Genomic DNA, 71,087 nt, shown 5'->3' with positions numbered 1-71,087 from the left:
CCTACCCGTCTGTTTATATAGTGCTGCAGGTAAGAAGGCGAATCGTCAGGATTTTTACACCAGGCAAACAACTGCTTACACCCGCTGCATGGTGGACCACAGAGGCCAAACAGTAACTCTGTAGGGTGGGACCGCTATGCGTTCGGAAACTGAATCGTTTCTCGACAACGAGCTCAGGGAAGGTGTTTTTCGGACCTTCGGCTTCCCGAAGCCTAAGAGACTTTTTTCACGGATCAAGCTCGTTACGAAAAACGATCTAGCACCGCGAAGGGGCTACTGTTGGGACCATGCTTCGTCGCCGAAGGTCCTGCAGGAAGAAACAGCTTCGGCTGAAGCTGTCTGCACGTGGTGGCCGAAGGTTGCTGTTCATGAAGCTTCGGAGTTACGAACCGACTTAAAAGTAGAATGACCTTTTAGTCCATATTTGGGTCGTTGTTGTAAACTTTTATGAGGGGCATGATTGTAATTCTTCACAGGCTGTGTCTTGTGCCTATAAATAGTGAAGAGTACTCCTTTACTGTTCACGCTTTCTTGTAATTGCAATTGCGTAATTCGGGAATCAATCTTTGCCAAGGCAGAGGTATATATGTATCTAATATTTGAGTACAATAAGTTGATATAACATAAAAATGATGTAATTCATTTATAAGTCATTTGTCTTTGATGCTTCGTATTTCATATTATTTTATATAATCTATTAGAGTTCAATTACGAAGATTTAACCTTTGTAATTGTATCGTCTTTAACCTTCGTCCGAGGTTCATTAATCCTTAAAGGAATAATGCTTTATCAGACGAAGGGCATTAACATTTAACATTTTATGTTGTCTTGTTCTTAATTCATAGCATTTGAGAACGAGTCCCCAACAAGCATTTAAGTTTCAATCTTCTCTTTTCGCTGTCTCTTTCGTTCTCTTTGTTCTTCCCACTGGAGGGCCCAATCAAAAAGTATTACCATCATACAGAGGAGGAAACCAAAGGTTATGAACCATGTAGCACAGTCTTCAACTCATGAGTCACCAAGCATTGTGGTCTCAGGGGCGAGAGAGTGCAAAAAGGAGTTGCTTGCGATTAGGCAGAGAACGTTTTATCGGGAGTGTTTTGCTTTGAACATGATGGAATTGAGGGAGTTAGTGGAGGGTTTTATAGGCGAGAAGTATACGAGGCAGTGCTCGATCGAGTATGAATTTTATAGGCAAGATGGATTCCAGAAGACGTACTATGTTGATCTTGGGCCTAGTGAGACCTGCCGTGTTCCACGGTGCCCAGCACATACCGCCACTGAAAATTAACATCATCGCCCATGCAACGGGTGACACAAATGGCCGCTGTTTTCGGTGAACTAGTACTGGTTTGGAACTCTTTGGTCTGAACTTTGTACTGGGGTGAACCGGGGATGTACAGCGTATGCGGTGTAACACATAGTTAATAAGGGCTAGTTTGAAAACCCATTTTCTAATGGATTTTTATTTTTCTAAAAAATAATTAGTTCATTCTGCTTTAAAAATAAGAATCTCTTGTAAAATAGAGTTTCCAAACTAGCACTAAAAGAAATATATCGGTCGTGGTTGCTTTTGACATGGGGATGAACTAGAATCTTGAGTGGTGTTAATGTGAAGACTATTCGCTTTACCGTGCTCTTTCCTTCTTGACGGTTGTAGTATGTACTGTAGTATGGGTAGTGTATTTTATGACGGGCCATGATGATGTATTAGCCCATGTTTGGTTCCATTAATTCTAGGAGTAAAGTTTAGTTTAGGGATTAAGTTTTAGTCTTGGTTGTAGTAATTAAACATATTTTAAATACATTAAATGCAATACATAAATACTGAAATAACTCTTTTCTTATTTCACGTTAGTTTTCTAGGCAAGGACAATTAAAGTAAATGTCGTCCTTTAGTTCTTTTTAGCACCATGTGAGAGACTAGAGACTAAAATTAAATAGTCTCCACTTTAATCATTTTACTTGGCAAAATAGAGACTAAGATGGTGTTTGAATGCACTAAAGCTAATAGTTAGTGACTAAAATTAGTTGGAGACATCCAAACAGACTAGTTCGACTATTAGTTATTTTTAATAAACTAGATGAGTGCCCGTGCGTTGCAACGGAATAGTATAATAACACGATAACTTATGTACATATGTATGTTGTATTGTTATAGGTATGTGCCCGTGCGTTGCGACCAAAGTAAAAGATTTGTATCAAATATTGATACGGAACGACAAACATCACTATAATATGCAAAATTTGTGTGGAAACATTATAAGGGAAATTATCTGTTGCGTTTACATATCACACACGTTTTTGTCGATATCTAGGTGAGTGTCCGTGTGTTGCAACGGAAACATATAATACCATAATAATTTATGTACAAATATGTGTTATACTATTCTAAGAAAAATACCACAATATTTATGTACTGCAGCAACAGAGTAGACAATTTGTTGTATGGTTATCTAGACGGTTTGTGCCTTACAGACTATTTATTTATGAAACCGTTGTGGCATCTGCTACAAATTATTCGTCTCAGGAACAAAGTGCTATCACACATGGTTATCAAATTCTTGAATTTAGATTTGAATATTGTCAGTTGTGTCGGACAAGATATGAATAGATATCGACATCATATATATCGAATTTGAGCATTTAGATATGAACAGAAAATAGATACAAACAAAAAATATATGTACTATTTGTTCCCCAACCTTTTAGTGTCGAAGCTATTTGGGAGAGGCTACATGGCTAAATCAGTTTACAATAGAAAAACATATATAATTTGAGCATTATGTAGGTAAAGCTATCGGGGACCATAATTAGGGGTTCCCCCAAGACTCCTAAACTCGGCTGGTAATCACCATCAGCACAAGCTGCAAAAGGCTGATGGGCGCAATTCAGGTCAAGGCTCAGTCCACTCAAGGGACACGATCTCGCCTCGCCCGAGCCCAGCCTCGGGCAGGAACAGTAGACCCAGGCGGATTCATGCCTCGCCCGAGGGCCTCCTCAAGCAACGGGCGCACCTTCGACTCGCCCGAGGCCCAGCTCTGGCAGGCTTCGCAGTGAAGCAACCTTGGCCAGATCGCCTCGCCAACCGACCGTATCGCAGGAGCATTCAATGCAAGGATCGCCTGACACCTTATCCTGACGCGCGGTAGGGCCGAAGTGACCGCAGTCACTTTGCCCCTCCACTGACTGACCTGACAGGAAAACAGCGTCGCCTGTCCTGCTTCGACTGCTGTGCCACCCGACATGGTGAGGCTGACAGCAGCCGAGTCCAGCCTCAGGCGCCATAGGAAGCTCTGCCTCGCCCGACCCCGGGGCTCGGCCCCCGCCTCGACCTCGGAAGACGGTCTCCGCCTCGCCCGACCCCAGGGCTCGGACTCAACCTCGACCTGGAAGACAGTCTCCGCCTCGCCCGACCCCAGGGCTCGGACTCAACCTCGACCTCAGAAGACGGTCTCCGCCTCGCCCGACCCTAGGGCTCGGACTCAACCTCGACCTCGGAAGACGGTCTCCGCCTCGCCCGACCCCAGGGCTCGGCCTCAGCCTCGACCTCGGAGGAGTCACCGCCTCGCCCGACCTTGGGCCGGACCGACCATGTTACAGGGGGGTACATCATTACCCTACCCCTAGCTAGCTCAGGCTACGGGAAACAAGACCGGTGTCCCATCTGGCTCGCCTCGGTAAACAAGTAATGATGGCACCCCGCGTGCTCCCATGACGACGACGGCTCTCAGCCCCCTACGGAAGCAAGGAGACGTCAGCAAGGTCCCGACAGCCCCGACATCTGTGCTTCTACAGGGCTCAAGCGCTCCTCCGACGGCCATGACATCACATGCACAAGGCACTAACACCTCTCCGACAGCCACGTCGGCATGTACATAGGGCTATGGCTCCTCTCTGCCGGACACGTTAGCACATTGCTACACCCCCCATTGTACACCTGGACCCTCTCCTTACATCTATAAAAGGAAGGTCCAGGGCCCTCGTACGAGGAGGTGGCCGCACGGGAGGATGGGCTGACGGACAGTCCCTCTCTCTCTCTCTCCCTCGCGGACGCTTGTAACCCCCTACTGCAAGCGCATCCACCCTGGGCGCAGGACAACATGAAGTCGCGGTTTTCCCCCTCCTTGTGTTCCGTCTCGCGCCGACCCATCTGGGCTGGGGCACGCAACGACAATTTACTCGTCGGTCCAGGGTCCACCCGGGGTCGAAACGCCGACAGTTGGCGCACCAGGTAGGGGCCTGCTGCGTGTTGACGAACAGCTTCTCGTCAAGCTCCAGATGGGTAGTCTCCAGCAACCTCTCCAGCCCGGGATGCTGCTCCGTTTCGGGAGTCTCGAGTTCATGTCCCTCGACGGCAGCTACGACATGGTACTCCTTCCTCCGCCGCGCAACAACGACAACGACGGTCGTCAGCCCGCCCGACGGCGGCGGAATCGACGACGTCTTCCCCCATGGCGGAAGAGCAGCATCTGGGCCTGTCCCGTCACCTTCCCGCCGCAGGAGGAGGAGGCGGGGCAACCATGGCCAAGCAGGAGGCGGCACCTCATTGGCTGTCGAGCGAGTCGACGACGCCGGCGCCCCAGCGGGGGACACGTCGGGCGTTGACCTCGCATCTGAGACGAAGACGAGCGTCGTTTCCCCGCAACACGCCAACCCCAAGCAGACGGATGATGCCAGCACGCTCGCGAAGGACTTGCTGGGCGTTAGCCTCGTACCCGAGATAACGGTGCAGTCTGTCCCCGACGCGACTTTGTCACCATCCGTCGATCAAGAGGTACCGTCCGTTTTCCACCCTATGCCTTTTAGATTCAGCTTCGACCCACCAAGCGACCCCGCTTCGGTGGACGCTTTCATGAAGGCATATCCTAACCTTCCGGGGTACCATATGTGGTCAACGTGGGACCGACTGACGGTCGTCTCGACCTACGGGCCCCCGGGTTCCGAGGAAGATGATGAGCCCGACTCTGGTTGGGATTTCTCCGGGCTCGATAACCCCAGTGCCATGCGAGACTTCATGACCGCATGTGACTACTGCCTCTCCGATTACTCCGATGGTGGCCACAGCCTCGACGACAAGGACTGTGGCCCAAGTCGCGAATGTTTCCACGTCGATCTAGGGGGTCTCGACGAAGGAAACCACCTTGGTATGCCGGAGGATGGCGATCCCCCTAGGCCTGCGCCTCGCGTTGACATCCTTCGGGAGCTAGCTGTGGTCCCAGTCCCTGCGAGGGGTCAGGACACACAGCTCGAGCAAATCCGCGAGATGCAGGCCAAGCTCGACGAGGAGGCATGACAACTTGTGCAGCTCCAGCAGAACATCGGGCAGGAGTGGGCAGGCTGAGCACTAGCCGGAGAAGCGCATCATCTGGCCCAGGACGTCTAGCACCGCATCGCTGACGATGCCAGGGCAAGGCTGCTCCCGGCTTCCAGTGGGGTCGGCCAGAACCTGGCTGCAGCAGCAATACTACTCCGAGCAATGCCGGAGCCATCCACCACCGAGGGGCGGCGTATCCAGGGAGAACTCAAGAATCTCCTGGAGGATGCCACGGTCCGACGGGCCGAAAGCTCTGCCTCCCGAAGGCAGGGGTACCCCCCGGAGCATCGCACCGCGACTTCCCGATTCATGCAGGAAGCCTCGGTCCACACCGGGCGCACGCGGGACGCAACGCCTGCAGCCCCGGGTCTCCTCGGCAACGAGCACCACCACCGCGACCGTCGAGCCCACCTCGACGAGAAGGTGCACCGAGGCTACCACCCCAGGCGTGGGGGACGCTACGACAACGGGGAGGATCGGAGTCCCTCGCCCGAACCACCCGGTCCGCAAGCTTTCAGCCGGGCCATACGACGGGCGCCGTTCCCGACCCGGTTCCGAGCCCCGACTACCATCACCAAGTACTCGGGGGAAACAAGGCCGAAACTGTGGCTCGCGGACTACCGGCTGGCCTGCAAGCTGGGTGGAACGGACGATGACAACCTCATCATCCGCAACCTCCCCCTGTTCCTGTCTGACGCCGCCCGGGCCTGGCTGGAGCATCTGCCTCCTGCGCAGATCTCCAACTGGGACGACCTGGTCAAAGCCTTTGCCAGAAATTTCCAGGGCACATACGTGCGCCCTGGGAACTCCAGGGATCTCCGAAGCTGCCGCCAGCAGCCGGGAGAATCCCTGCAGGACTACATCCGGCGATTTTCGAAGCAGCGCACCGAGCTGCCCAACATCACCGACTCAGATGTCATCGGCGCGTTCCTCGCCGGCACCACTTGCCGCGACCTGGTGAGCAAGCTGGGTCGCAAGACTCCCACCAGGGCGAGCGAGCTAATGAACATCGCCACCAAGTTCGCCTCTGGTCAGGAGGCGGTCGAGGCCATCTTCCGAAAGGACAAGCAGCCTCAGGGACGCTAGCAGGAAGACGTCCCCGAGGCGTCCGCTCAGCGCGGCACGAAGAAGAAGGGCAAGAAGAAGTCGCAAGCGAAACGCGACGCCGCCGACGCAGATCTTGTCGCCGCCGCCGAGCACAGGAACCCTCGGAAGCCTCCCGGAGGGGCCAACCTGTTCGACAAGATGCTCAAGGAGTCGTGCCCCTATCATCAGGGTCCCATCAAGCACACCCTTGAGGAGTGCGTCATGCTTCGGCGCTACTTCCATAAGGCCGGGCGCTCGGCGGAAGGTGGCAAAGGCCATGACAACGACAAGAAGGAGGGCCACAAAGCAAAGGAGTTCCCCAAGGTCCACGACCGCTTCATGATCTACGGTGGGCAAGTGGCGAATGCCTCGGCTCAGCACCGCAAGCAGGAGCGCCGGGAGGTCTGCTCGGTGAAGGTGGCGGCACCAGTCTACCTAGACTGGTCCGACAAGCCCATCACCTTCGACCAAGGCGACCACCCCGACCGCGTGTCGAGCCCGGGGAAGTACCCGCTCGTTGTCGATCCCGTCATCGGCAACGTCAGGCTTACCAAGGTCCTCATGGACGGAGGCAGTAGCCTCAACATCATCTACGCCGAGACCCTCGGGCTCTTGCGGGTCGATCTGTCCACGATCCGGGCCGGTGCAGCGCCCTTTCACGGGATCATCCCCGGGAAGCGCGTCCAACCCCTTGGGAAACTCGATCTGCCCGTCTGCTTCGGGACTCCCTCCAACTTCCTAAAGGAAACCCTCACGTTCGAGGTGGTCGGGTTCCGAGGAACCTACCACGCAGTGCTGGGGAGACCATGCTACACCAAGTTCATGGCCGTCCCCAACTACACCTACCTCAAGCTCAAGATGTCGGGCCCCAACGGGGTCATCACCGTCGGATCCACGTACCGACATGCGTACGAATGCGATGTGGAGTGCGTGGAGTACGCTGAGGCCCTCGCCGAATCCGAGGCCCTCATCGCCGACCTAGAGATCCTCTCCAAGGAGGTGCCAGATGCGAAGCGCCACGCCGGCAACTTCGAGCCAGCAGAGGCAGTTAAGTCCGTCCCTCTCGACCCCAGCAACGACGCCTCCAAGCAAGTCCGGATCGGCTCCGAGCTCGACCCCAAATAGGAAGCAGTGCTCGCCGACTTCCTCCGCGTGAACGCCGAGGTTTCTGCGTGGAGTCCCTCGGACATGCCTGGCATACCGAGGGATGTCACCGAGCACTCGCTGGGTATCCGAGCTGGAGCCCGACCCGTGAAGCAGCCTCTGCGCCGATTCGACGAAGAAAAGCGCAGAGCCATAGGCGAGGAGATCCACAAGCTGATGGTTGCAGGGTTAATCAAAGAGGTATTCCATCTCGAATGGCTAGCCAACCATGTGCCTGTGAAAAAGAAAGGTGGGAAATGGAGGATGTGTGTAGACTACACTGGTCTAAACAAAGCATGTCCGAGGGTTCCCTACCCTCTGCCTTGCATCGATCAAATCGTGGATTCCACTGCTGGGTGCGAAACCCTGTCATTCCTTGATGCCTACTCAGGGTATCACCAAATCAGAATGAAAGAGTACGACCAGCTCGCGACCTCTTTCATCACACCCTTTGGAATGTACTGCTATATTACTATGCCATTCGGTTTAAAGAATGCAGGCGCGACATACCAAAGGTGCATGAACCACGTGTTCGGAGAGCACATTGGCCGAACGGTCGAGGCTTACGTCGATGACATCGTAGTCAAGACGAGGAAAGCCTTCGACCTCCTCTCTGACATTGAAACGACATTCAAGTGTCTCAAGGCGAAAGGCGTAAAACTCAATCCCGAGAAGTGTGTCTTCGGAGTCCCCCGAGGCATGCTCCTGGGGTTCATCGTCTCCGAGCGGGGCATCGAGGCCAACCCGGAGAAAATCGCGGCCATCACCAACATGGGGCCTATCAAGGACTTGAAAGGAGTACAGAGGGTCATTGGATGCCTTGCAGCTCTGAGCCGCTTCATCTCGCGCCTCGGCGAAAGAGGCCTACCCCTGTACCGCCTCTTAAGGAAGACCGAGCGCTTCACTTGGACCCCCGAGGCCGAGGAAGCCCTCGAGGACTTAAAGGCGCTCCTTACAAGCGCGCCCATCTTGGTGCCCCCCGCTGCCGGAGAAGCCCTCTTGATCTACGTAGCCGCAACCACTCAAGTGGTCAGCGCCGCGATCGTGGTCGAGAGACGAGAAGAAGGGTATGCATTGCTCGTCCAGAGGCCAGTCTACTTCATCAGTGAAGTACTGTCCGAGACCAAAATTCGCTACCCACAAATTCAGAAGCTACTATACGCGGTAATTCTGACAAGGCGAAAGTTGCGACACTACTTCGAGTCTCATCCGGTGACTGTGGTGTCATCCTTCCCCCTGGGGGAGATCATCCAGTGCCGAGAGGCCTCGGGTAGGATTGCAAAATGGGCGGTGGAGATCATGGGCGAGACAATCTCGTTCGCTCCTCGGAAGGCCATCAAGTCCCAAGTCTTGGCGGACTTTGTGGCTGAATGGGTCGACACCCAGCTTCTAGCAGCTCCGATACAACCGGAACTCTGGACCATGTATTTCGACGGGTCGTTGATGAAAACAAGAGAGGGTGCGGGCCTGCTATTCATCTCACCCCTCGGAAAGCACCTCCGCTACGTGATGCGCCTCCATTTCCCAGCGTCAAACAACGTGGTTGAGTACGAGGCTCTGGTTAAGGGATTGCACATCGCCATCGAGCTAGGGGTTCGGCGCCTCGACGCTCGTGGCGACTCGCAGCTTGTCATCGACCAAGTCATGAAGAACTCCCACTGCCGCGACCCGAAGATGGAGGCCTACTGCGATGAGGTTCGGCACCTGGAAGACAAGTTTTACGGGCTCGAGCTCAACCACGTCGCTCGACAGTACAACGAGACTGCGGACGAGCTGGCTAAGATAGCCTCGGGACGGACAACGGTTCCCCCGGACATCTTCTCCCAAGACCTACATCAACCCTCCATCAAGACCGACGACACGCCCGAGCCTAAGGAGGCCTCGGCCCAGCCCGAGGCACCCTCGGCCGCCGATGGTGAGGCACTGCGCGTCGAGGAAGAGCGGAATGGGGTCACGCCTAATCGAAACTGGCAGACCCCGTACCTGCAATATCTCCACCGAGGAGAGCTACCCCTCGACAGAGCCGAAGCTCGGCGATTGGCGCGGCGCGCCAAGTCGTTCGTCTTGCTGGGTGACGAGAGGGAGCTCTACCACCGCAGCCCCTCAGGCATCCTCCAGCGATGCATATCCATCGCCGAAGGTCAGGAGCTATTGCAAGAAATACACTCGGGGGCTTGCGGTCATCACGCAGCACCTCGAGCCTTCGTTGGAAACACCTTCCAACAAGGTTTCTACTGGCCAACCGCGGTGGCCGACGCCACTAGGATTGTGTGCACCTGCCAAGGGTGTCAATTCTACGCAAGGCAGACACACCAGCCTGCTCAGGCCCTGCAAACAATACCCATCACCTGGATGTTTGCTGTGTGGGGTCTGGACCTCGTCGGTCCCTTGCAGAAGGCACCCGGGGGCTTCACACACCTGCTGGTCGCTATCGACAAATTCTCCAAGTGGATTGAGGTCCGACCCTAAACAGCATCAGGTCCGAACAGGCGGTGGCGTTCTTCACCAACATCATCCATCGCTTTGGGGTCCCGAACTCCATCATCACCGATAATGGCACCCAGTTCACTGGCAGGAAGTTCCTGGACTTCTGCGAGGACCACCACATCCGGGTGGACTGGGCCGCCGTAGCTCACCCCATGACGAATGGGCAGGTAGAGCGTGCCAACGACATGATTCTGCAGGGACTTAAGCCGAGGATCTACAACGACCTCAACAAGTTCGGCAGGCAATGGATGAAGGAACTCCCCTCGGTGGTCTGGAGTCTGAGGACGATGCCAAGCCGAGCCACGGGCTTCACGCCGTTCTTTCTAGTCTATGGGACCGAGGCTATCTTGCCCTCAGACTTAGAATACGGTTCCCCGAGGACAAGGGCATACGACGACCAAAGCAACCAGACCAGCCGAAAAGACTCATTGGACCAACTGGAAGAGGCTCAGGACATGGTCTTACTACACTCGGCACGGTATCAGCAGTCTCTGCGATGCTACCATGCCCGAGGGGTTCGATCCCGAGACCTCCAGGTGGGGGACTTGGTGCTTCGGCTATGACAAGACGCCCGAGGGTGCCACAAGCTCACACCTCCCTGGGAAGGGCCGTTCATCATCGCCAAGATTTTGAAGCCTGGAACATACAAGCTGGCCAACAGTCATGGCGAGGTCTACAACAACGCTTGGAACATCCGACAACTACGTCGCTTTTACCCTTAAGATGTTTTCAAGTCGTTCATATGCCTCGTTCTCTTTACATACACAAATAGAGTCTAACCATCAAGGAAGGGTCAGCCTTGCCTCGGCAAAGCCCGACCCTCCCTCGGGGGCTAGAAGGGGGAACCCCCTCTGCGTCAAAATTTTCCTCGTAAAAAGTCTTCTACCAAAACGACTTTCGTGTTTCCCGACTATATCGATAACAGAATCCTGTGGATGAGCAAGAGTACACGTAAGCGGCGAGGCCGACCGAGCCGAGGGACTCCTACGCCTCCGAGATACGGATACCTCACTCATCACCTTCCGTGATAAGTAACTCTCGCTTGGATGAGCGATTCTGCTACCGACAAACAAGTCCTGATACTCGAAACAAGGGGAAAAGAAACACAGCTTTATAACACGACAATGACATGTTTGAGCCTCGGCGACCGCAAAAAACATACACGTACTATAGACAAACTATTCCTGCAGGTTCAGACATCAACAGGGGGAGCAGCAGCACCCTCGGCGTCGTCTCCACCTTCGGTGGAATCTGGCCCGGCCTCAGACGGCGATACGGGCGGAGGATCTCCACCTCGAAGGAAGATGTCAGCACCGCGCCTGTGCCATCGCCGCCAGGGTCTCCTCCAGGAACCCGACCCGAGCAGACGGCTTGACCGGCCGCTCCGTAGCCTCAGCCAGGTGTCCCCCGAGGACATCAGCCCGGCTCATGGCCTCGGCAGCCCGACTCCGGGGTTGGTCCCGCCAGTGGACGACCTGGCCAGGTTCCAGCCGCCGCTGCTACGCCTCCTCGGCCTGGGAAGTCCCCTGCTCCTAGGCCGACGAAGCTTCTTCTCGAGCCGACTCCACCTCTGTCCACGCTGACACCGCTGCCTCCGGCTCCGGTTCATCGCAGAGCGGCCGATGGTTTCTTTAACTGAGCAAGAGAAGCCTTGGGTGGCAAGGCCGACCGAGCCGAGGGACTCCTACGCCTCCGGGATACGGATACCTCACTCGTCACCTTCCGCACAGGGCAACTCACACCTGGTTAAGAGGTTCAGCTAGCCGACAGACGAGTCCTGTTGCTCGAAATGAGGAAGAAACACGGTATCGCACCCAAAATACCAAGATGTTCAGGCCTCGACAGCTACAATGAGCAGACACCGGCACTCAAGGTGCCATTACAAACGGAACTCCGGTTCCACTCCCGCGGGTATGAACAACCTCCACATCGTGGGGCCTGCGGGACGACAAACTCCAGTTGGCTCGCCGCCGCCCGCTACGTCAGCAGCGACAACGACCTCGGCTCCGGGCGGCTAAACAGCAGCAGCGATGACCTCAGGGCAGACGCTGCTGCGACAAGGCCCTCGCCCGCGTCCCCACTCGAGGGGCGAGGACAAGCTATCAAAGCCAAAGAGCTGGAGGTCGGTCCGCGGGTGGCGTTGACGGTCTCGTCGGCGGGGAAGCCTTCTCCGGCTGCCACCACCTCAGCATCGACGACATCAGCCACCTGCCCACCGGCAGATCCCCACTCAAGTCCTCTCGGACAGGCGAGCACCGACCTCCGTGCGGAGGCGTCGTACCGGAGCGAGGGCAGGACAGCCCAAGAACAGGAACGCCGCCCTAGCAGCGTGCGACGTCTTGGGCGGTCCCCCGGTGCGCGCGACGCAACAGCCGCCCATTCGGCGGGCAGATAGCCACACTCCGCCCAGCGGTGGGAGGTGGCACCAGAAGCTGCGCCAGAGCCAGCTGAGCCAGCGAACCAGGCATGCTGGAGCTGACGACGCCTGCGGCTGATCGGCCCCGCGTTGTCGAAGTCCGCCCCCTCCGCTAGGCCGGTGAGCGCCTTCTCCCCTGAATGCTGAAGGAAGAGGTGGCCCGCCGGCCCGTACGGGAGGTAGAGCTCCGGCTCAGCTCGCCCCCGCCCCAGCAAGGATGATGAAGATCCTTGAAGCTGAGGGCGGGGCAGAGGCCGCAGCCCGGCTTGCTTCTCCCCACCATCGAACTGGTGGTCACCGTCCTGGGTGACCATTGGTGAGGGGATGCAGCTGGGCTGCCTGATGAAAATCCTTGAAGCCGAGCAATGGCTGAAAGGTGCCAACCTCCACGAAGTTGCACTCCTCCAACAACAGCAAGACGAAAGCAACGCGGGCGCTCCCCATCCGGGGGCTCGGAAGGTGGAAGGGCGCAGTGCATGAGGGGAGTGCGAAGGCGTGGCTGCCACCCAAGGGGGTCGATCCCTTTCTAAAGGCGACTCTCCCCACTCGTGTCCTCAGGCGTCGTGGACTAAGTCTTCACCAACGTGCTCCAAGGTCCTCCCCCTACGATACGGGGGCTGGGTCCCACGCGTCATGCGAGCTGGCCCAGGACAGAAGAAGCCAAACCGCCGCGCGCGGAGCATGTAACCGCCCCGCGGTTACAAGCACTCCTCCATCTTCGCCTAAACCAGCGGGTGAAAGGGCGGACCGCCATGCAGGCGGCATGCAACTGCACCACGGGGATGCACCATTTCAACTTCGACGCATCCAGCATGGAGGCCCAGGCCCACACGTCATGTAACCAGCGCGCCGGTTACTACGTGCGAAAAACTGCACCGCCACTTACGCCAATGCCGCGCCTTCTCGGCTGCGGACCGGTGCCGTGACTCGAGGCAACCCTGCGCATGGCCCAACAGTGCCAACCAAGCACATCGGTCACAGGTCAGTCAGCCGCGGGAGAAGGCGCGACAGTCGATATGGCCAAAAGTGGACCAACAGTAATGGCGGCGGCAGGCGGGCGGAAGCAGCAGTCAAATCGTCTGCAGACTCACGTCCCCTCCTGGAGCAGCAGGGGAGCCCTCTCCCATGGCGTGAAGACGACGCGCCCGTGTTCCGTCCCTCGAACGGCTCGCGCAACGGCTGCCCCGCGAACCATCCGCCCCGTCGCATTAACTCCGCGGCAGGGCAGGCGACACCTTTGGCAGGCGAAGCGGACGACGCTTCACCTCCGTCATTCTAACCGCGTCAAAAAAGGTGTGCCACATCGTTTAATTTCGTATCCTTTTCCTCTTCCCCTTTCTCTCTCTTGCTACAGGGACCGGGAAAGGGGATACTCCGAAAGGGATCCTTCTCCGCGAAGGAAGCAGGCCCCGAGCCCTCCTACTGATCAGGGGTTCGAAGGCTGGCCCCTCGAAAGGGTTCGACAGCCGCCTCAGAGCACTCGGGCTCCAGGCTCATTACTGATCAGAGGTTCGAAGGCTGGCCCCTCGGAAGGGTTTTGACAGCCGCCTCAGAGCACTCGGGCTCCGCGCCCACTACTGATCAGGGGTTCGAAGGCTGGCCCCCCGAAGGGTTCGACAGCCGCCCCAGAACACGCAGAGCGAGGGATGACTCTGGGTACGTCTGATACATGGCCGAGGCTCGGGCTACGCTCTCGAGGTACCCTAGGACATTTCTGAGACCAGCAGGAGCGATTCTATAACGGAATCCCATCAGAGGGAGGCATCGAGCCCTTGGACCCTATCAAACGGGACCGGGTCCGGCAAATCACCTGCAAGTACTTTTGGAGCGTGCCTCTGGGCCACCAGCCAACCCTTATCGAACGGGGCACGGGCGTCCACTCGGATCACCCATTAGCAACTCACTGGAGACACCATGTTCGACGCCCTCCGAGGGCAACATGGCGCTTTTCCCCCTCCTCCTTGCGGAAAGGCGACGAAGGGGTGTATGATAAAAGCCGAGTCAGTCCTTAGCCGTCCTCTCGCTCTGTGCAGAGGCTCGGGGGCTGCTCTCGCAAACCCGGCTCCGACCAAACCGTTGACAACGTCAACATACCAGCCCGAGAACTCGGAACCTGACCATGCACCCGGGCTACGATCAGATTGCATGAGGGAACAACCAGACCGACCGAGGCATCACGAAAGGCACTAAGACCTCGGAGGAGTCAAACCACTCCTCCGAGGCCTCGGGGGCTACACCCGGTGGGTGCGCTCGCGCGCACCCACCGGAACAAAATGTAACCGAGAAAGGCCGGTCCCCTTGCAAAAAAGTGCGACAAAGCCTCCAAGCGAGTACCAACACTCCCTTTGAGGCTCGGGGGCTACTGTCGGGGACCATAATTAGGGGTTCCCCCAAGACTCCTAAACTCGGCTGGTAATCACCATCAGCACAAGCTGCAAAAGCCTGATGGGCGCAATTCAGGTCAAGGCTCCGTCCACTCAAGGGACACGATCTCGCCTCGCCCGAGCCCAGCGTCGGGCAGGAACAGTAGACCCAGGCGGATTCACGCCTCGCCTGAGGGCCTCCTCAAGCAACGGGCGCACCTTTGACTCGCTCGAGGCCCAGCTCAGGCAGGCTTCGCAGTGAAGCAACCTTGGCCAAATCGCCTCACCAACCGACCGTATCGCAGGAGCATTCAATGCAAGGATCGCCTGACACCTTATCCTGACGCGCGGCAGGGACAAAGTGACCGCAGTCACTTCGCCCCTCCACTGACTGACCTGACAGGAAAACAGTGCCGCCTGCCCTGCTCCGACTGCTGTGCCACCCGCCGAGGTGAGGCTGACAGCAGCCGAGTCCAGCCTCAGGCGCCATAGGAAGCTCCGCCTCGCCCGATCCCGGGGCTCGGCCCCCGCCTCGACCTCGGAAGACGGTCTCCGCCTCGCCCGACCCTAGGGCTCAGACTCAACCTTGACCTCGGAAGACGGTCTCCGCCTCGCCCGACCCCAGGGCTCGGACTCAACCTCGACCTTGGAAGACGGTCTCCGCCTCGCCCGACCCCAGGGCTCGGCCTCAGCCTCGACCTCGGAGGAGTCACCGCCTCACCCGACCTTGGGCTCGGACCGACCACGTTACAGGGGGGTACATCATTACCCTACCCCTAGCTAGCTCAAGCTACGGGGAACAAGACCGACGTCCCATCTGGCTCGCCCCGGTAAACAAGTAATGATGGCACCCCGCGTGCTCCCATGACGACGGCGGCTCTCAGCCCCCTACGGAAGCAAGGAGACGTCAGCAAGGTCCCGACAGCCCCGACAGCTGTGCTTCTACAGGGCTCAAGCGCTCCTCCAACGGCCACGACATCACATGCACAGGGCACTAACACCTCTCCGACATCCACTTCGGCATGTACATAGGGCTTTGGCTCCTCTCTGCCGGACACGTTAGCACATTGCTACACCCCCCATTGTACACCTGGACCCTCTCCTTACATCTATAAAAGGAAGGTCTAGGGCCCTCGTACGAGGAGGTGGCCGCGCGGGAGGACGGGCTGACGGGCAGTCCCTCTCTCTCTCTCTCTCTCTCTCTCTCTCCCTTGCGGACGCTTGTAACCCCCTACTGCAAGCGCATCCACCCTGGGCGCAGGACAACACGAAGCCGCGGTTTTCCCCCTCCTTGTGTTCCGTCTCGCGCCGACCCATCTGGGCTGGGGCACGCAGCGACAATTTACTCGTCGGTCCAGGGACCCCCATGGTCGAAACGCCGACAAAAGCAAAGCAACTATATTTAAGCTGCATATATCAAAATCAGATTCCTTATACGAAGTAAATTAAACATGGTGTCTTCGGTAGCACAAAACATTCATACTACGATCACGAATATGGGATTTGTCCTAAGTCAAACTTCTAACAAAAAATGACATGTAATATCTATATCAAATGAAAAAAGCTATAAGTTGTAAAAATAATTTTACATAATGAGTCTACTTGTGTTGTCAACATACATAAAATTTTAGTTGTTGGTTATCAAAGTTGAATTTTTTTAACTTAGACCTAGATGGGCTTAGTGCCTATTTGGTACAGCTTATAAGCTGCCTATGGCCAAAATAGGTTGAAACCAACAGCTAATCGAAATGCTTTTTTGCAGATTATTCTGGACTGAATTATTCCCACCCACTCTCATTTGTACTAAAAACAGAAGCTAGATCAGAGCAGCTTATTTTGACAGTGCTTTTACTCTAATTGTGTAGCTTATCTAAGAAGCACTTCCCAGATAAACCTATATTTACAATTAAATCTTAAGAGTGAGAGCACCTAGAGGGGGTGAATAGGTGATCCTGCAAAATCAAACACTAAATAGCCACAAAACTTAGTTTTGAAAGAGTTAGTGCGACTAAGTAGCTTTGAGGCGAGTTCTTGTGAACAAAACAATCAAAGAGAAAGTAACACAAGAGACATACGATTTTTATCCCGTGGTTCGGCCAAGTAACACTTGCCTACTTCCACGTTGTGGCATCCCAATGGACGAGGGTTGCACTCAACCCCTTTCAAGTGATCCAATGATCAACTTGAATACCACGACTTTCTTCCTTATAGTTCTCTTCCTGTTTGCGAGGAATCTCCACAAGTTGGAGCCTCTTGCCCTTACAATATTGATCACAAATAATGCACAAGAGTAAGGTTGGAGAGCGACACACACAAATCCGCAGCACACACACGCACACAAGCCAAGACTTGAGCTCGAAACGTAGCACAAAGAGTTCACAACTAAAACGGAGCTCAAATCACTAACACAATTGATCAAATGCGCGGAGACGGAGTCTGGGAGTCTTATAATGCTTAGTGAATGCTTAGATGACTCCTCCATGCGCCTCTTTTATAGCCCAAGGCAGCTAGGAGCCGTTGGAGGCCAACTTGGAAGGCCAAACTTGCCTTCTGTCGGGTGGTGCACCGGACAGTCCGGTGCACCACCGAACAGTCACTGTAGTTGTCCGGTGCGCGATCGCCTTTCAAATCAGGCGCATCCGACCGTTGGTCCATGGGGTCAGTTGGCACAGCGGACACTGTCCGGTGCACATCGGACAGTCCGGTGTGTCCAACCGACCGTTGGCGTGACCATGTGTCACACGAAGATTGTGTGGCCGACCGTTGGCGCAGGCGACTGTTGGCTCACCGGACAGTCCGGTGAATTATAGCCACGTCGCCCCTTTGCTTTTCCCGAGGGCGACGAGTTCGCCGCGGGTGACTCACCGGACAGTCCGGTGCACCACCGGACGGTCCGGTGATTTTTAGCCGTACGCTGTCGTCGAGTCCCGAGAGCGGCGAGTTCACGCGGACCAGCCTGGCGCACCAGACACTATCCGGTCACCACCGGACAGTCCGGTGTGCCAAGCCGAGCTGGAGTTTGCTGCACATAGCCAACTCTTTTTCCAATTCTTTTCTCACTGTTTCTAGCACTTAGACAAAACACATTAGTACTCAAAACAATGTACTAAGTCTAGAAACATACCTTTTTCTTTGATTTGCACTTCTCACTTTACTTGGCACATAAGAACTTAATTAACCGTGTTGGGCACTTAATCACAAAAACATTATTGAAATTGCCCAAGGGCACATTTCCTTTTCAATCTCTCCCTTTTTGGTGATTTATGCCAACACATCCAAAAGCAACCAAAAGAAGTGCAACATCAATGCAATTGACCAAATTGTTTTTGACTATTAATTTGGCATATTTGGATTGCTCTTTGCCACCACTTTGTTTGTTTTTGCAAATCAAATTCAATTTCCTATCTCTAAGTCAAACACACTTGTTTGGACACATAGAGAGATATTCCAAGAGTAAAATTGATCAAGTGCCAAAAACTCCCCCTTTTCCCATAATCAAAATTCTCCCCCACAAGAGACCAAATTTTGCAATAAGAGTATTTTGGACAAATCAAATTCTAACTCTACTATTTTCAAAATTTTCAAGTGGTTGTCTGATCCAGTTGCTTTGGCCTTAATTTCTCCCCCTTTGGCATTAAGCACCAAAACAAGATCATTTTTGGCCCTTTAACCCCATTGCCTCACCAAAATGTCAATTAAGAGCAAAAAGGCAATGAGAGCATAAGTATGAACTTGGAATTAATTACACTAATACCGGAGTGCAGTGGAAGACATTGCATCGACCAAGTTCACTTTTCCCTTTCAATGCATCTTTGAGACTATATCAAGTATACTCAAACAAACAGGTTAGTCCCAAAGGGTCAAGTTGTAGCATATCTCCCCCTAAATATGTGCACGATTGGCATATGGACGTGTGAGATCCGGGGAGGTCTTGTACAACTTGAGCACCACAAATATACAACAAATAATGTAAATGCTTCAAAGTAACATGATCAAAGGCATAGAACACATGTATGCTATATATCAATCCAAGTTATGCGAATCTAAGACATTTAGCTCACTACGCAACCTGCAAAAAGTTTTCTCATCCAACGGCTTGGTAAATATGATATCCTGGCCCCTGGGATGGGATGTCCTGGCCCAAGACTTAATAAAATTAATAGTGTAATCATACCAACAAGGTGCATCTTCTTTTTCGGAAGCCTATCTCGAAAGAACCTCCAAGTTAAGCGTGCTTGGCTTGGAGCAATTTGGGATGGGTGACCGACCGGGAAGTTTTCTCGGGTGCGCATGAGTGAGGACAAAGTGCGCACAAAAGACTCGTGTTGGTCTGTGGGGACAATATATATGATCCTAGAGAGCTACCAGGAGTAAGTACCGTCGGTCCAGGGATTGGACGGGGTGTTACAAGTGGTATCAGAGCCGACCCTCGCGGTTTCACGGGCGTGTGTGGGCTAGGGGGTTCGGGTATATGGCGCATGGCGCATGTGGGCCCGGAGTGGTCACATGGCATGGCATATGACGGCACTAGACATACAGACGTGGCCAAGAGGGGAGGTTCCTGGATTGGGGTTGACCGACGAGGACGTCAGTCTTCTAAGGGGGGTGGATTATGATATCCTGGCCCCTGGGATGGGATGTCCTGGCCCAAGGCTTAATAAAATTAATAGTGTAATCATACCAACAAGGTGCATCTTCTTTTTCGGAAGCCTATCTCGAAAGAACCTCCAAGTTAAGCGTGCTTGGTGTTGGGGCGAAGGCAAAGACGCCACCCTTCGCTCGAGGCCTTCGCCGATATCCGCTGGTCAGGCAGAGACAGAACAGGCAGGGACACCCTTCGCTCGATTCGGCACCAGACGAAGACCGGCGACGAGGTCACCCCGCCGCGCGGCGGCGCTCAGCCCCGAGGCCCACGTGTGATCTGGCCCATTGTAACGGGCCCTGCGTGGCCGCCTTTATGTTACGGGCCTAATCTGTAAAAGCATGCTTGTAATTACAGCTTGTAACCCTGCTTTATGGGAATATTCTGGGGATAAACTAGGCGTCTGAGGGCACATGCGTCCTTAACACAAGGCGCTGGGCACTCAGATACCTATAAATACCCCCGCACAGTGCCTGTGAGAGGCTAGATTAACAGAGCTATTGCCCCCGAGCACGTAACCCTGTTGTCACCACTGTTCACTCTTGTTGGTTTCCTTGCTGCTGAGAGCGAGTACCAACATTTGGCGCCCACCGTTCGTGCTACGACCAAACCACCCGCGATGGCACCCAAGAGAGCTAACCCGAAGGCTGATGAGGCTGCGAAGGCAGCACTGCTTGCCGCAAAGAAGGGCAAGGCCCTCGCCCTCACCCAATCCACCCACCAAGAGCCCACCGAAGACAACATTCCCCGCACCTGTGAGGACGACACCTTCCGCGCCTGCGAGCCCGAAGGACAATCGCAGCCGCCCCCAGCCTTCGCCCCACTGGAGGGCGCGGATCTCCCCGAGGACGGCGAGGTCCTCGGCGTCTCAACAGAAGAACAGCTACAGCTGCGCGCCCTGCGCCTCAAGAACCGCAATCTCCAGAGGCAGAAAGAGATACTGGAGGCCAAGCGCCAGCGTGTGTCCGCACTAGCCAAGGTGCGGCAAATGATACGTGACGAGGAGCAGAAGGCCCAAGACCTCGAGCGCGAAATCGCGCTGATGCAGCGCGAAGGCCACCTCGGTCTTCAGCAAGAGCCACCCCTCCAGCAGCGCGCCCAACCGGAAGACACGCGCGAAGGCCACTTCGGCCTGCAGCATGGCCCACCCCTGCAACACCGGGCACAGCCGGAGAACCCGCGCTACCCATAGCATGACTACGCCTTCCAGCACGGCGCGCCTTTCCAAGGGGTCAACTACCTCGACGAGCGAAGTCCCCTGGCGCCACACCTGCAAGTGACGCCTTGGCCAGCTAACTTCCGGGCAGGGGCGTATCCCAAGTACAACGGCAGCACCGACCCGGCGCAATACATAATGAGTTACCAAGTCGCCGTTGCATCCGCCGGAGGGGACGACGCCACAATGGCGAAGTCTTTCATCATCGCCCTGGAGGGCCCAGCACTCACCTGGTTCACCAGATTGCCTCCGCTGTCCATTGATTCATGGAGAAGTCTCAGGGACAAGTTCCTTCTCAACTTCCAAGGGTACCGTCCGGACACCGACGCTTTGGCCGAGCTCTCGCTTTGCAAACAGCTGGAAAAGGAGACCCTGCGGGAGTATTACCGTAAATTCTTAACACTCAAGTCACAGCTGCCCTCCGTCGATGATCAGATCGCTATCCATTACGCCATCAATGGCCTTCGGGCCGGCGTCCTCCACAGCCACTGTATCAGAGATCCACCCAAGAACCTCCAGGAGCTATATCAGCTCTTTGAAAAATATGCCAAATCCGAAGAGCTCCACCAGCGCAAGGTTGAGTCACAGCGGAAGCCCAAAGATGCCCCGCAGTCCAGCCGCACGTGGACGAGGACCCCGCAACCAAACTCCGGTCGAGATGGCCGCAGTCAACTGCAAGTGCACAACATCGCCAACCAGCAGCCTGCTGCTGACCCCCCTCGTCGCCAGGAATATCCCCCACAGGGCCGCGGAAACGGAACTCGTGGCAGGGGCCGAGGGCGCGCGCAGCCGCCGCGCCGGTTCTACTGCCTTTTCCACGGCGAAGACTGCGCCCACCAAACCAAAGACTGCCCCGAGACGAAGGCCACCAGAGACAGAATGGCGCGGGCACAGCCAGCCGACAATCCCAGAATTGTCGCACATAATTACCAGCCACCCCCTCCACCATATATCCACGCTCCCGCCCTGCATCCACCGCACCACGTTTACCAACACCATCAGGAAGTACAAATCGTACCTCCTCCACCCCCACCACCACACCAGCAACACCAAAACATCCCCCATGCCCCAAAGCAGGAAGACTTCGCCGATCAGCCATATCGCGGAGTCATTCACATGATAACAGGGGGGTCCAGCACTGACTTCGACACCAAGCGACAGAAGCGGGACCACTACCGCAGCGTCAACCATGTCGCGGTCACCGGCCCAGTCGTGCAGACGAAGTGGTCCCACATACCGCTAACCTTCGATGCACGAGACGTCGACCTGCGCAGTGCCCCCCACGTCGACGCTATGGTCATCAATTGCAGCGTGGCAGGCTGGGACCTACACAAAGTCCTAGTCGACAACGGCAGTCAGGCGGACATCATCTTCCTTCACGCCTTCGACCGCATGGGTATAAGCCACAGCCTGCTCAAGCCTTCGGATAATCCGTTGTATGGCTTCGGCGGCAAAGGCACCTTTCCCGTTGGCAAAATAGAGCTTCCCCTCTCCTTCGGTGTAGCACCCAATGCCCGAAGTGAGCAAATAACCTTCGACATTGTCGACATGGTGTATCCATACAACGCCATCATGGGCCGGGGCTCCATCAATAAGTTCGAAGCTGCCATCCACGGACTGTACCTGTGTATGAAGATACCAGGTCCGCTGGGCGTTATCACGATCCACGGCAACCAGCAAACGGCGCGCAACATAGAGCGGGACTTCGTGCCTGATCAAAGGAACGTACACTGTCTCACGACCCAGCGCGAGGTCCCCGCGCCCGCCAGCCCAACCGATAAGCAGCACGAGAAGGCACAGTTGCAGAGCCAGGACGGAACCAAGACTGTTCCCCTTGATCAGGCCACGCCCAAGCAGACAGTCACTATCAGCGAAGACCTCACGTCACATGAAGAAGAGAGGCTTCTCTGCTGCCTGGCCAAGAATAAAGATGTCTTCGCCTGGTCCGCCCTAGACCTGGTCGGAGTCAGCCGATCCATAATCGAGCACAGCTTGGGAATCGACCCTTCGGTGCGACCAAAAAAGCAAAAGCTCCGCAAAATGTCCGACGAAAAGACGGAGGCCGCCAAGGCGGAAGTGCACCGCCTCCTAGAGGCTAAATTCATCGAGCCAGTGGCTTACCCCACGTGGCTCTCCAATGTCGTAATGGTGCAGAAAAAAAGCGGGAAATGGCGAATGTGCATAGACTTCACCAGCCTCAATAAGGCCTGCCCGAAGGACAATTTCCCATTGCCGCGGATTGACAAAATAGTCGATAGCGCGGCCGGATGCGAGGTCATGTCACTCCTCGACTGCTTCTCCGGCTATCACCAGATATACATGAAAGAGGAAGACAAGGCTAGCACCAGCTTTATAACACCCTTCGGCACTTATTGCTTCATCAGGATGCCGGAGGGACTCAAGAATGCGGGGTCCACCTTCTCCAGACTCACCAAAACAGTACTCGAAGGGCAGGTCGGTAGAAACATATTTACATATGTGGACGACATCGTCGTCGCCAGCAAGAATAAGGAGGACCACCTCGCCGACCTCGCCGAGACATTCGCGAACATGCGAGACGCACGACTCCGCCTGAACCCGGAAAAGTGCGTCTTCGGTGTTCGCCAGGGCAAGATATTGGGTTACCTGGTGTCACACCGCGGCATCGAGGCCAACCCAACCAAGATCCAGGCCATCGTCGACATGTCGCCTCCGCAGTCCGTCAGGGACGTCCAGCGTCTGACAGGCAGACTGGCCGCTCTCAACAGATTCATCTCCAGGTCCGCCGAGCGAAGTCTCCCCTTCCTCAAAACACTTCGCGGTGCGAAAGACTTCGCTTGGGGGCCGGAGCAAGCAGCGGCCTTCGCCTCACTAAAACAGTACTTATCGGAGCTGGCCATCCTCACAAGCCCTGACCCCTCGCTCCCCCTATTGCTCTATGTCGCGGCTTCGCCGCACGCGGTCAGCGCGGCATTAGTGCAGGAGCAGACTGTTGAAGGCACAGTCAGACAGTGCCCTATTTACTATGTCTCCGAAGTCCTGACACCATCCAAATGCAACATGACAGAGCTGGAGAAGATCGCCTACGCAGTTGTTATGTCCTCGCGCAAACTGCGCCATTATTTTGAAGCATTCAAGGTCTGAGTCACCTCGGACAGGGGGCTCGGCGAACTATTCAGAAACCCGGAGGCATCGGTCAGGATCGCTAAGTGGGCAGCTGAACTCTCCGGCTACCACATCAGCTTCGAGCCCAGGACAGCCATCAAGTCACAAGTCCTGGCAGACTTCGTCGTCGACTGGACTGGGCCAATAACACAGCCGGCCCCGTCCACAGAGAAGATTTGGACCATCCATTGCGACGGTGCATGGTGCCATGCGGGGGCAGGCGTCGCTGCAATTATCACCTCACCAACCGGAGTCAAACACAGATATGCAGCACGCCTCAGCTTCGCTCTGGAGTCCGACAGATGCACAAACAACATCGCAGAGTATGAAGCGGTTATCCTCGGCCTCCGCAAGCTAAGGGCCCTCGGAGTCACCACATGTGTCATCAAGACAGACTCCAAGATAGTTGCTGGCCAGATCGAGAAAGATTATGCAGCAAAGGACCCCGCGCTCATGCAATACCTCGCGGCTATCCGAAGTCTCGAGAGACAGTTCAAGGGATTCACCCTGCAGCATGTGGATAGGGCCAAGAACGAGGAGGCCGACGCATTGGCCAAGGCTGCCGCCAGGGGCGAGCCCTTGCCCTCCGACGTATTCTTTCACACCATCGGCACGCCCGCCGTCCGGAGCCCCGAAGGGCTCCAAATAACTAATGACAGCGAGGGCCACCGTATAGTCAACCTAATCATGACCGAAGACTGGCGGGCACCAATAACCCTCAGGGGTACTATCATCCAACTGACGTCAGTGAGGCAAAGCGCCTCAGACATCGAAGCAGGGACTTCGCACTGATTGAGGGCCAATTATACAAGAAAGGGGTCAGTCAGCCAATGCTGAAATGCGTCACCGAAGCCGAAGGCATGAAGATCCTACGCGAAGTCCACAGTGGCACGTGCGGCTCGCACGCAGGGCCAAGGGCCCTGGCTGCCAAGGTGATCCGACAAGGGTTTTACTGGCCCGCAATGATCTGCGCAGCAAATCGGGTCACGAGGTCCTGCGAAGCCTGCCAGAAGTTCTCTCCTCGGTCAGGCAACCCCTCGCAATATACAAAGCTGATTGCCCATACATGGCCTCTCCAGCGCTGGGGCCTGGACATCGTCGGGCCCCTGCCCACCGCTCAAGGGAACCTTAAGTTCGCCTTCGTAGCCGTCGAATACTTCACCAAATGGATTGAAGCGAGGGCTGTTTCCACAATCACATCAAAGACTGCCCAAAAATTCTTCTGGCAGAACATCGTTTGCCGCTTCGGAGTACCGTTCGAGCTAACAGTTGACAACGGCAAGCAGTTCGACGGCCAAGATTTCAAGGATTTTTGTTTCTCTATCGGCACCAAGCTTGCCTTCGCTTCAGTCTATCATCCGCAGTCCAACGGGGTCGTGGAGCGCGCCAATGGGAAAATATTCACAGCTGTCAAAAAGATGCTCCTCGATGAAAGAAAAGGCAGATGGACCGATTTATTACCGGAGGCAGTCTGGGCGCTAAACACAACTGAGTGCAGGGCGACCGGGTTCACTCCTTTCCGCCTTCTATACGGATCGGAGGCAATGACCCCGCAAGAAATAAAGCATGGGTCCCCGCGTACGGTTCCGTCAGCCGTCCCCGACGTGGATGAGCCAACTTCAAAAGATCTCATTGACGGAGACCGGGTCTTCGCCCTACAGGCCCTGAACAAATATCAAGCCCAAACCAAAGCATGGCGCGACCGCGCAGTCACCCCGAGGGAGTTCAGCGAGGGGGACCTCGTACTGATCCGGACAGCTCGGACGGAGTCCAAGGGCAAGTTGGAGCCCAAGTGGGAGGGCCCCTTCATAGTCAAGTCAAAAGCTTCCCCCAACGCTTACAGGCTCACAACGCCAAACGGCGAAGACCTGGAGCACTCCTGGAACATCGACAACCTTCGCAAATTTTTTGTTTGACCCATTTAGGGCTGATTTCGCCCTTGTAATTCGCCACAAACAATCTTGCACCGGCCCGCACTCTTTTCCTCCCGGGGGGTGAGGTTTTTAATGAGGCGGAGCCATGTAATATATGTGAAAAAAAATCCCCCGCAAAAACATGTGTCGAAAAAAGACCGCGACAACGGTCTTCGGCATTCGACCAATTCGAAGTCACCGCGAGGCTAAGCGCTAGCCACCCTCGCGTGCGACAAATCCGCGCAGAAGTCGCCTAAGGGTGCAGCCGGACTTAGCACAACAAGTGCGAAAAAAATCCGATGTCTATCGCAAAGACTATCCGCGCAGAAGTCGCCTAAGGGTGCAGCCGGACTTAGCACAACAAGTGCGAAAAAATTCCAATGTCTATCGCGAAGGCTATCCGCGCAGAAGTCGCCTAAGGGTGCAGCCGGACTTAGCACAACAAGTGCGAAAAAAATTCCAATGTCTATCGCGAAGGCTATCCGCGCAGAAGTCGCCTAAGGGTGCAGCCGGACTTAGCACAACAAGTGCGAAAAAATTCCAATGTCTATCGCGAAGGCTATCCGCGCAGAAGTCGCCTAAGGGTGCAGCCGGACTTAGCACAACAAGTGCGAAAAAATTCCAATGTCTATCGCGAAGGCTATCCGCGCAGAAGTCGCCTAAGGGTGCAGCCGGACCTAGCACAACAAGTGCGAAAAAATTCCGATGTCTATCGCGAAGACTATCCGCGCAGAAGTCGCCTAAGGGTGCAGCCGGACTAAACACATCAAGTGCGAAAAAATTCCGATGTCTCTCGCGAAGACTCCGCGCAGAAGTTGCCTAAGGGCGCAGTCAAACTAGTACAACAAAAGCAGGAGCGACAGCATCAAACCATCCGCGCTAAGACCGACTATAATCACACCAGCACAGCACAGCCAACCATGCCACACAAAGTACGCAGCGCCCTCGCAGGCACAAGCACGCGAGGGCACACAACTTCATCTTACAACCTTTTACACATATACAAGCGAGGGCACCACACTCTACATCGGCTCCACCTTAGGAATAATCCCCATCTCCCTATAATTAAATAACATTATCCTAAGCTCCTCACCCGCAAAAAGACTTCGCAGTTCCCCCTCCCCTATGCTCGTGGCGGCCGGCAAAGACAACAGCTCCTGCCGACCACCCCTACTCACGCGAAGCCGAGCCTCTTCCCCCGCACTAACCCTCCGCTTTGCAACCGCCCTTCGCCGTCGGCGCCCGGTACTAGGACCTGGCACGTCTGGCGCGCCCGCGGCGTGTGGCGAAGCCTCCACCGCAACCACGTCCAAGGCCGCAAAATAATCCAAGTCCTCCTCCGACGACTTCTCAGTCCACTCAACCGAGCTCCCAGAGTCAGTAAAATCAAAAAACTCAGATACAAAACCACCATATTCATTCCCACCTTCCGCGGTCGAAGCCGCCAAAAACTCAGTCGTAGCGGTTGCGTGCGCAGGCCCAAAATCTTGAACCTGCGCAGCAACCAAAGTTCAGCACAACATCCAAAAATTCCCTAACCCTAAACACCTACTACGCCACCTGCGAAGGCCCTGACGCTGCGGAGGCCTCCGCCGTTGGCTCCGCCGTTGCCTCCGCCGTCGTTTCCACCGCCGCAGCCGCGGGATCTTCAGCGCTCGGCACGGCAGCTGCGGGGGCATCAGGGGCGCCTTCGGCCACCTTCGGGGGCAGGTCTTCGCCGGCCACGGCGGATGTGGGGGCAGCCGTCTCGATCGCTGCGGTCTCCGGGGTTGGCTCCGGGTCCGGCAGCGCGCTGTTCAGAGCCCCGAAGTCGTCCACCCGCTCGCCGCGCTCCGCCTAGGACAAGACACACAGATTCAGCAAACACACGCACAGCCTGCATACAGCAAACGCCAAACAAATAACGTTACCTGAGCCCTCGCAGTCTCGGCCCGCTCCCTGACCACCTCACGACCATACAGACCCCACATCCGGTCATATAGGGCCCCGGCGGATTCCTTCACTACGGGGTCTTCGACCTTATAGATATCTCGCTCAAATTCCTCATCCACCTGGTCGAAGGCCTCGAAGTGCCGGCACCCTTCGCGGGAGAGCGCGTTCATCGCCCCCTCGCAGGTGACCAGGGAGGCGTACGACATCAACCCCCCCACGACGGCTGGAAGTTCCAGCAGCTCCTCCTGCACCCACTGCAGGCAGCGAAGCCCGGGCTTTTGGTCCGGTACCTCGAAGTCACCGGTCCGCGCACCCAGCTCACGATATGTATCCATAAGCTGCGTGCGCGTCCGTTCGGCCTCCGCATGCTCTGCTGCCTCGGCCTCCTTAGCGCGGCTCTCCAGGGCGGTGAGCCGCTCTTGCAGATGTTCGGCGAGCTCCTTGGCAAGATTGCCCTCCGCCCGCGCCAGCTTGGCCTCCGCCTGCGCAGCCTGCCCCTTGGCGATGGCCTCGTTGGCTTCCCTCCTCTCCGCCGCCAGCTGGCGCCGGAGGTCAGCCTTCTCCTTCTCCAGGGCGGCCACCCTGTCCGTCAGCTTACGGCACTTGCTGTCGGAGGCCGACTTCTCGCGAACAGCGTCAGCATGTTGAGTCCGAAGTCTCTCGACTTCGGCAGACACAGCTGCCGTAAGGGCCCCCGACGCAGTACGGCTGGCGAAGTCAGCCACCTGCAAAGCCGCGACCAGTACGTAAGGCCGTTGCCCCAAAAGAAAGAGGTGGGCGAGAGGCTATAACTCAGCGGACCTGACTCAGTGCCTCCGTCGCCTGACTCAGCGCCTCCGTCACTCCCTTCAGCCGGCGGGTCGCTGCGCTGGCCTCGTCCCTAACCGCCGCGAGGGCCGACACCTCGCTTCCGGCGCCAAGGGCCTCGCTCCTCGCCCTCGGCACCATGGCCGCCGCCGCAGCCATAGCAAGCTGCCCCTCGTCCAACCCTGCAACGCATCTTCGAGTTAAAAAAAAAAGTAATAATAGTAGTAGGCCAACGACTTACCACCAAGATAGTCGTCTACAGAAATTTCGGTGCCGAAGTCGGCAACGCGCTTGCCCGACAACGGCAACGCTCGCGCCGCCTTCGAGGCCTCCGCCACTCCGCTGGGCGGGGGCACCACCTTCGCTGACTTGGAGCCTCCGGCGCCCGCCGTTGCCTCCGGCGCCTTGCTAGGTGCAGAGGCGCCCGCCTTCGCCGCCAGCAGCGGCTTGCCTCCGCCGGAGGCCACAGCCTTCGCAGTTCCCCGCTGCCTTTTCGACCGAGCTTCGTGAATCCTGACAGTCGCCTGGCATTTTTGCGCCGCCCCTTGGCGATCCTTGTCCATCACTGTCCACACAACAGCACCGATATTTCGCCCGTAAGGAAAAACTCTCCACCGATCAACCATACGAGATGTAAAACAGTCCTCCTCAGCCGCGCAGGGGATAGGAACATTTTTCGGCCAGCAGCCCCCGGTAACCCTCAGCATCCGAGCCGAAGACTCCCGGAGCTCGGGCGAAGACATCCTTTCCCCCGGGGCCGCACACGTCCTCATTAACTCTCTAGCAAAACTATCAGACACCCCAAGTCCCCCCATCGCAGTACCTAATTTTCTCTTTTTTGAGGAGGGGGCGGCCGCCAGCGCAGGGTCGCCTCCAGTCTCCACCGCTGGTTTCTTCCCACGGCGGTCCGCTTCGTCTTGACCGGGATAGCCGTCGTACGGCAATTGATTTAATTCGAAGACCCTGTTCAAGCGGTCATTCGACCCGCGGATATCAAAGCTGCGCTGGCCTTCCGTCCTCGGCACGTAACGTCCCACGAGCCGCACCGCCAGGTCCTCCGCATCACGCACAAGGGCGGCCGGGTCGCGGTTTCGCAAATTCAGTGCGAAGGCAGGACTTCGCACCACTCTTCCTCCGTGAAAAGGCATCTGGCGAGGGCACACTTCGCCCAACGCCCAGCCGTGCGCCAAGGGCCAGACCCCGTATGCCACGAACTCTTCAACTAAATCACGCCCACTGCTCTGACCGGCGGCGCACCGAAGGGCCCCTTCGTCTGCATCCTCTTCTGCCACTTCGAAGGGCGGATACGCAGAGTAATAATGAGAGCACATCTCAGACACGGGGAGTCCCACATGGCCTTCGACAGTACCCTCAGCAACGTAAAACCAAAATTCATTCCAATTGCCCCACTTGTTGCGGGCGCACGGAACCAACTCCACTACTGGCATTGTGGTCTTGCCGGTCTTCGGCGTGAACGTGCATGACCCGAACTGGGTGACTTCGTCCCCAATCATTCTCTTCTGCCAATGCAAACAATAATGCTTCGCAAATACTTCAACCGACGGCTGTCCGCCGTACGAAGTCGTCGCCCAGACATACTTCGCCAGCGCCACCACGGCATTCGGTGTCAACTGATGTATTTGAACATTGAATCTACGCAGGACTTCGCCAACAAACCGGTGCGCAGGCAAGCGGAGACCGGCGGCGAAGAACGCCTCGAAAACGACCAATTCGCCCTCCGGCTCGGGGACTTCCTCCGTCCCCGGAGCACGAGCAACTCCGCCGCCAAAATAGCCCAACCGCTGCATATCTTCAACGCGGGCTGACGTCATCCGTGACACACCAAAATCAACAGAGTCGCCGGCGCGCAACTCCTCCACCATCAAGCTACTCAACGTCTCCTCAGACGAGGCGGCGGACGGCGGCGTGGTAGCAGCGGAGGAAGAGGAAGACGGCATTGCTATGTACCGTCGGCGGCGGCGGGCGGTCTGCTTCACTCGAGCCAGAACTCAGGCGAGCAAGAGGACAGCGGAAAAAGAGGACCAGCAAGACGGCGGGCGGCTAGGGTTTTCGCGGAGCGCGGAAGGCAAAGTTCAAACAGCGCCAACCCCCGCCCCCTTTTATAGGCAGGGCGCGGCTCTTCGGGAAGCCCGTAATCCCACAGGGCGCGACGCTTCGGGAAGCCCGCAATCCAACAGTACGCTGTCCATCAACGGTCACATCAAAAACCCCCGCGGAACCACTTCGAGCGAGGGCAGCGTCTCCGCCATCTAGCGACGTCTTCGGCACCAGGTGACTTTGTCGAACTGGTCCCTCGGAGGGCAAATGTTGGGGCGAAGGCAAAGACGCCACCCTTCGCTCGAGGCCTTCGCCGATATCCGCTGGTCAGGCAGAGACAGAACAGGCAGGGACACCCTTCGCTCGATTCGGCACCAGACGAAGACCGGCGACGAGGTCACCCCGCCGCGCGGCGGCGCTCAGCCCCGAGGCCCACGTGTGATCTGGCCCATTGTAACGGGCCTTGCGTGGCCATCTTTATGTTACGGGCCTAATCTGTAAAAGCATGCTTGTAATTACAGCTTGTAACCCTGCTTTATGGGAATATTCTGGGGATAAACTAGGCGTCTGAGGGCACATGCGTCCTTAACACAAGGCGCTGGGCACTCAGATACCTATAAATACCCCCGCACAGTGCCCGTGAGAGGCTAGATTAACAGAGCTATTGCCCCCGAGCACGTAACCCTGTTGTCACCACTGTTCACTCTTGTTGGTTTCCTTGCTGCTGAGAGCGAGTACCAACACTTGGCTTGGAGCAATTTGGGATGGGTGACCGACCGGGAAGTTTTCTCGGGTGCGCATGAGTGAGGACAAAGTGCGCACAAAAGACTCGTGTTGGTCTGTGGGGACAATATATGATCCTAGAGAGCTACCAGGAGTAAGTACCGCCGGTCCAGGGATTGGACGGGGTGTTACAGTAAAGATATCGGCTAGCTGGTTCTCGGTGCTAATATGGTACACCTCGATATCTCCCTTTTGCTGGCGGTCTCTCAGGAAGTGATGCCGGATGTCTATGTGCTTAGTGCGGCTGTGTTCAACAGGATTATCCGCCATGCGGATAGCACTCTCATTGTCACATAGGATTGGGACTTTGCTCAGATTGTAGCCAAAGTCCCAGAGGGTTTGCCTCATCCAAAGTAGTTGCGCGCAACACTGTCCTGCGTCAACATACTCGGCCTCAGCGGTGGATAGGGCAACAAATGTTTGTTTCTTAGAACTCCAGGACACCAGGGACCTTCCTAGAAATTGGCACGTCCCCGATGTGCTCTTCCTATCTACCTTGCACCCGACATAATCGGAGTCTGAGTATCCAATTAAGTCAAAGGTAGACCCCTTTGGATACAAGATCCCGAAGCAAGGCGTAGAAACTAAATATCTAAGAATTCGCTTAACGGCCACAAGGTGACATTCCTTGGGGTCGGATTGATATCTAGCACACATGCATACACTTAGCATAATGTCCGGTCTACTAGCACATAAATAAAGCAACGACCCTATCATAGACCAATATGCCTTTTGATCAACGGACTTACCTCCTTTGTTGATGTCAACATGCCCGTCGGTTCCCATTGGTGTCTTCGCGGGCTTGGCGTCCTTCATCCCAAACCTCTTGAGAAGATCTTGAGTGTACTTCGTTTGGGAGAGGAAGGTGCCATCCTTGAGTTGCTTCACTTGGAACCCAAGGAAGTAGGTCAACTCGCCCATCATCGACATCTCGAACTTTTGTGTCATCACCCTGCTAAACTCCCCACACGACTTTTGATTAGTAGAACCAAATATTATGTCATCGACATAAATTTGGCACACAAAAAGATCATCATCACAAGTCTTAGTAAAAAGAGTGGGATCGACTTTCCCAACCTTGAAAGCATTAGCAATTAAGAAATCTCTAAGGCATTCATACCATGCTCTTGGGGCTTGCTTAAGTCCATAGAGCGCCTTAGAGAGCTTGAACACATGGTCGGGGTACCTATCATCCTCAAAGCCAGGGGGTTGTTCCACGTATACCTCCTCCTTGATTAGCCCATTGAGGAAATCGCTCTTTACGTCCATTTGAAACAACCTGAAAGAGTGGTGAGCGGCATAGGCTAATAAAATTCGAATAGACTCTAGCCTAGCCAGAGGAGCAAAAGTCTCCTCAAAATCCAAACCTGCGACTTGGGCATAACCTTTTGCCACAAGTCGATCCTTGTTTCTTGTCACCACCCCATGCTCGTCTTGCTTGTTGCAGAATACCCACTTGGTTCCCACAACATTTTGCTTTGGACGTGGCACCAGGCTCCAAACTTCATTCCTCTTGAAGTTGTTGAGCTCTTCCTGCATGGCCAACACCTAGTCCAGATCCTGGAAGGCCTCTTCTACCCTGAAAGGCTCAATAGAAGAGACAAACGAGTAATGCTCACAAAAATTAGCTAAACATGAGCGAGTTGTTACTCCCTTGCTTATGTCACCCAGAATCTGATCGACGGGGTGATTTCTTTGGATCGTCGCTCGAACTTGAGTTGGAGGGACCCGTGGTGCTTCTTCCTCCATCACTTGTTCTTCCTGTGCTCCCCCTTGATCATGTCCCTCTTCTTGAGGTACCTGTTCACCATCTTGAGTTGGAGGATGCACCATTGTGGAGGAAGATGGCTGATCTTGCCCTTGTTGTTCCTGTGGTCACACATCACCTATCGCCATCGTGCGTATTGCGGCCGTCGGAACATCATCTTCATCTATGTCATCAAGATCAACTTGCTCTCTTGGAGAGCCATTAGTCTCATCAAATACAACGTCGCTAGAGACTTCAACCAAACCCGATGATTTGTTGAAGACTCTATACGCCTTTGTATTTGAGTCATACCCTAGTAAAAACCCTTCTACTGCCTTGGGAGCAAATTTAGAATGTCTACCTTTCTTCACCAGAATGTAACATTTGCTCCCAAATACACGAAAGTAAGAAACGTTGGGTTTGTTACCGGTACGGAGTTCATACGAGGTCTTCTTGAGAAGGCGATGTAGGTAGAGCCGTTTTATGGCGTGGCAAGTTGGTTCACAACTTCCGACCAAAACCGCTCGGGCGTCTTGAATTCTCCAAGCATCGTTCTCACCATGTCGATAAGCGTCATGTTCTTCCTCTCTACCACACCGTTTTGCTGTGGTGTGTAGGGAGCGGAGAACTCGTGCTTGACGCCTTCTTCCTCAAGATACTCCTCCACTTACAGATTCTTGAACTCGGACCTGTTATCACTTCTTATCTTTTTAACCTTGAGCTCAAATTCGTTTTGAGCCCTCCTTAGAAAGCGCTTTAGGGTCCCTTGGGTTTCTGATTTATCCTACAAAAAGAACACCCAAGTGAAGCGGGAAAAATCATCAACAATTACAAGACCATACTTACTTCCCACTATGCTAAGGTAGGCAACGGATCCGAGTTCAAGAATTTGCATTAGTACTCAAAACAATGTACTAAGTCTAGAAACATACCTTTTTCTTTGATCTGCACTTCTCACTTTACTTGGCACATAAGAACTTAATTAACCGTGTTGGGCACTTAATCACCAAAACATTATTGAAATTGCCCAATGGCACATTTCCCTTTCAAAGAGGAACTAGATTATAGAGTTTTCAATCAGTCCTTTTACTCTATGTGTGCAGCTTATATAAGAAGCGCTTCCTAGATAAACCTATATTTACAATTGGAGTTTAATAAGAAGTACATTATAGAGTTTTCAATCATAGTGTTTGTCGGTATTATCACATCATAGACAAGTATGGAAACTCTATGACCAGACCAGGCTGGCTTAGTGAAGGGCAACATAAACTATTTTACCTCGAATTAAAGGACTACTGTAAAGCAGTTGTTGTTGACATACTTATCTGAGTCAACCATTCAATCACATATTCATGGTAACTTTTAGCAATAAAGTTGATCTTCACATGCAGGCTAATCTTCACATCTTCATGGTAACTTTTAGCAATAAAGCTATCAACCTGAAATGCTTCTGAGTGGGGCCTGGAATCACGAAATAGTTACCAGAATCAAATGCAGCATACATCACCTGCAGGGAAATATTTAATTATAATTTTTGGTCAGAGGATCTTCATCCATATGACAATGACTCAATGATTGTTGAAATGACAATCAGATCAGAAGTAAATACCATATATAGTTTGGGAAAACTATAACATTTGTCCTGCTGAATACATCTTTCCAAGCTTTTATGAGCTGAATCATTCCACTCACATTATATTCTTTAGCACGATGTGCAAGAGAATATTCATGCACAGTCCAAATGATAGGTATATATTTGAAAGGCTCATGCAGAAGACTGTAGGAAGCCACAGACACATGGTCCAAATCAAACATCTGGCTTTGAGAAAGTATTCTATCAATTTCAAATAGAACAAACTACGGTCATACAATTCTAGGTATCTGATAATACCTTGAGAATACTGGTCTTGCCTCAATAGAATTGACAAGTATGCCATCATAGCTGCAGAAATAATGCAAACAAACCTGATGAGGAAATAATTAGAAAGTGAGGCTGAGGCCACATATCTTATCAATAGAAGCAGGACAGGACATATAATACTGTAACCTAGAAGAAACCAACAGGAGAGATAATTTCTGAAACTTACTCTAACCAATCTACTGAAATAGGTAGGTTTGTGTCCTCAGGTAGTATGCTCACTGGTACTCCAATGGTTCCCCAGATGTTACCACATGGGCCATCCTCAAGTGAGAAAACCTAGATTGACAATTTGATAAGGGAATTAAAGGCAGCAATTCAGCGAAAGTATTTTGATGTACATCATAATGTTGAATCTTATTTTGATTAGTCTAAAGTAAAATATTGCTAATTCACAACTTATGCAGGTAACATTTTATATTACACACAAAAGGGTAAAAGTACCAGTTCCTTGCACATTTTAGCACATAAGACTATACACCAAAGAGGCAAAGTTGATCAATCTGGATACCAAAATGCTTCCAAGTTCTGATAGAAACTTATTAGAGGAGGCAACTCTCAGGACAAAACATAGTAGATGAAGTAAATTCATAAAAAAGGATTGCATCTCCAATTTAGCCCATCAATTTTTTCCATACCACAGAAACTGCACTGACACAAACCTAGCAAAATACAATCCGCATTACATTACTTCAACACTACACCAAACTGCAGAGCATTTAACTGTTATGCGTCAATTGAAGTAACCTCATAGGTGCATTCATTGGGGGGGGGGCAAGCTTCGGCATCATACTATCATCGCAAATGAGGCATGAGACTCGTCTATCCCCACAGACGCGACGAAGAGGACGTACACGACGGTCAAGATTTGCCCGCATGGCTAATTGAACAGGAGCTAAGGGAGCAGGGCCAGCGGTGGTGAAGGGGACGTCACGCGTGCGTGCACGCTCGGACGACGAAGAGGAGGTGGATCAAGAGGTGACAGGAGTGCCTCACGGGGCCATACTGGGAGGTGAAGGAGCTCGACGTGTCCCGCACCACCTCGCACAGGAGCTCCAGCGACAGGCACCTGACAACAATTCATGCACTATTAAGTCAACCTATTCTATCAATCAGCTATTCACCAAATACAACAATTCATGAACTATTAAGTCAACCTATTCTAAGGGTAAACAATAATTAAACCTTAAATTGAATGAATACACCTCAGTCGCATCCTTCTTAGCGACAGGCACCTTCTTCTTCGCACCGATGTCCACTCCATAGTGAGTGAGGTACCACTGCTTGAATGGAGCAGCATCAACTTGTACAATGGCGCTCTTCACAAGAGTCTGAGTCCTCACAAGCTCATTGTTTGATGCATTATAGACCACATCCAAGATGCGAGTCTTGCGGGTAAGAGCCTCACTTCCCCACGAGTAGTTACCTGTATCCAATCAGAGAGCCCTCCACTTCATGTTGCCTCCACGGACACAGACCCTCCTAACTTTCTTATTGCTAGACAGTTTGGTGTTAGCAGGCTGGTGGCCAAGCTCATACCTTCAAGATAAATGAGAATCTTAAATTAACGTCTGAAACTCATAATAATCAAACAACAAGGTTAACACAATATACAACAATTATTAGCTTGCAGTTGTACTATGAACTGACCGAACTATTTATATTCACATTAACAAAACTTAGTGTCCAAACTTTATTTTCATATAAAAGGGGCGTCTGTTATGCAAACAATTCTGCCTCAACATCATAGAAATCACAACTGTACTGCACGGATAGCTAGTAGTAACACAAAATAAAGATTCCAAATTAAAACCCCAAACGGAAAGATACAAATTTTCACCACAGTGACCTTTCTAATTTTCCGACCACTCTACTCCACCTCCTCGTCAGCTTGCGGTGCCACTGGTATGGTTAGGTCTCGACGGGAAGAAGAGAGCGAAATCATGGGATGGCGGCGGCGGCGGCGAGCCAGGGTTTATTAAGGGGTGGGCTCATTTGACGGTTATTAAGAGTTTATTACGAGAGTGCATAATGGTTTTCCCCTATGCCATATGAACATAGGAATTTACTAAAGGATGCAACTATTTTTGTAGCTATACTTGGCTGCTTCCACTACAAGACAATGTCTATTAACAATACAAGTTGATTGATGTTTAGAGGAATTTAATAACTGATGCAACTGTTTTTGCAGCTATACTTGGCTGCTTCCACTACATGACAATGTCTATTAATAGTACAAGTTAACTGATGTTTAGAAGGTGACAAAATGTGAGATCCATGAGGCACAACAAATACTTTTCACATATTGCATCTAAATGTAAGCTAACATACTTTTGCAGGAGCTTTCTAATGTTAATCCAATAATCACACCTCAAGTGTGAAATGCCAGAAATACTAAGTGAACCAACCAATATAGGGCACATAAATATCATAACACACATGTGTGGGACTAAGACATATGATAACGTTATATAATGCAAAAAAACACTAACTTCAATACTGACTTAGAACAAAAGAAACAGGACACTGACTGAAGAATGATGTGGCATACATAATTACATACAATTTAGTATTGGTTTTGAAGTGCATAGTTTGTAGTAAATGAAATGTGGCCTGGAGAGCTATCAAATTTGTAGCTCTTCTATATTTGGACAAGAACCTAGTTCTGTTCTCTCACTGCTGCAGAAAATATTGCCCAAGATTCTAAATCAATGATGGATAAATGAGAAGATGGCAAAGAAATAAATGCACGATATTAGCTCCCAAGGAAACCTATTTTATTCACATGGCCATATTTCTATATATGGCAATGTCATAGAATTTTTATTTATTGGCAAAAGATAACGGTTCGGTATATAAAGAGTAAATCTCCTTTAGATTGAAGGTCTCCTAGTTCTGGTTAGGTGGTTAAAAAATGGATACCTTGTTTCCCTTTCCTTCTATGTCCCTATACTCTGCAAGAACTGTCCCACAGATGAGCTTCATATTTCCCACTCCATCTATGCCTGCACAAATTGATGACTTTGGCAAATTGACCTAGTATGCTTAGCAGACAGTGTGTATTTAGTTAAGATACCAAAGTGATAAATCAATTGAATTGTTTGTCTCCCCTTAGCAACTGCTACAAATTATAGGGACATGCCACTCATCTAGTCACACCATGGAAACTTGACGATCGGGAGCCAGCAGGTCGCACCGCAGAAGTGGCAGCAGAAGCGCCTACAGCACCCTTCGCTTCACTGTACCCTGCAACTGTCCCAGGATTAATACGGCCGATAATGTCATCTGTAGGCTCGTCCTTCTTGACAATGGTGAGCACTTGAACTCTCTCATCCTCGTCGCCGCAATATTCATTTCCAACCAAAGTAACTAAAGCATCCCTCTTGCCAGGGTTCTCATCATCTGCGCAGCCTTCAACTTCACTTCCATAGTCGACCTGCTCACACTTGGGTAAATTATCCTCCTATCGATCGCCACTGGATTGCCCTGCCTTTCCTGTGCCTGCATCCTTAGTTCCTGGCACTGCTGCACCGTGCGTCTCACAGTTTCCCTAGGTGCTCATCACCTCTACAGCAACTGCTGGCACTCTATTCAGATTGATAGACTATGGAAGTAGCTAACGAAATACAACAAACTATGCATGAATTAAGGATACAGTAAAGGGGATGATATAATCGCTAGCCTCAGGGACATGGAGACACAAAATGCCGCTGATGAGCTGAGCCCTGCGCCCATGGGCAGGTCCGAGGACACCACTGCCTTGCCAGGCCTGCATCTGCACAAGAACACAACCAATTACATGTGTGAAAAAAGTTAATGTGGGCGAGAGTCAGGCATCACACACGCAATGCAAGATTGATTGATCTAGGTGGAAGAAGCAACCAACCCCAAAATGGAGGCGTAGAGGAAAAGGAAGCCGGAGAGACCGGCGGAGAGCCAGATCTTAGCCTCAGGGATCTCCTGGTCCTGCAAGAGCCTGTCAATGGCGGCCAGCTGGTCAGGGGAGCACGACACCGGAGCCCCGAGGTTGGCGCTGATCTCCTCCCCCAGCGCCCCACGGAGGCGCGAGCGCGACCACGAGAAGGTGAGGCCCGAGTCCCTGAGGTCCAGCTCCACCGCGCCGGAGCCAGCGCCACCACCCTCTCCCGCGTGGCAACGAGGGAGAGGAGCTGTGAGAAGAGTACCAGCGACCGCGACGACACGAAGAACCAGTAGAAGTCAAGGTTGGTGGGAGTACCTGGGCCTACGGGGTGGAGGAGGAGGGAGGAGTTGGTGTAGAGATCGATGGCACCGGCGACGGCTGCGGAGCTGTGGATGACGGCGTGCTCGCCCACGAGGATGATCTTGACGGGCGCGCGGGCGCGCACTTCCAACGGGCCCCGATGCTCCGCCGTGTCGGCGACTGGATCCATGGCAGGGCACTGGGTACGTCGCCGCCTCAACGCCACCACGCTGCCGTCGCGCCAGTTCGTCATCGCGAGACAAAAGGCATGTGCGTCGCTTCCCCCGGGCCGGTTGGCCGTGTCCGGCCGTCGCTGCACTACTGACGCCACTGGCCACTTCGGCCTCTGCTGCGGCGAGGAGGGTGGGGTGGCCTCCCTGTCCGGGCCCAGGCTCAGGCCGCTGCTCCCCTCGTCCTCCATCGCACGCCACCTGCACGAATCCTTGCGGCGATGCTTCCTTATCCTCCTCGAAGAGCGGGGACGGGGCAAATATCTCAGGGCTCGAGAGGCGGGCGAGAGAGGGGAGTGGATCACGCCGCACTGCACGCCGAGGAGGAGAACTGCCTCTACTGGGAGTGGATCGCGCCGAGGAGTGAATTGCGGTGGACCGGGATGGGCGGGCACGGCCGTGGATCGCAGCGAGGAGGAGAACGCAACACGAGAATTCCATGGAGAGCACATGGGTGAGGGAGTGGATCACGCCGCTCTACGCGCCGAGGAAGAGAACTGCCTCTACTGGGGGAATGGATCGCGGTGGATCGTGCGACCAGAAGTGGATCGTCGTGGACCTTCCATCCATGGACCTTCCATCCGTGATTACCCGCGGGACCTTCCATCCGCGCGATAGGTAGAACCGTGCACCAGGAAACTGTGAACGCCTACAATAAAGCCTTAAAGAGTAGTAGAGATTAATTAACTATTTATTTGTTAGATAGTTAATTCTACTAATAATTTTTAGCAACTAACTATTAGCTCTATGTCATTTAAACACCCTTTAAACATGACTTAAAAATCTAACAAACGGACCGCTGGGCAGATGAATGCTATACAGAGAGAGGCTGCGTTGCCTCGTATCCAATCTAACGGCGGATAACACCGAGTGGCGACCGCCTGACGCGCCCGTGTCGGCAAGCCGCCGACGACTTGACGTGGGGCGGGGGAAACAAAACAACGCGGGCAGCGCTACGGCAAGCGCGTCCCTGCCACGGCGCGGACACAGAGAGTGGAAACCGGAAGGGGGGAAGAGAGATGGATTCCTCCACCTCGGCGGCGGCGGCAGGGGAGGCGGCCGTGCCGCCGGAGGACGACGTCTGCTCCGTCTGCCACGACCGCTTCCGGATCCCGTGTCAGGCGAACTGCTCCCATTGGTTCTGTGGCAAGTCCCTTCCACTACCCTGCCTCCTCTCCCTTCTTGCCCCCCCGCGCCTCGCCCCTCTTCCCCCTACGGGGATTAATTTGGGTGTCCTTTCCCTTCTCGATCCGACTGCGCTGAGGGAAATCGAGCAAGCGGCCAGCCACGCAGAACTGTCAGCTACCGATTTGGGGCTGGCTGCCTCCTGTTCTTTTCTCCTACCTGTAGATAGAAAGGAACTTTGTTGGTTTGAGGTTGTCAAGGATTCGTGGGTTTGCTAAATTGCCACGCTCTGCGAATCGGGTGCTCGAATTGGTCTTGAACCCTCTTTACCATAGGCTCTGCTTAGGAATAAACTGCACGAGTCGATGCAAAATGAAGGTGTAGGGTACTCAAACAATGGAAGTTTTAGAGGCGCCTACAGGTGAGTAGACTGGATAATGGCACTTGGTAGATAGCGTCGAGCGGTCGATGACAAGAATCGATGCTAAAGAGAGGCCAGATCTTGGAAGGGTGGTTGGTGGTCATGGGATCCAACCGAAACCGATGAACTGCTACCCGAGCCAAACAACTCTCCTGCCCGACACCGACACAGGGTGTACTGATTCAGGGCAATGAGAAGCAGAAGTTAAGAAGACCGCTGCGCCCCCTGCAGATCAGTATCACCCATCACTACCTCTATTAGAAATAACAAGCCAACACAAAGGCGGGGGGTTATCTTTTGTGTTCAAAGTTTGTGCCTTCTGTGTTGCATCATGTTCATGTTCAGTATTATCTACAAGTAGATGTGTGGTCTTGTGTGCTAGAAATGACCAGATATACATATGAAGAAATGATTTTGTTTCTCCTTTTTTTTCCCGAATTTGGTGAACTACATATCATCTTATAAATTGTGCCATGCCTACACAACTCTACCACTGCCTTGGCCCTTGGAGTTCTCCCTATTACTGAATGTGGTTATGCGATCATGTTTTCCAGGAGAGTGCATCATCCGCGTTTGGAATTATGGACCTCCTGTACAGGCTTGCAAGTGTCCCATTTGTCGCCGCCTTATAAATCTACTGGTGCCTGCTGCATTATCAGGGCAGGAGGATGGTCCACAAGCTCAACGTATTCTAGGAGAGATTCAGCACTATAACTGTATATTTGGTGGAGCACCACGCAGCCTAACTCAGGTCGGTACACTGTCCATGAAAGCTGATGTCCTTTGTTTTAGGGTTTTAGGGTGAGGCCTTTCATATAGATCAAAAGAAAACAATTCAGATTACAGTGCGGGGTTGAAAGCTGATGATACAAAAACTCGGCCGGGGAGTGAAAGACCTTCCTCTTGGTATTATATTAAAAGAGATCGAAACATGGTCCAGACTGAGAAAATTCCTGAACCTGACCATCACTAGCGGGCCGTCACCGCTCACTCTGCAATGGCCAAGCCGGAGGGTGGCGTACAGGACGTAACCCGGGAGCGGGCGGGGCACAACGAGGGGATCTTTTTAACCAAGCCCAAAATTCGCCCCCGATGGGGATCGAACCCAAGACATGGAGGTGCTACTCGGAAGATTTAACCATTACACTAGAGGCCCTTTCACAAAGCTGATGATACTTTTAAGAATGAAATCGGGAATTGAGATTGGTAACGGTTGTTGTGTTTGATATTTCTACAATGCTACTATTGTTAGAGTGCATGAAAAAACACTGGCCAAAGTCCTTTATAAGGTACGCACGAGACAATAATAGGATTTGTATATATTATTGGGAAATCATCTATCCAACAAATCGGACTGTTGTGTACACATGCCTAAGGCATGTGTGATTTTAATGGATCATAGTGTTAGCACATATGGGGTCTGTTTGGTTCGGCTTTTTTCTGACCAGCTTTTCTAATAATCTGGTTGTGGGAAGAATCTGAATATTGTGAGAATTACGTGCGGAGGAAGATGGAGTGATCCAAAGGGTCTAGGATCTAGAAAGATCGTGACGACTCGACTGATTATGTGTTCATGTTGATTTTGGACGTTTTTTACCAAAATGATTCTTATAGAAGCGGTCTGAAAAGCTGGAGCGTTTGGTAGCCCGCAGTAGCTTTTGGTGGCCAGAAGCTGAAAAAAGGCCAAACAAACAGGGCCATGATTACTTCGATCACTCAATTTGTACTATCATCTGTGTTATTAGGAGTAAAACAATGTGGTGCCCCCACATTCCTTGTAGAGAATGTTAGAAATTCCCAGGTTAGTTGGAGGGTTCATATTATAACAGATACATGTTGGTTCCCATGCCAACTAAGATACATCTATCAGAATTGTACATCAAGATGGCTACTTTTTCAACTAGAAATGTATATCTCTAGCATCTGGCCATAGAATCTCGTGGGTGGTTTTCATCTAAATCCTTTGACCTTTGTTTTTTGACAACCTCATTTTGTTGCTGTGTTTTTTTTCTCCAGAGGTTGCAAGACCTACCCTTCTTCATCCGAAGACTGTTCAGAGAACTAATGGACCCCCAGCGGACCCTCCCACTCGTGTTCAGGGCGCGGATGCTGATGATGGTACGTCTCATAGGATTGAGCTATTATTTCGCTTCATATTCCTCTTCAACGTTATGCTGGGAAGTTACTGAGTTGGGAAAGCAAACAGGCTGCGTTGTTTCTGACCTCAGTTTCATACCTTCGCCCAGTGCAATGGATGTGAGAGATGAGACCGTATATGAATCTTCTGATAAGACAATGACTTATTCCAAAACCTGTAGGTCGCACTGAGTGCAATTTATGTGCTGAGCCCTGTCGACATTCTTCCCGAAAGTAAGTTCCATATTCCCAAGAACAAGTAGCGGCATCTTAGGTTGTGTTTGGTTCCAGAGTATGGTGGAACGGAGCTGATCCGCTCTCAATTTTTTGTTGTTTGGATTGATTCCATATAGAATAGAGTGGTTCTAAAAATGGAAAATTATGCTCAAATGTCGAACCATTTGGCTCCCAAAATTCCCCGGACGGAGCCGTTTCCAACATAGTAAACCTGTCATTACTATGCCTGTGTTATGAACTACTACCATATATTTGTATCACATCGGGGATTTGATCCTGCAGGCATGCTGGGCCTCTTTGGATTCGTCGATGACCTGCTCATCCTGCTGATCGTGTTCCTCCACCTCGCCGCGGTGTACCGGTCGTTGCTCCTGTACCGCCACGGGGGCCAGTAGAAGTCGCTGTGCATAAACCGTTTGTTTAGCTGGTTTCCATGTGGAGTTCTCTGAGATCGCAGCAGCGGATTTGGAAGATCGCCGACTCGCCGAGTAGATGGCAACGTCACGGACGGCTTAGCCTGTCCCTGCTCTGTACCATTCTACTACGCCTGTTTTTCTGAGACTCTGACACGGTGAACTGAACTTTGGTTGGTTGATGCAAGTGAATTTCCCTTCGTTTTACTCGTCAGGAAAAGAAAGGGAAAGAGTTTGCGTTCGTTTGTCTTTGTTTCTGCTCTTTGGAAGTTGGAATTGAAACTGCACTGATGTTTGCGTTTCAGGAACTGCATTGACGTGGATCCTGCTCAGTTCTCTTAGCATTTACTTATGGGCCAAGTTTGTAGAAGTTTAGTGGGCTGTAGACCCATTGGTGTCATGTTGGGCCACCGCGACGAGTAAAGAAGAGGTAGGGGATCGCCCTGGCCGGGTAGTTGGCTCTTGCGGGAGGGATGAGATGGGAATGGGATGGCGACGGGCGGGCGTGTGCGGCTGCAAGCGGCTCGGAAGGGGCACGGTGGAGACGCAGCGGACCCTCGCCTCTTCTCCTGCTCCTGCTGCTGACCTGACGAGCTGAGCCCACGGACGAGAGGGGAGACGAGGAGGGGCACACCACGCAGGAGACCGGAGGAGAGCGCGCGCGCGGATCCACCTCGTATACACTTCCTCTTCTTCTCCGTGTCCTTGGCTCAGATTTAGTTGCTGCGCCGCTTCTTAGGATTGATTGCTGCTTCACCCGGTGATCGCGTCGTCATCTTCGCGTTTGCTTAATCGCCTGGTTGCTGCATCGGTTTTTTTTTTTTGTGTGTGTGTTGTGTGGTTGGGGGTGCGGGCACAGGGTTTCCTCCTGCTTAGCCTGGATTGGTGTAGGATTTCGATGTGATCGATGGCGGCCGAAGACAAAATTTTAGGTTTCGTTCGGTTCACTGCGCGTCTTGCTGTCCTCTCTGCTAGGAATCACAAATTTTAGTCTCCCCTGCTCTGATTGATACCAGCTTTCTGGTGCTGTGCAGGATGTTGGCAAGACCATCAGCACCGCCTTTGGTGACTGCTCAAACTCCTGAAGTCGGCATCTTCATTACAGCTGTAAGTAAGATCCCCAATCTAGCTTGCTGATATTGGCGAGAAACTACCAACAATGACCCTGCTTGCATCGCACTTCCTCCCTCTCCAGCGCAACGTCTCGGGTGCACTGGTCGCCAAGCTTCCTGGTAACAAAAACAAGTGTGGAGGAAGATCGAATGTCCGGCAGCGGAACATCCAACCTGGGAAAAGGGGCTGTCGTCGGGAGTGGCGGGCGCTCTCAGCAGCTGACCAAGCGCAGGCTTCTACCTTGGACGTAGATGAGGAGTGCAAACGGGTGCTCACTCCATTGGGTTTCTCCAGCGAAGACGCCGAGAAGATGCTGAAGAAAGCGTTTGGCTGGACCCACTCGCCGTACTGGAGCGAGGAGAGGGAGAAGGAGGTTCCGACCGCCGAGGCGGTAGCTGGAGTGCTGGACTACATCAGGAGCCTGGGGCTGTCGGACGAAGACCTTGGCAGGCTGCTGAAGAAGTTCCCCGAGGTTCTTGGGTGCGACCTCGACGGCGAGGTGAGGCCGAATGTGGGCAAGCTGGACAGTGACTGGGGAATAAACGGGAAGACCCTGCGGAGCCTTCTGCTGAGGAACCCCAAGGTTCTGGGCTACAATGTTGACTGCAGAGGGGATTGCATGGCCCAGTGCACCCGCTGTTGGGTTAGGTTCTGATGATGATTGGTTTTGTTCTTCGTCGCCACATCGTTGGTCAGGAACTTGGGACTTGGTTTTGCTTGCTGGCCATTTTTCTGTAAGCTAGCACCTGTCGAATGTAGCACAATCGCTAGCTGCTGGATATTGGGTTGGCCACTGTTAGTTCTTATGTACGTACAACAGATTCAAGAGCTAAACCATGCTGCTGTTGTCTGTAAAAGAGTTGCAATAAATATGGCCAGAATTCCTGAATGGCCTGTGGTACCGCAGTGACTTGCTATTGTTCTTCTGCTCTGGATTTCCACATTGTCTTGTTGTGATGTGAGGTCCTGTCCTTGTGCTTTGATGCATCTCCCACTGTGCTGTCATGTTTTTGTTTGCATGAATTACAGCTGAAGTAGTTCAAAGCGATCAAATCCATCAAAGTACATGTGAGCATGTGATCCGGATCTTATCTACTTGTTCTACATGCTAATGCCAATTGAGTGAGGACAAATCATTCTTTGTGTTTTTTTTTGGGTTCTTATTCTGAGTTCAGAAATCGATTGGTGGTGCCCCGAAGAGATCAAATCCATCAAAGTCACAGGAATCGAGCCCCACTGGCCAGGGTGAGAGCGACCCTCGTCCGTCGTCGTCCAGACACTGTCCTTGTCCATCCATGAGCGCGAAGCCCTCGATGTCAGAACAGCTGAGAGCATCGAGCATGGTGTCCGAGAAGAACTCCAAGCTCGCTGCCTCGGTGTCCATCGTCGTCAGGCGGCGATAAGAGTCGGTGCCGAGTCCGCCATTGGCAACATTGTGGGCAGCCGCGTCGTCCTCGGGCGGCAGCGCGGGCGCGTGGCCGTCGAAGGCGGCGACGTGGGCGAAGAGCTTGTCCTTCCGCGAGAAGGAGGTGCCGCAGGAGCAGACCCAGCGGTCGCGTCCGCAGTGCTTCTCGTGCGTGCGCAGGTCGGCGAGCACGGAGAAGCGCTTGACGTTGCAGCGGCGGCAGGTGTAGCTCTTGTCGCAGTGGCTGCGCCGGTAGTGGTTCTTGACGCACACGGCCGTCTTGAGCGGCTGGAAGCTGCGGTGCTCCCGCCTCCCGGTTGCGCTTGCACCCCACGAAGGGGCAGGAGTAGAAGCACCGGGCGGAGGAGGAGGAGGACGACTGCGCCGTGGCCGCGGCCGCGGCGGCGGGCTTGGCGAGCGCGGCCGCCGTCTTGTACTCCTCGCCGTGGCCGCGCATGTGCATGCGCAGGTTGGCGTCGCGCTTGAAGCCCTTGCCGCAGACCTTGCACGAGTGCACGTGCGGCGCCAGGATCTCCTCCTCGCCGAGCTCGATCACCTCGTAGGAGCCGGCCGGCGGGAGGCGGCCGTCGTCGTCGGCGTCGGCGTCGGCGTGGAAGGGGTCGTGGTCGGACGAGTCGCTGTCGCCGCCGTCGTTCGGAGCCGGCGACCGGGCGGCGCCGTCGTCCAGATCCGCGGCGCCGCCGGCAGCGGCGAGGCTCTTGGAGAGGGAGACGAGCTGGACGGCGATGCAGCTGAGCTCGGCCGACACCATCTGCCGCGGCGGCCGCGGCGCTGCGCTGATGATGCCGCGGAGGTGGGCGATCTTCTGCTCCAGGAAGGTGAGGCACGTCAGCACCGCCCTGGGGTCGTCGGAGCAGCCCCCGGCTTGGGTCGGCTCGCGCTGCCGCCGCTGAGCCTCCATGACGTCATCGCTAGGGCTGCAAACCTCCATGGCGTACGGTCTGAACCGATCAATGCCTGATCTCGCTGGTCGGGTGGGGGTTTGGCTGGGCCGTGTCCGATCTCTGTTCTTGCTTATGCTTGCTCTCTCTGGTCTGGTGCCGTCGTGTGTCGGTGGTGGCGGGTGAAGTGCGTGTCCAGCTGAGCTAATCGAGCTGGTTATATATATGTGGGCAGCGATGCCATGTTTGCCGCCGCGTGTGCGTGGCGTGGGGCGGCGGCGCGCTGCTCATCGGGACGGGACCTGGCAAGCTCTTACGTCAGCGTCAGCGTCAGCGTCAGCAGCAGGTGGACGGAAGACGGGAAGCGACAGCGAGGAATGGCACGGGCCACGGTGCAGGCTGACCGGCGTCGTCGAGGTGGGTGTGGTGGGGCTGGCGGGGCGGGCGGGCGGCCCTTCAGGCTCTTCCTTGGGCCATGATAGCGACGCCCAAGTGCCCCGCTGCGCTTTCGGACAGCCAGATCCAGATGCATTTAGGAGTAGCAGCAGTTCGCACGCGTTGAAAAAACTGACGTTGCAGGCGCTCGTTGATGCTCGCTAGCTCATCCCTCTCGGTGAATGATGGAGATGGATGGTTGCTTCCATAGTCACTTGTGTTTATTTTTATATTTTTGTCCAAGAACCTGAACATAGCAAAACTGTAAAAAAAAGTCACGTGCAAACAGTAATACACGCGTGAGCCTGGCCATAAAGCTTCACGGAAAGAATTAATTAACCGTTCGTGGAGTGGAGTCGTACGTGCCGGTGGATCCATAGACTACAGCCTGCCGCGGGCGCACACCAGCAACACGCCACACGCGCGGAAAGAATTAATTATGATTTGGTATGTTTTTTTAATAAAATAATTTTAAAACTATATATGTAACCTTAAAGATGTTCTAGATGTTCTAGATATTTTGAGTTGTTAAAGTGAAATGGTGTCTAGGCTAGATATTTGTGATTTTTCTTTTGATGTTGGGTGAGAGGATCACGAGGTCTCAGAGAATCGACACTTCCCACTAATTCTCATTTAAGCATCTACGCAAGAGTGTGTCTCTCCCTTAGTTTGAGCAAGGACCGAGTGCTCTTTATGAGGTGGTTCTTCATTTCTCTCTAGCACGGTAAACCACTCATAATCATGTACAAGTCCCGAGTCAAGTCACCCATAAGCTCTCTGAATAGTCACCGCATTCTCGATTGCCACCTCTCCATCTAGGTGATTTCGATCACTGAAAGTAACAAACACAAGACTCTTAGTAGACCATACCGAGTCTAATGTGGGTGATGGTTGCACACAGGTCACTCTATGCACTAATGAGGTTGCTAAAGACGTGATCAGGGGCAATCGGCAGAGACAAGTCAAGTGGTCAGTGGCAATCGGCAGCTGCCTAGCCAGACAATACGACGAAGTATAAAGGTTGAGGTTCAGATATCAGCGTCTACAGGCGAATTAGGTTTGACGTTTAATGCATTGATTGGTCATTTAACGAATATTTTATCATTTTTTGTCTCCTTTAGACTTTGGTTGACATATTACACTAGAGTTATGGATCATGTATTACTAACAACTATATTAAATCTTTGATTAATTGCGCTGCATAAAATTTAGAGTATATATATTTACACACAAAATTTCAACTATATATATTCTCTTGTATATTCTCTTGTATGTGTCACAGCCTTGGGAGGGGCCATGGCCCCTGCCGGCCCCCCTTGGCTCCGCCCCTGTCTCTAATGGCTAGTTTTTATGTTAGTCGTTAATGTATGTAGCATATTATGCTAACACTGGTGCCACACCAGACACTTCTAATTAGTATAGTCCTTAAATGCAAGTTGTAGACCTGAAAGTCGCCTAGAGGGGGGGTGAATAGGGCGAAACTGAAATTCTCAAAAATAATCACAACTACAAGCCGGGATAGCGTTAGAAATATAATAGAGTCCGCGAGAGAGGGTGAAAAACAAATCGCAAGCGAATAATGAAGTGAGACACGTGGATTTGTTTTACCGAGGTTCGGTTCTCTCAAACCTACTCCCCGTTGAGGAGGCCACAAAGGCCGGGTCTCTTTCAACCCTTACCCTCTCTCAAACGGTCCCTTGGACCGAGTGAGCTTTCTTTTCTCAATCACTTGGAACACAAAGTTCCTACAAGGACCACCACAAGATTGGTGTCTCTTGCCTCAATTACAAGTGAGTTTGGATCGCAAGAAAGAATCAAGAAAGAAAGCACGATTGCAAAAAAACCAAGCGACAAGAGCGACAAATAACACACGGATCACTTTCTCTCTCAAGTCACTAATCACTAATGATCTCTTTTCTCAATTGTGAAACTTGGAGAGATGGAGGCTTTGAATGTGTCTTGGAATGGATTGCTAGCTCTTGTATTGAATGTTGAAGGTTGGAATGCTTGGGTGAGGTGAATGGAGGTGGTTGGGGTTGTATTTATAGCCACCAACCACTTCCTAGCCGTTACTCCATTCTGCTGAGCGCGGACGGTCCGCCCGCCAGGTCCGGACGGTCCGCCCCTGTAGATCAACGGCTGAAAATGCAACGGTCAGCAGTAACGGCTATATCAACGGCTATATTGCATTTAATGCGTCGTCAGATGTCAGACAGACCTAGTCGCGGACGGTCCGGTCGTGCACCCCGGACGGTCCGCGAGTCTGCTATAATTCATTCTTCCGAACCCGTCACCTTCGGGTTTTTCGGAACCTTGCCTACCGGACGGTCCGCGCCTGAGGCCGGACGGTCCGAGCGAGGTCTCAGACGGTCCGCGCTTATCCTCCGGACGGTCCATAGTGCAGACTCGGATTTTTGCATTGGTTCTGTCCGAGGGTCATCCTTGTGTCGCGGACGGTCCGCTGCAAGGGCCCGGACGGTTCGCGCTTGGCCTGTTTTTCCAAAAAGCTTCTCCTGTCCGGAATAATCTACGGTATTCAGGACAGTCGATTTAGTATAGTTGTAGATGAACCTTTGACACCTGTAGAACATATAATCTAGAGCAAACTAGTTAGTCCAATTATTTGTGTTGGGCAATTCAACCACCAAAATCAATTAGGAAGTAGGTGTAAGCCTAATTCCCTTACAATCTCCCCCTTTTTGGTGATTGATGCCAACACAAACCAAAGCAAATATAAAAGTGCATATTTGAACTAGTTTGCATAATGTAAGTGCAAAGGTTGCTTGGAATTGAGCCAATAAGAATTCTTGCATGGATTGTTTCTTTATTTTTAACATTTTGGACCACGCATGCACCACTTGTTTTACTTTTGCAAATTCTTTTGTAAATCCTTTTCAAAGGTCTTTTGCAAAATAGTCAAAGGTAAATGAATAAGATTTTGCGAAGCATCTTTCAAGATTTGAAATTTTCTCCCCCTTTTTCAAATGCTTTTCCTTTGGCTAAAACAAAACTCCCCCTAAATGAAATTCTCCTCTTAGTGTTCAAGAGGGTTTTGATATATCAATTTTGAAATACTACTTTCTCCCCCTTTTGATCATAATAAGATACCAATTTGAAATTTCCAATTGAAAATCATTGTAAATTTAGGTGGTGGTGCGGTCCTTTTGCTTTGGGCTAATATTCTCTCCCCCTTTGGTATGAATCGCCAAAAACGGATACTTGGAATGAAATATAGGCCCTTTCTAGGTACTTTCTCCCCTTTGGCAAGGAAAACATATAAGAAAATATTATACCAAAGATGGAGAGTGATGCGGAGCGACGGCGAAGGATGAGTAGTAGAGTGGAGTGGAAGCCTTTGTCTTCGCCGAAGACTCCAATTCCCTTTCAATATACCTATGACTTGGTTTGAAATATACTTGAAAACACATTAGTCTTAGCATATAAAAGAGACATGATCAAAGGTATATTTATAAGCTATGTGTGCAAATTAGCAAAAGAAATTCCTAGAATCAAGAATATTGAGATCATGCCTAAGTTTGGTAAAAGTTTGTTCATCAAGTGGCTTGATAAAGATATCGGCTAATTGATCTTTAGTGTTAATGTATGAAATCTCGATATCCCCCTTTTGTTGGTGATCTCTAAGAAAATGATACTGAATGGCTATGTGTTTAGTGTGGCTATGCTCAACGGGATTATCCGCCATGCGGATTGCACTCTCATTATCACATAGAAGGGGAACTTTGGTTAATTTGTAACCATAGTCCCGCAGGGTTTGCCTCATCCAAAGCAATTGCGCGCAACAATGGCCTGCGGCAATATACTCGGCTTCGGCGGTAGAAAGAGCGACCGAATTTTGCTTCTTTGAAGCCCAAGACACCAAGGATCTTCCCAAGAACTGGCAAGTCCCCGATGTGCTCTTCCTATTAATCTTACACCCCGCCCAATCGGCATCCGAATAACCAATCAAATCAAATGTGGATCCCCGAGGGTACCAAAGCCTAAACTTAGGTGTATAAGCCAAATATCTCAAGATTTATTTTACGGCCGTAAGGTGTGATTCCTTAGGGTCGGCTTGGAATCTTGCACACATGCAAACGGAAAGCATAATGTCTGGTCGAGATGCACATAAATAAAGTAATGAACCAATCATCGACCGGTATACCTTTTGATCCACGGACTTACCTCCCGTGTCGAGGTCGAGATGCCCATTTGTTCCCATGGGTGTCTTGATGGGCTTGGCATCCTTCATCCCAAACTTGGTTAGAATGTCTTGAGTGTACTTCGTTTGGCTAATGAAGGTGCCCTCTTGGAGTTGCTTGACTTGGAATCCTAGAAAATACTTCAACTCCCCCATCATAGACATCTCGAATTTTTGTGTCATGATCCTACTAAATTCTTCACATGTAGATTCATTAGTAGACCCAAATATAATATCATCAACATAAATTTGGCATACAAACAAATCATTGTCAAGAGTTTTAGTGAATAAAGTAGGATCGGCCTTGCCGACTTTGAAGCTATTAGCAATAAGGAAATCTCTAAGGCATTCATACCATGCTCTTGGGGCTTGCTTTAGCCCATAAAGCGCCTTAGAGAGCCTATAGACATGGTTAGGGTACTCACTATCTTCAAGGCCGGGAGGTTGCTCAACATAGACCTTGTAACGCCCTGAATTTGGGGGTAGAATTTTTTCTTCTTTTCTCTCACCAAATTCAGGCGTTACCCTTTTCTTTTCTCGTTCCCTCGCTAAACCTTGATCTTTTCCAAAGTTATAGCAGAGTTTGGTTTGGAATTTCCGTGTAAAGAAAAACCCTAAATCACTTTATGTTGTTTGATGCACCATGCCGAACTATGCATTCTTTGATTGCTTAGAAATGTAAGTGCATTCATCTAGGAAGATCGGATTTCGAAAAGGAGAAAAACCCTTTTCTCCCTTTTCTTTCTTTTTCTTTTTCTTTCTATCTCTCCTCTTTTTTTTTCTCTCTCCCGCGCCGTGGGCCGCCCCGGCCGGCCCAGCCGCCCCCCGCGCGCCCCCTTTGGGCCCATTGGCCCAGCCGCCCCCTCCCTTTCCCCCCCCAATTCCCCCAATCCCTCTCCCTCCCTCTCATTCTCTCTTCCCCACCCAAGCCGCCGCCCCCTGCCCTAGCCGCCGCCCCCTGCAGCTCGGCCGCCCCCTGCAGCTCGGCCACCCCGCCGCTCGGCCGCCCGTCCCCGTCCCCAGTGAGGTCCCCCTCCCCCTCTCCTCCCTCCCCCATTTCCCCTCCCCTTTCCCCTCGCCGCTCGGCCGCCCCCGCGCCCCGGTCCGGCCGCCCGCCGCCCAGCTCGGTCGCCCCTGCCCGCCGGCTCGACCGCCCCGCGCGCCCTGCCCCGCCCTTGGCCGGCTCGGCCGCCCCTGCCCGCCGGTTCGGCCGCCCCCTGGCCGGCTCGGCCGCCCCTGCGCCCCCGCCAGCTCGGCCGCCCGCCGCCGGCTCGGCCGCCCCCGCCCCTGCCCCAGGCCGGTTCAACCGCCCCCTGGCCGGTTCAACCGCCCCCCTTTTTTTATTTATTTATTTTATTTTCTTTCATTACTGTTATTTATTTTATTTTAGGCAGGTTAATCATTGTTCATGTTATTGAAATAGGAAACTTAATTTAGAATTCCGTTACACTAGTTAGTTCATATAATTAATTGTTTATCCAGTTCAATGTTGATCAACTACAAATGACTAGGTTTCCATTAGTGCATATAGCTAAATTCTTTTGTTAGAACCAATTGTAACTAATCATTAGTGCATAAGCTTTAAACCCCCCCGCGAGACCCTTTCCCGTTTCTTTCTAACCATAATGAATGCGATATCGAATGTCATACTTGATGCATATTCACTTTATTTGTTCCCTTGTATGATGTACTGTTTGTTTCCCAATTTGAATGGATGAATGTATGTATGCTTGCAATCGCATAGAGAACGATCCGGTTGAAGAGCCCGAGGAACTCGCAGGAGAAGCCCCTGAGCAGCAGTCGTTTGGTGGAGGCAAGTGTCCCTTGACCTATCTCTGTCCTATTCATTATTTAATTCACCTCCCGCTTTACACATTTATGCCTAAAGATTGACTAGCTTTTGTTATCCATGTCCTTGTTTACCTATTTGGGTTGGATTATTACTGTTTAGCTTTATGCTATTGCTCAAACTCTAATCAATGAACATGATGAGATTATCTATGATACGCTGTTTTCCCTTCTCTTATTTATGATGTTGTACTTGTGGTCTTCAAGGGGGTGTAAGGAAAATGGACCCCGGGCCATTTGGCTAAGTAAGTTTTGGTGTTTGATGATTAACACAATCTGTGGACTAACAAGTTTCCTAGTGTTTATGTTTGTAGTTCACAGGATGCAAGAACTACTTGGACTAAGGAATTGAGGAAAGCAACACCTCAAAAGAAGACATTAAGAAGATCAAGAAAAGTCCAAGAAAGGAGGCGTGTGATGCCTGCGGACTGTCTGTGCGTGGAGCACCGGACTGTCCGGTGGCACACCGGACTGTCCGGTGCCCACACACCAGACTGTCCGGTGCACCTGGGAACTGCAGCCCAACGGCTAGTTCCAGGTGGCACCCAGAGCCTGCGGCGCCAACGGTCACCTGCTCTGACAGGAGTCGGACAGGCAACGGCTAGGCGCATCGGACAGGCTACAGTGCGCTGTCCGGTGCACCACCGGACTGTCCGGTGCACACCGGACTGTCCGGTGTGCCGCAGAGAGCAGCAGCTTTTCTCCAACGGCTACAATTGTGTTGGGGGCTATAAATACACCCTCAACCGGCCATTCTCAAGAGTGTGAGCCCAAGCAACATACCAAGGCATATTGTAGACATTTCCAAGTGCTCAAACACCCAAGTGCTTAATAGAATCACTCAGTGATTAGCGTAGGTGCTTTGCGAAGTGCTTAGGTTAGTTAGACCGCATTAGCGCTTGCTCTAGGTGAACCCTAGTTAGTTGAGTGAGTTTAGACAAACCACACAACCCCTCGGCTCTTGCGCGGGCCGTTGTAATTGTACCGAGTGGGGCGAGAGTCTTGCGAGACCGTGACAACCGTGTTTGTGTCACGGCCGCCACCGTGTACCGGAGGGAACGAGGCCCGCGGCGTTTCGGCTGGAAGCTCGATAGTGGAGACGGCGGGGAGCATCCGAGAGGAGCCGAAAGCGGAGCACCACTTGCGCGTGGAGAAGGCCCGTGGCTCTCTACGGAGTTACTCGACCGTGGTGCTTGGCCCTCGCGTGGGCTTCCCTTTGCGTAGGGGCACCAACGAGGATTAGTCGGGACCTTGCGTGGTTCCGGATACCTCGGTAAAAATACCGGCGTCATCCACGAGAGTTTGCTTCTCTACTTAGCTCTTTACATTCCGCATTTATATTAAGCATTTAAGTTTCAATCTTGTAGTCATACTTATTTAGTGTAGATTGAAACTTAGCCTTTGCGGTAGAGATAGCAACACTTAGACAAAACCTAGTTTGCACATTCTAGTTTTGATTATTTGCATAGGTTTTGCTCTAGGGATTTGATTGTGGCCTAGTTTAGTAAAAGTTTTAGAAGTCCTAATTCACCCCCCTCTTAGGCGTCACCCGTTTCCTACAAGTGGTATCAGAGCCCGGTTTGGCTCATTTGAAACGCTTTAGCTTCACCGCTAAAAGAGCCGACGCTTTTTAGAGGAAGGGATGGATACCCATAGGCCACCACACTTCGACGGCACTAACTTCCCATATTATAGTGCTAGAATGGCTTGTTACCTAGAGGCCGTTGATCTAGGTGTTTGGAGAGTCACTCGTGACAGGATGAAACCCCTCAAGAATCCCGAGAAACCCACCACGAGTGAAGAAAAAGAAATTCATTTAAATGCTAGAGCCAAAAATTGCTTGTATGAATCTCTTAGCATGGATATTTTCAATCAAGTATTTACCCTGAAAACTGCTAATGAGATTTGGCTAAAATTGCATGAGCTCCATGACGGCACATCCAATGTCCGTGAGCAAAAACATTGCCTAGTCTTAAATGAGTATAATTCTTTTGCTATGAAAGATGATGAGCTTGTTAGAGACATGTATTCTCGCTTGAATCTAATTATCAATGAGCTCAATTCTATTGGCATTAATAAGCTAGGTGATGCGGACATTGTGAGGAAGATTATCTCCCTGCTACCACAACAAAGATATGGGAGCATGTAACACCCTGAATTTGGGGGTATAAAATTTCTTTTCTAATATCCACCAAATTCCGGTGTTACACTCTCTTTTCTTTGCTTCCCTTCTCTTTTTCTTAAAGGTGGAGAATTATTTTATTTCATATCTAGGTATAAGCTTAGTAAAATAAAACCTCAGAGGTGCTTGAGTGTTGCATTCATGTCGATGCATAGTGTTTATGAGTGCAAAATGTTATCGAAACATGTTAAAGTATCTTGAGGATGTTCCCGAGAGTTTTTGGAATCTCCGGAACTTTCTTCGGGTATTAAATATGAATTTCAGCCTTTCTAATATTTAAATGCCTAAATTTAGTATTTCGAAAACTCGATAATATATATAAATATACATATATTTCTTCCTCTCGTCGAGCCAATTCCAGATCTCGTGTCCTTTTCACGGGGTCATTAGAATATATTTCCTCGCCAACGTTGTGCTGCTCGTGTTTACCCTGGTCGTGCTCGCAACTGCCTCTCTCGCTTGGTCGCGACGCAATTGACGACGAAATTGGCAACCACCTCCCACGTTCTCTTCTATATACCCACTCCACGGTCACGTAACTTCTCGTCTCCAGATCCAGATCGCGCAGAAGCAAACGTCCCTGCACGGCGGTTTTTGGGTGAGTCCTCTCCCTCTCCTCCCTCCCTCCCCTCTGTTCTCGGTCGGCCAACGGCCATGGTGCCCGCACGGCGGTCTGGTGTGGTCGGCCAGCCCCGCCCCCGCCGATCCGGGTCCTCCGGCGAACCCCCTGGCTACCTCCTCCAACGGCAAGACCGCTCGTCCCCTTCCCCGAGCCAACCGTCGCCGAGGCCCCACGTGCAGGCGCCTGCCCCTGCCTCGCCCCCGGCCCCAGTTCGCGGCCAAGTCCGGCGAACCTGGCGCCCCGGCGTGCGCCCGCGGCAACCAGAGCGGGCCCGACGGCACGGCAACCGATCGCGGGCGCCGCGAGCCCCATGGCGCGGCTCTAGCCCGCCCATGCCCCTCGGCCGGCTCGCCCCCTGGCCATGGCTGCCCTCCCCCGCGCAGGGCGCGACGCGGCGGTCGGCCGACGTGGCGACGCGCCAGGCATCCGGTCCCTGCTCACCGCGAGGGTGGCCGGCGGTGCCAAGCCCCCTCTCCCCCTCTGTGCTTCTGCTCCGGCGAGCTCGCCTGGGCCGGCGCGGCTAGCTCCCTGGTCGAGCCCCATGGCGCCGTGGCCATGTCCCCCTCTTCCCCTGCGTGCGTAGCGATAGAGGAGGAAGAGAATGGTTGTGGTCACAATTGATCCCACCCCTCCGTGATCTGTTGTGGCTGAGCCTCGTGTGGTCCTCTGTGAGGCTTCGTTCTGACCGATAGAATCACGCCACGTCACTATTAATCCACGATTTATTAAATACGCTGCAACTTTTGCGCTAGAAGTTCGATTGATTCCGTGTCAGTCGAGTTAGCTTCGTAATAATGTCGCGCACACTATAAAAATATTATTTTGCTATAACACATGTAATATTTGTTTAGTTAATTGTTAATTTGTTCCTCGGTTATTAGAAAATAGCAATTTAGTTAAAACTAATTTGTAGTGTGAATTTGCACTTTATGAATACATGTTAAGGTGATTAGCGTCAATTCACATGTTTTGGTTAATTAATTGATTATTTGTTTGACCAATGATTAATAAAATAACATTCTAAATTTAAGTATAGTTTTAACTTGCTCTTTATGGATATTCATTAATGTGATTATGTCATTAACTTAAGGTTTGCTCGACTAATGTTGATTAGATTAGCATTCCAATTTGATTATGTATAGTTTTCGACTTGCGCTTGGATAATAAGCATTACCATTGTTAATGTTAACTTAAATACTTTTTATTTGTTTAATATTTATTTAGTGTAAACATGTCCTCTATTTAACATGTTCCCGCCTGTCGCGCGTGCTGTTCCGCACGTGATGGCGGGCTCGTTCGCGCTTGTCGCGCATGCCATTTCGTGCGTCGTAAACTCGCCTCGCTTAGGATCCCTCGTGTTGTCGCGTGTGCGGTTCGCACGCGTCACACGTTGTTTGCGTGCGCCGCGTGTGTCCGCGCGTCGTCGCATAATATTATTCGCGTGTTGTTTGCGCGTTGTCGACTTTCCTTCGCGTGTTCGTGCCGCGCCTCTGGGTCGCGTGTCACGCGCTGTCCGCGCGCGATTATAACCGTTCGATTATAATCACTCATGTCAATTAATTAACTATTTCTTTAATCGTCCACTATTAAAATAGTAAGTTAGTCAAAGCTAAATAGTAGTTTTAGTTTATATTTGATATGATAATGTTAATTCATGTAATTATAATTATGTCAAACTAATATTCTAATTAATACTCGTTCAGTGTAAACGTTATAATTTCTCGACCGTAGCTTCGACCGTCATGCTCCTTATTCCCGCGTAACCATAGACGCGCTCTATACTTTTATATTGCTCGTTTTGATAATATTTTATCTTGTATGGTGTAATGTTCTTATGCAAGTATATGTTTGCTTGTGCCTGGTTGTATTCGTTGCGCGTCGCGAATAGATTGCGATCTATTCCTGAGCTTCGAGGAATCGACGATCAAGATTTGGTGAACCACTGGTTCCGAGATCAAGCTCTTCGAGTTCTGCAAGATTGAAGACCCTGAGCATCTATTTGGTGAAGGCAAGTGTCCTCTGACCCATTATGTCCTATTTACTTTATAATACACTGTCCCGCATACTATGAACAACCTAAGGATTTACTAGCTTTCTATTTACCTCGTCCTTGATTTACCTTTTGGGTTACTATGGTTAGCTACATGCTAGCGCTTTACTTTAATCAAGGAACATGATGAGATACAATGATGATACTATGATTTTATTCTGGATATGATGATATACTTGTGGCATTTAAGGGGACTCGGGCTGTTTCCCGAGTACCTCTCCGTAAGGACCTGTTCGTTGAGTGACCACCCGGGATAACAGTGCAACCATGAGGGTGGAATGGGGTGCCCTTAGCTAATTAATTAGATGAACTAGAAGTGTAGTTGCTTCGCCGTCGTGCCGTCAATGGGGTCCAGGCACAGTGCTTGCTCTGCCGAGGCTGGGTGCCGAGGTTCTTTCGTTTTGCTTTTTAGTCGCCCTCCTGCGGGGAGAGGTACTGTGTTTATCAAACTGGAGAAACCTAACGGGCAGCTATGACCTCTAGGGAATCTTTGTAAAGGCTTCGTAGTGAATCCCTGGCCATTCACCTTGGGAGTGAATAAGGGTCTTGCAAGCCCGGGCTAGAGAGGGAATCACGGCTCATGGGTAAAGTGTGCGACCTCTGCAGAGGGTAGTGAAACTGGTATATCAGCCGTGCTCACGGTTAAGAGCAGCCTTGGGATCCTCTTTGATTAGAGATAACAGATGGTTCGAGATACAATGGTTCTACTAATGTTTTTGGTTCGATGATGATCATGATGTTTCCTCGATGAGGAAATGGCTCACGGGTTGGTTATTACTAAAACTTGGCTTCCACTAATAATAAATACTTGACCAACTAAAAGCAACTGCTTTGACCTTAACCCCACATAAAGCTAGTCCACCTCAGCCAAACGGGACATTTGCTGAGTACGTTGATGTGTACTCACCCTTGCTTTCACAAAACACCAGGTTGCCTTTGGTGCAATCTATGCTCAGGTAAGGAAGAAGGCGTCGAGGTGGATCTCCAGGAGTTCTAGGACGTCGGTGAGTTCGAGGTTTAGGCTAGCGACCTCCCCCCAGTCAGCTGCCTGTGGTGGGTTGTTTACGTTAGCTACGTTTCAATTCTGTGTACTTTGATTTATATTATGTAAATGGCTCTAGTCTGTAATATTATTACTTACTATTTATTGTAATTCGAAGCATTGTGCTATGATGAGTCATTTATGTAATCGCTGTGTACGTGAATTACTGATCCTGGCACGTACATGGTTCGCATTCGGTTTACCTTCAAAACCGGGTGTGACATAAGTGGTATCAAAGCCGTGCTGACTGTAGGACCGCTGACCTAGAGTAGCATTGGCCATCTTAAGGACTTATTGATTATTACTTCACCTCATCCTTGATTCTGCTTCAAAATATTAGTCACCTCGACTAATTCTATGTTGTGCTCCTATATGCCCCCTTGCCAAAAGTATTTTATTCTAGTATGGTCTCTACTTCTCTCAATCTATTAGATCTGATCTCATTCTTATGCTTGCGACATCTTTTTAGATGCCCCTTGACCATAACCTTCTTGTCCTTTTAGGATTCTTTCCTCTTTCGTTATTAAATTGCTATCATTTGGCGAACTCTAGTCCTTTGGTATTGACATGCTTGTATCCCTTTAATACTCTTGTTTCAAGTACTTACCTCGGAAATTCTACTGCCTACTTAAACATTTCAGTTTATATGTCCATGATCATCCTGTCTTTTGAGACCCTTTCTTATTCTGTTGTTAAGTCGCTATCTTTTCGGCAATTCGTACTCCCCTGGTCTTGGTGTGCTCGCACCTTCGTAATATCGCATACTTTTACTTTTGTATATAAATGCTTACCTTTGCACTCCAATGTCTGTTTAAAACATTTCAGTTTACATACTCTTGACCACCTTTGTTTCTTCATGATCCATGAGCGATCGTTCTATTCCTCACATCCTTAATGATCTCATCGTTTCCATATAACTTCTCTCGGTAATAATTTCTTTTACTTCAACCATTCTGTTGGAACCTTACCTACTTTACCCGTGATTGTTTTCTCCATTTCGCCATTTTGCGAGTCTTGCCTTAACTCCATCCTTTCCTATGCTCTTTGTTATTATTACCTTTACCCTTAACACTTCTATATCTTGCATTGATGTTCATCTTATACCTAACCTTCAAGGTCTCCCCTCTCCCATCTCAATCTGAGAGCTGTATGTTTTACCTATTTTTCTTTTGAGGCTTATCATCTTCTTTATCCCTCGCGAGTTTTTAACTCCATCCTTTGCCCACTTTTGTTTGCTATTACCTTTACCTTTCTCATCCCTCGATCTTACCTTGGTGATTACGTTATGTCTGTTGTCTAAAATCTCCAATTTCATATTCCAATTTGAGGGCGGTGTTTTACTTATCTTACTATTGGCAATATCCTCTTCTTTATCGCGTGTAAGCCTTGACGTAACTCCATTTTTTTTATTGTACTTATACCACTGGCTCTTCGGTGCCTTCATCTTTTCTCTTATGCCCTTGTCTATTATCGCCTTTGACCCTTGTGATATTTATGTCTTCTACCTAAAATTCTTGCCTTGATCTTATCCTTTAAAAGCCTCCCCTTTCTTTCAACCCGATTTGAGAGCTCTGGGTTACCTACCTCTCCTTTGATTTCTTTTTACTCCTTGTCACCTTACAAGTTTTGTCTTAATTCTATCTTTTGATGTGTTTTTATTTGCTATAACCATCACCTTGTCATCTATCCATCTTGCGTTGACACTCATCTTTATTCCTACTCTTTAAAAATCCCCTCTCTTTCACCTCAATTTGAGAGTGAGAATTTACCCATTTGGCCCGGGGCGCACCCTCTCCTTTTTCATTTGCAGGTCCTGCCTTAACTCCATTCTTTATGGTATTTCTATCCTTCGTTCTTATGCTCATTTACCTTCCCTCTTACATTCTTGTCTGTTATCACCTTTAACCCTTGTAATATCTATACGATTACCTTCACGCTTACCTTGAGCCTACCCTTTAAAGAGTTCTCTTTTCCGTCTCTGTTTGAGGATAATGCCTCACCTACTTCACCATTGATTGCTTCCCTTTCTTCGACACCTTGCAAGCTTTGCCTAAAATACATCATTTGTTGTGTGTTTGTCCGTTATCATCTTAACTCTTGTCATCCCTCGATCTTTACCTTGATGTTTATCCTATGCCTATCTTTTGGAGTACCATTTTTCCCACCTCAGTTTGAGAATGGTGTTTTACCTACCCTACCCTTGGTTGCATTTTCTCCCTTGTAGATCACAGTCCTTGCTTTGACTCCATCCCTTATTGTACTTGTGTCCCTACCCTACATGTTTGGTTCTTCTCCTTGTCCTTCAACAACCTTAGAGAGTAGTTTTTCCCTTTTAAGAAGGACCACCATTTAATTAAAAGGAACGTATAGCAACGAGATGTTTGTTGTTGTATGCTTGTGTTGTTTGTCTCTGTGTGATAACTGATTTGCTTCTTTGTGATGAGTGTTGATGTGTTGCAGCCCTTGGTCCGCAATGGCATCAGTTTACTAGCTGAGTGCCATAGAGTTAGGTAGTTGGGTGCTCTCACTTTTCTCTTTTAATCCATCTAGGCTTACCTTTTCTATCTATACCCTTGCCTCTTGCACCTGTCCGGTTAGCATCCTTCAACCTCTCTTAATCAGTCAAGATCAGTGCTGGCAGCATCTTCATCAAGTGCGTATCAATGTTTCTGTTAAGGGGGTTAGTCGTTAACCCCAATGATTACCATGCGATCAACATCAACCAACAAGATCAGATTGGCGCAGCGAAAGCGTGTGTGGGTCCTAACCCACGGGTCCAGGAGATCCTCAAGAATTGCATCAATCGGTCTCAAGCATCTGATGGTCAAAGCAACCAATCCACAAGTCAAGCCGGCGGAGTCAAAGTTGAGTTAGAAAAAAAAAGCTATGAAAGACTAATGAACCAATCTCATTTTCCTGCTAGCCTCTTCTTGAATCTCGAGGACGAGATTCTGTTAAGGGGGTTAGATTTGTAACACCCTGAATTTGGGGGTATAAAATTTCTTTTCTAATATCCACCAAATTCCGGTGTTACACTCTCTTTTCTTTGCTTCCCTTCTCTTTTTCTTAAAGGTGGAGAATTATTTTATTTCATATCTAGGTATAAGCTTAGTAAAATAAAACCTCAGAGGTGCTTGAGTGTTGCATTCATGTCGATGCATAGTGTTTATGAGTGCAAAATGTTATCGAAACATGTTAAAGTATCTTGAGGATGTTCCCGAGAGTTTTTGGAATCTCCGGAACTTTCTTCGGGTATTAAATATGAATTTCAGCCTTTCTAATATTTAAATGCCTAAATTTAGTATTTCGAAAACTCGATAATATATATAAATATACATATATTTCTTCCTCTCGTCGAGCCAATTCCAGATCTCGTGTCCTTTTCACGGGGTCATTAGAATATATTTCCTCGCCAACGTTGTGCTGCTCGTGTTTACCCTGGTCGTGCTCGCAACTGCCTCTCTCGCTTGGTCGCGACGCAATTGACGACGAAATTGGCAACCACCTCCCACGTTCTCTTCTATATACCCACTCCACGGTCACGTAACTTCTCGTCTCCAGATCTAGATCGCGCAGAAGCAAACGTCCCTGCACGGCGGTTTTTGGGTGAGTCCTCTCCCTCTCCTCCCTCCCTCCCCTCTGTTCTCAGTCGGCCAACGGCCATGGTGCCCGCACGGCGGTCTGGTGTGGTCGGCCAGCCCCGCCCCCGCCGATCCGGGTCCTCCGGCGAACCCCCTGGCTACCTCCTCCAACGGCAAGACCGCTCGTCCCCTTCCCCGAGCCAACCGTCGCCGAGGCCCCACGTGCAGGCGCCTGCCCCTGCCTCGCCCCCGGCCCCAGTTCGCGGCCAAGTCCGGCGAACCTGGCGCCCCGGCGTGCGCCCGCGGCAACCAGAGCGGGCCCGACGGCACGGCAACCGATCGCGGGCGCCGCGAGCCCCATGGCGCGGCTCTAGCCCGCCCATGCCCCTCGGCCGGCTCGCCCCCTGGCCATGGCTGCCCTCCCCCGCGCAGGGCGCGACGCGGCGGTCGGCCGGCGTGGCGACGCGCCAGGCATCCGGTCCCTGCTCACCGCGAGGGTGGCCGGCGGTGCCAAGCCCCCTCTCCCCCTCTGTGCTTCTGCTCCGGCGAGCTCGCCTGGGCCGGCGCGGCTAGCTCCCTGGTCGAGCCCCATGGCGCCGTGGCCATGTCCCCCTCTTCCCCTGCGTGCGTAGTGATAGAGGAGGAAGAGAATGGTTGTGGTCACAATTGATCCCACCCCTCCGTGATCTGTTGTGGCTGAGCCTCGTGTGGTCCTCTGTGAGGCTTCGTTCTGACCGATAGAATCACGCCACGTCACTATTAATCCACGATTTATTAAATACGCTGCAACTTTTGCGCTAGAAGTTCGATTGATTCCGTGTCAGTCGAGTTAGCTTCGTAATAATGTCGCGCACACTATAAAAATATTATTTTGCTATAACACATGTAATATTTGTTTAGTTAATTGTTAATTTGTTCCTCGGTTATTAGAAAATAGCAATTTAGTTAAAACTAATTTGTAGTGTGAATTTGCACTTTATGAATACATGTTAAGGTGATTAGCGTCAATTCACATGTTTTGGTTAATTAATTGATTATTTGTTTGACCAATGATTAATAAAATAACATTCTAAATTTAAGTATAGTTTTAACTTGCTCTTTATGGATATTCATTAATGTGATTATGTCATTAACTTAAGGTTTGCTCGACTAATGTTGATTAGATTAGCATTCCAATTTGATTATGTATAGTTTTCGACTTGCGCTTGGATAATAAGCATTACCATTGTTAATGTTAACTTAAATACTTTTTATTTGTTTAATATTTATTTAGTGTAAACATGTCCTCTATTTAACATGTTCCCGCCTGTCGCGCGTGCTGTTCCGCACGTGATGGCGGGCTCGTTCGCGCTTGTCGCGCATGCCATTTCGTGCGTCGTAAACTCGCCTCGCTTAGGATCCCTCGTGTTGTCGCGTGTGCGGTTCGCACGCGTCACACGTTGTTTGCGTGCGCCGCGTGTGTCCGCGCGTCGTCGCATAATATTATTCGCGTGTTGTTTGCGCGTTGTCGACTTTCCTTCGCGTGTTCGTGCCGCGCCTCTGGGTCGCGTGTCGCGCGCTGTCCGCGCGCGATTATAACCGTTCGATTATAATCACTCATGTCAATTAATTAACTATTTCTTTAATCGTCCACTATTAAAATAGTAAGTTAGTCAAAGCTAAATAGTAGTTTTAATTTATATTTGATATGATAATGTTAATTCATGTAATTATAATTATGTTAAACTAATATTCTAATTAATACTCGTTCAGTGTAAACGTTATAATTTCTCGACCGTAGTTTCGACCGTCATGCTCCTTATTCCCGTGTAACCATAGACGCGCTCTATACTTTTATATTGCTCGTTTTGATAATATTTTATCTTGTATGGTGTAATGTTCTTATGCAAGTATATGTTTGCTTGTGCCTGGTTGTATTCGTTGCGCGTCGCGAATAGATTGCGATCTATTCCTGAGCTTCGAGGAATCGACGATCAAGATTTGGTGAACCACTGGTTCCGAGATCAAGCTCTTCGAGTTCTGCAAGATTGAAGACCCTGAGCATCTATTTGGTGAAGGCAAGTGTCCTCTGACCCATTATGTCCTATTTACTTTATAATACACTGTCCCGCATACTATGAACAACCTAAGGATTTACTAGCTTTCTATTTACCTCGTCCTTGATTTACCTTTTGGGTTACTATGGTTAGCTACATGCTAGCGCTTTACTTTAATCAAGGAACATGATGAGATACAATGATGATACTATGATTTTATTCTGGATATGATGATATACTTGTGGCATTTAAGGGGACTCGGGCTGTTTCCCGAGTACCTCTCCGTAAGGACCTGTTCGTTGAGTGACCACCCGGGATAACAGTGCAACCATGAGGGTGGAATGGGGTGCCCTTAGCTAATTAATTAGATGAACTAGAAGTGTAGTTGCTTCGCCGTCGTGCCGTCAATGGGGTCCAGGCACAGTGCTTGCTCTGCCGAGGCTGGGTGCCGAGGTTCTTTCGTTTTGCTTTTTAGTCGCCCTCCTGCGGGGAGAGGTACTGTGTTTATCAAACTGGAGAAACCTAACGGGCAGCTATGACCTCTAGGGAATCTTTGTAAAGGCTTCGTAGTGAATCCCTGGCCATCCACCTTGGGAGTGAATAAGGGTCTTGCAAGCCCGGGCTAGAGAGGGAATCACGGCTCATGGGTAAAGTGTGCGACCTCTGCAGAGGGTAGTGAAACTGGTATATCAGCTGTGCTCACTGTTAAGAGCAGCCTTGGGATCCTCTTTGATTAGAGATAACAGATGGTTCGAGATACAATGGTTCTACTAATGTTTTTGGTTCGATGATGATCATGATGTTTCCTCGATGAGGAAATGGCTCACGGGTTGGTTATTACTAAAACTTGGCTTCCACTAATAATAAATACTTGACCAACTAAAAGCAACTGCTTTGACCTTAACCCCACATAAAGCTAGTCCACCTCAGCCAAACGGGACATTTGCTGAGTACGTTGATGTGTACTCACCCTTGCTTTCACAAAACACCAGGTTGCCTTTGGTGCAATCTATGCTCAGGTAAGGAAGAAGGCGTCGAGGTGGATCTCCAGGAGTTCTAGGACGTCGGTGAGTTCGAGGTTTAGGCTAGCGACCTCCCCCCAGTCAGCTGCCTGTGGTGGGTTGTTTACGTTAGCTACGTTTCAATTCTGTGTACTTTGATTTATATTATGTAAATGGCTCTAGTCTGTAATATTATTACTTACTATTTATTGTAATTCGAAGCATTGTGCTATGATGAGTCATTTATGTAATCGCTGTGTACGTGAATTACTGATCCTGGCACGTACATGGTTCGCATTCGGTTTACCTTCAAAACCGGGTGTGACAGAGCATCATCACCATCCTTCACAACATGGAGGACTTAAGCAACATGACCCCGACCATTGTGATTGGGAAAATCGCGGCCTTTGAGATGTCGCGAAAAATGAGTCGGGGAGAGGAGCCAACTTCCTCAAGACCATATGCTTTTGCATGTGATGAAAGGAAGGGCAAAAAGAAGGCTCCCACTCCAAGTTCCTCAAGTGAAGAAGAGGAAGAAGAAGAAAGTGATGATGATGAAGATAATCAACCATGCACATCATCCTCCGAGGACGAAGAAACGATCTGACGCGTCGGAAAGGTAATGGGGATGATCCGCAAGATTAATCTAATGGGTGTGCCCCTGCAGGTCGAGGATCTTCTCTTTAACATTGACAGGAAAAAGCAAAGGAAGAGAGGATGCTTCGCATGTGGGGAGAAGGGTCACTTCAGGGACAACTGTCCAAATATGGCCAAACCCAAAAAGGAGAGGAGCAAAGGCAAGGCGCTAACAAGTGTTAGAACTTGGGATGATTCTTCAAGTGAAGATGAACCTCCAAGGACGCGCAGCCACCGGTCCTCATCACGCTCATCACGGTCATCACACAAATGCCTTATGGCAAGAGGTAACAAAAGCATTCCATCTTCTAGTGATGAAAGTAGTAGTGATGATGAAGGTGAGGGAAAGCCCTCTGTAGATGAGCTTGCGAAAGCCGTAGAATTTTTCCAGGATGTCTGCACTAAGCAAAAAGCTCAACTTAAAACCTTGAAAAATAAGTTGGTTAGCTCTCAAAATGATTACAAAGGTTTGCTAGAAAAATTTGAAACTTTTGCAAACTTAAACTGTGAGCTATCAACTAAAATTGAGCTATTAGAATCTAGTGCTCCATCCACTGCTACCGATGATAGCCTTATTAAAAAGAATGAAAAACTTAAGGCTAAGTTAGCTAGCTCCCAAGAAGCTATTGAAAATTTGCTAGAGAAAATGGAAATTCTTAGCATACACAATAATGAGCTAACTACTAAGCTAGAAAACATTGGTAGCACCCCAGCAGCATCTTTAGTTGAAATACCTGAAACAATTAAGAAAGATGCTTCTACTTCCTGCTTTGATTTAATTGATGATTCTAACCCCTGCAACCAAGTCGTTGTTGAGAATATTGTTGTAGAGACATGTTCGGATGAGGTTGCAAAGGAAAATGAACAATTAAAGCAAGAAGTGGCTCGCCTTGGCAAGGCTTTGTATAACAAGAAAGGCAAAGCCAAACAAATCCGACCTCCACAGGATAACACCACTGCGGGAGTGAACAAGCCTGTAAAGGGAGAAATTGTGATTTGTAGGCTATGCCACATGGAAGGGCACAAGTCTTTCCAATGCAAGGCGATGACCGGGGATAAACAAAGGCAAAAGCTCAAGCAAAAGCCATCAAGCAAAATCTCCAACACCTACATCAAAAAGGTGGATAAAAAGACTGCTACACCATACTTAATCAAAAAGAAGAAGAATGGAAAGGTGATAGCAATCAAGGCCAACAAGCAAGCCAACAAAGGAAAGGGGGCCAAACGCATCTGGGTGCCAAAGGAAATAATTTCAACCATGAAAAGCACCAAGAAGGTTTGGATCCCAAAAGGGAAGTGAGTGGACCAAAAGTCCTCGGGAAATTTGGAGACTTGACAAAATTGGGATGTATATCATGGGATACATCATATTGGATCAAGTTTATTGCCAAGTGGATTAGTGAAAATTTTGGACCCAAATTTCCCACCCATGACTAAGGTAACTAGTTTTATTGTATTTCTCGCTTTTAGATATGCGTATCTATTTACCTTTTATCTAGTTTACCTTTCTTGCCTTGTATTACATTTGTTATGTACTTTTGTTCAAAATCATGCATACTAGGTAAATCATATGGTAGGATTGCTAGCATTTAAATTCATATACTTAAGCAAACCTACATGGCTTAAAATGTTTATTTAAGCACGACACATAGCTTCTATATCACTCCATAGTAAATGATGCATCAATTGAAAATGTTGATTTCCACAAGTTGTATCATTTAACTTATATGTGCCAAAGTTCGGATTATAGATAATTTGCCCCTCTTGATATCGAATCAAAGTGCATGTCTCCTACAAGTATTCAAAACTTGTATGCACACCTTTAGGGGGAGATTACTCTATAATCTAACGCTTTGAGACTAACACCTTTTCAAGTCTATTTCATGTGATAGTCTCATTGTAAGGAAAATGAGGTCCCCGGAGAAAGACAACAATCTTCCACTGCAAAATCTCCAAGAACTCTCATGTCTCTCAAGCTCGCCATTGAATTTCAATCGGTATCTTTTGAGACTGCATCTAGTATCATTTACATGTCTTCTCCAATATTTGATTAGACTATATTTCATATCATATACTTCCATGTTGCTAAAAATGCATAAGTGGTTAACTCATATTCTGTTACCTATGCATAAGGGAAGTTAGTCTTCTCAAATAATGTCTTGCACCTCTAATTTTCACATGCTTTTTCCTAAGATTTCTGTCAGGGGGAGCTTTTCTTCATCTCTAAAGGGGGAGAAAAACTTTTTCTAAAGGAGAATACTCATTTAGGGGGAGTAATCTTTTGAGGACAAGCTTTTATTTACTTCCTACATGCTTTTAATGTCTTCCTTTTCGGTGGTTGATGCCAAAGGGGGAGAAGTTTAGGGACCAAAGCAATGAAAACTATATCAAACACCAAACACCACAAATTTAAAATTTTATATCTACAAATGGCTTTTCAAGTGGTTTTGGTTATTTGGTCCAAAAATAGGAAGTAAGTGAATTATGGAGTTAGGGGGAGGCTTAAGTCCATAATATCAAATTGTGGGGACAATCATGCATCTTAGCAAGTAGATTGCATATTTATATTCAAATACTTGTATTATTTGCTTGCTTTGGTTGTGTTGTCATCAATCACCAAAAAGGGGGAGATTGTAAGGAAAATAGACCCCGGGCCATTTGGCTAAGTAAGTTTTGGTGTTTGATGATTAACACAATCTGTGGACTAACAAGTTTCCTAGTGTTTATGTTTGTAGTTCACAGGATGCAAGAACTACTTGGACTAAGGAATTGAGGAAAGCAACACCTCAAAAGAAGACATTAAGAAGATCAAGAAAAGTCCAAGAAAGGAGGCGTGTGCTGCCTGCGGACTGTCTGTGCGTGGAGCACCGGACTGTCCGGTGGCACACCGGACTGTCCGGTGCCCACACACCAGACTGTCCGGTGCACCTGGGAACTGCAGCCCAACGGCTAGTTCCAGGTGGCACCCGGAGCCTGCGGCGCCAACGGTCACCTGCTCTGACAGGAGTCGGACAGGCAATGGCTAGGCGCACCGGACAGGCTACAGTGCGCTGTCCGGTGCACCACCGGACTGTCCGGTGCACACCGGACTGTCCGGTGTGCCGCAGAGAGCAGCAGCTTTTCTCCAACGGCTACAATTGTGTTGGGGGCTATAAATACACCCTCAACCGGCCATTCTCAAGAGTGTGAGCCCAAGCAACATACCAAGGCATATTGTAGACATTTCCAAGTGCTCAAACACCCAAGTGCTTAATAGAATCACTCGGTGATTAGCGTAGGTGCTTTGCGAAGTGCTTAGGTTAGTTAGACCGCATTAGCGCTTGCTCTAGGTGAACCCTAGTTAGTTGAGTGAGTTTAGACAAACCACACAACCCCTCGGCTCTTGCGCGGGCCGTTGTAATTGTACCGAGTGGGGCGAGAGTCTTGCGAGACCGTGACAACCGTGTTTGTGTCACGGCCGCCACCGTGTACCGGAGGGAACGAGGCCCGCGGCGTTTCGGCCGGAAGCTCGATAGTGGAGACGGCGGGGAGCGTCCGAGAGGAGCCGAAAGCGGAGCACCACTTACGCGTGGAGAAGGCTCGTGGCTCTCTACGGAGTTACTCGACCGTGGTGCTTGGCCCTCGCGTGGGCTTCCCTTTGCGTAGGGGCACCAATGAGGATTAGTCGGGACCTTGCGTGGTTCCGGATACCTCGGTAAAAATACCGGCGTCATCCACGAGAGTTTGCTTCTCTACTTAGCTCTTTACATTCCGCATTTATATTAAGCATTTAAGTTTCAATCTTGTAGTCATACTTATTTAGTGTAGATTGAAACTTAGCCTTTGCGGTAGAGATAGCAACACTTAGACAAAACCTAGTTTGCACATTCTAGTTTTGATTATTTGCATAGGTTTTGCTCTAGGGATTTGATTGTGGCCTAGTTTAGTAAAAGTTTTAGAAGTCCTAATTCACCCCCCCCCCTCTTAGGCGTCACCCGTTTCCTACAGGGGGCTCGAGCGGTTTCTCGAGTGCCTCTCCGTAAGGACCTGTTCTATGGATGACCGCCCGGGAAAACAGTGCAACCATGAGGGTGGAATGGGATGCCCTTAGCTGAATAATTAGAGGATCCGGGGTGTAGTTCACTTAGCCGTCGTGCCGTCAATCGGGCTCGGTGTATGCGGCTCGCTCTGCCAAGTTTGGGTTCGCCCCTTGGGGAGGAGTGCGGTGCATTTAGGAAACCTAACGGGTGGCTACAGCCCCGGGGAATCTTTGTAAAGGCTACGTAGTGATGCCCTGCTGG

The 71,087-nt window shown here is 50.9% G+C and overlaps 2 protein-coding genes and 1 long non-coding RNA gene across 6 annotated transcripts; 2 read left to right on the top strand and 1 right to left on the bottom strand.

Moving 5' to 3' along the window:
- Positions 1-34,671: 34,671 nt before the first annotated feature.
- On the bottom strand, positions 34,672-35,232 carry LOC103644305 (uncharacterized). Its single transcript, XR_561576.2, has 3 exons — positions 35,142-35,232; positions 34,946-34,996; positions 34,672-34,831 (listed from the first exon to the last, which is right to left on the bottom strand). It is a non-coding gene; the product is annotated as an uncharacterized lncRNA (long non-coding RNA).
- Positions 35,233-40,288: 5,056 nt separating this feature from the next.
- Positions 40,289-43,998, top strand: LOC100193852 (uncharacterized). Of its 2 annotated transcripts, NM_001367504.1 has the most exons (5): positions 40,289-40,570; positions 41,525-41,721; positions 42,987-43,088; positions 43,289-43,340; positions 43,626-43,963. In NM_001367504.1, the coding sequence occupies exons 1-5, from the start codon at positions 40,444-40,446 to the stop codon at positions 43,736-43,738; spliced, it is 591 nt and encodes a 196-aa protein (NP_001354433.1). In that variant the 5' UTR covers positions 40,289-40,443; the 3' UTR covers positions 43,739-43,963. The 2 variants fall into 2 exon arrangements, with proteins under 2 accessions (NP_001354433.1, NP_001132405.1); NM_001138933.1 differs by lacking the exon at positions 41,525-41,721 and having other exon boundaries at positions 40,321-40,570; positions 43,626-43,998.
- LOC100272501 (uncharacterized) lies at positions 43,626-45,862 on the top strand. Of its 3 annotated transcripts, none has more exons than XM_008668365.3 (3): positions 43,626-44,688; positions 44,791-44,863; positions 44,952-45,779. In XM_008668365.3, exons 2-3 carry the CDS (start codon positions 44,792-44,794, stop codon positions 45,522-45,524), a joined length of 645 nt encoding a protein of 214 aa, XP_008666587.1. In that variant the 5' UTR covers positions 43,626-44,688; position 44,791; the 3' UTR covers positions 45,525-45,779. The 3 variants fall into 3 exon arrangements, with proteins under 3 accessions (XP_008666587.1, XP_035820465.1, NP_001354434.1); XM_035964572.1 differs by having other exon boundaries at positions 44,061-44,186; NM_001367505.1 differs by having other exon boundaries at positions 44,259-44,432; positions 44,952-45,862.
- Positions 45,863-71,087: the final 25,225 nt, after the last annotated feature.

This window comes from Zea mays, chromosome 1 (assembly GCF_902167145.1).
Source record: "Zea mays cultivar B73 chromosome 1, Zm-B73-REFERENCE-NAM-5.0, whole genome shotgun sequence".
NCBI lineage: Eukaryota > Viridiplantae > Streptophyta > Magnoliopsida > Poales > Poaceae > Zea > Zea mays.
The sequence above is the reverse complement of the archived record's forward strand: the minus strand, read 5'-3'. Positions and strand labels throughout refer to the sequence as shown.

Excerpts from the sequence above, each read along its gene's own strand:
- LOC100193852 (NM_001367504.1), top strand. The coding sequence starts at position 40,444 with ATGGATTCCTCCACCTCGGCGGCGGCGGCAGGGGAGGCGGCCGTGCCG. Across the intron at positions 40,571-41,524 it reads CTGCTCCCATTGGTTCTGTG|GAGAGTGCATCATCCGCGTT; the intron begins GCAAGTCCCTTC and ends CATGTTTTCCAG. Across the intron at positions 43,341-43,625 it reads TGTCGACATTCTTCCCGAAA|GCATGCTGGGCCTCTTTGGA; the intron begins GTAAGTTCCATA and ends TTGATCCTGCAG.
- LOC100272501 (NM_001367505.1), top strand. The coding sequence starts at position 44,792 with ATGTTGGCAAGACCATCAGCACCGCCTTTGGTGACTGCTCAAACTCCT. Across the intron at positions 44,864-44,951 it reads TCGGCATCTTCATTACAGCT|CGCAACGTCTCGGGTGCACT; the intron begins GTAAGTAAGATC and ends CTCCCTCTCCAG.